General features: G+C 33.3%; 1 protein-coding gene across 1 annotated transcript; it reads right to left on the bottom strand.

The window, feature by feature from the left end:
* Positions 1-38,082: 38,082 nt before the first annotated feature.
* Positions 38,083-71,460, bottom strand: GPR180 (G protein-coupled receptor 180). The gene is made up of 9 exons (XM_074299358.1): positions 71,182-71,460; positions 68,729-68,890; positions 54,592-54,792; positions 47,099-47,279; positions 46,921-46,970; positions 43,324-43,481; positions 41,537-41,728; positions 39,855-39,932; positions 38,083-38,567 (listed from the first exon to the last, which is right to left on the bottom strand). The coding sequence occupies exons 1-9, from the start codon at positions 71,327-71,329 to the stop codon at positions 38,409-38,411; spliced, it is 1,329 nt and encodes a 442-aa protein (XP_074155459.1). The 5' UTR covers positions 71,330-71,460; the 3' UTR covers positions 38,083-38,408.
* Positions 71,461-72,089: the final 629 nt, after the last annotated feature.

Genomic DNA, 72,089 nt, shown 5'->3' with positions numbered 1-72,089 from the left:
TTGCCTCAGATATTTCTTTGAATTTCAAAACAAAAATTCCTTCTCTTTCCTCATAGGTCCTACTTGTTTATTTTTCTGGCTACATATCCATTTTTTTTCACTTAAAAACTTGAAATTAAATGGGAGAGGAGCTATATACCTATAAATATATGTAAATGTGTATGTGTATGTGTATACATAAATATATTCAGGCTTAACTACAGGTCTTCTTGAGGGAGGTGAGGGGGAAGAAATAGGAAAAAAAAATAAAATAAAAAGTACATTGCAGAGAACAAAAAAAATCCTAGAAAGAAGCAAAGATGGGACAGTTATAAATACAATATCTTTTATTATTATATATGCTTTCTTGAAATGGAAGTTTATTGTTACATATTTTAACTCTTTCCTGTTCTGCTGCACACATGACAATGTTTTTTCTCTGTTTTTCTTTCTTTTTCTATTTTGTTTTTTTCTTATTTTTGCATTTAAATTTTAAATAAATAGATACATTTTTTAAAATCCAGGATGTCTATATATTCTATGTTCCTCTTGTTTCTTGAAATTAGTCTCCAAGCTTCTTCTATATGAGTGATATCATTGGAAGCAGTCTGTGCATATACCAAACCCCTATTAAAGCAATATTCTAATCAAGATTTAAGTAATACTGACAAGAAACATTACTTTTTTTAGTACTTGCCAGTGACATTCCTATTTAATATCTCTCAAGTTAGTTTTATATAATAATAACAGTGGTATAGATTTATTCATGCTAAAAAAATATCCCTTTTTTCCTTATTAATTCAAGGTGAACCCATCACTCATCATAAATAATTATATTTTTATTTCAATAGTATTTTATTTTTCCATTGACATGCACAGTCACTTTTCAACATTCACCTCTGTAAAATTTTGAGTTTCAAAATTTTTTTGACAGAAAGCAATAGGATATAAGTTTTATATTTACAATGCATAGCTCCATAGCCTTGTGGGCACAGTTTCAAACCACCCTTCAGAATGGCTGGATCAGTTCACATCAGTTCACAACTCTTTTAATGATGCATTAGTGTCCCAATTTTCCCACATGCCCTCCAATATTTATTATTATATTTTCCTGTCATCTTAGCCAATTTGATTGGTATGAGGTGATACATCAGAGTTGTTTTAATTTGTATTTCTCTAATCAATAGTGATTTGGAAAATGTTTTCATATGACTATAGGTGCCCTTAATTTCTTCATCTGCAAATTGTCTATTCATATTCTTTGACCATTTATCAACTGAGGAATGACTTGTTTTCTTATAAAATTGACTCAGTTCTTTATATGTTTCAGAAATGAGGATTTTATCAGAAATACTGACTATAAAAATTGTATCCTGGATTTCTGCTTCCCTTCTAATTTTGGCTACCTTGGTTTTGTTTGTGCCCCTAGCACAAGAAGCTTGGGACAGTGCACACTGTACTCCAGGAGCAGAGTATTTTATTATCCTTCTCCAGATTTTACAGATTTTTAAAATGAATTTGTATTTTAAACCTGGGTTGCCCTTGGATATGATATCTCTGTGGTTGACCAGAAAATTATGTTTGCTGCTAAAGTGGTTGCTGGGAGTCCACATATTGATGGATGAGCTCTATAAGTTATCCATCCAATTATATATCATAGTGTGGCCATTTGATGTTTCTCATTCATTTTTTCCCCTTGCTGAATCAGGTTAAACTCTCCTTGTTGTGGCAATGAATTTACACCAGTTAAACTTCTTTAGGAAATCATAATTCAATGTCTATTCTTTTATCCATTTTGTATTTGATACTTTAAAGTTTAACAATATGATTAAATAGAACATATTTAAGTTCTTCTATTGGGTATCATAGCTAATTTATTTCATTTTCATTCTTCTAATTTGTCATAAACTTTAATCTTTGCTTGAACAAGTTGATAAACTATACACAGTTGATTGAAAAATGACTCCCTTACAATTATCACTCATTTCCTGACTATTGGGTTATAATCAATTTCATTTTTATGATGTTATTTGTTCTATGTCCAACATCATTCAACTCTCTTCTTGAAGAAACTATGATATAAAAGGCATAAGGCTTCTGTATATGCAGTAAGTCTTTGGCATTATGTCCTCCTCATCATAAAATAAATATTCATTGTATTAAATATTTCTTTGAAATGAGATAAAAATAATAAGAATTTTATTCTATGTTATAAATAGGCAACAAAAACAAAGTCAGCCACCTTTTTCTCATACTTAGGTACTTTTGCCTTTGAAAATCCTCTCAGGAAAATTTCTTTCACTATGTATTCTATAAAATGTAATTACCTGAAGATCTGAAAAATAGGTATGACATTACTATGAACTGAAAAATAAAATTTATCAAATGGAGAAGGAAATAATAAAAGCTAAGTGAAGAAAATCATACATTAAAAACTAGAACCAGGCAAATGAAAGCTAATGACTTTATGAGACATTAAGAATCAGTCAAAAAAACCAAAAAACTAAAAAGAATGAAAAAAGTGGAAGAAAATTTAAACTACCTTATTGGAAAAACAGTTAACCTGGATCCAGGAGAGACAATGAGAGATCATGAAGAAAAACTGCCCTCAAACTAGAACCAGAGGGCAAAATAGCCATTGAAAGAATCCATCAGTCATCTCTAGAAAGAGATCCCATAAGGAAAACCCCAAGAAATATTGTTGTAAAATTCCAGAACAATAATTTCAAGGAAAAAATACCACCAAAAACCCCCCCCACAATTCAAATATTGAGGAGTCACAGTTATGATTACCAAGGATATGGAAGCTCCTACAATAAAGGATTGGAGGGCCTGGAATACCATATTCCAGAAGGCAAAGGACCTGGGCTTACAACCAGAATCAACTACCTAGCGGGACTGAGGATCCTCTTTCAGAGGAGGAGATGAACTAGAGGGTTTTCAATCATTTCTATTGAAAAGACCACAACTAAATAGAAAATTTGATCTACAAACACAGGACTCAAGAGAAGCATAGAAAGGTAAACAGGAAAGAAAAAAAAATCATTTAAAGGTTAAGCTATTTACATTCCTACATGAGAAAATGATACTTATAACTCTTGAGAATTATATCTTTTATTAGAGCAGTTAGACGGTCCATACATTGATAGAGGTTGTGGATATAAATTGAGTCTGATGTAATGATATTTTTAAAAAAAGATATTAAGGGGTAGAAAAAAGATTGTACTAGGAGAAGAAGAAAGGGGAGGTAAAATGGAGTAAATTAGATCACATGAAAAGGCACAAAAGACCTATTACAGTAAAGGGAAAGAAGGGATGGGGATGAGTATTGTCTAAAGCTTAACCTCATCAATTTTAGCTCAAAGAGAGAATAACATATTCACATAGTTGGGTATGGAAATTTCTCTTACTCTATAGGGAAGTAGGAGGAGAAAGAGAAAGGAAAAGAGAAGGGCTACATAGAAGGAAGGGCAGAAACCTAGGAGAAAAGGTAAGAGAAGAGAGGAGGGATGATAGAAGGGAGGGCAGTTTAGGGGAAGAGTTTGTCAGAAACAAAACACTACTAAAGAGGGACAAGGTGGAAAGAGGGGGAAAAGTATATATGGGGGAGAGAATAGGATGGAGGGAAATACATAGCTAGTAATTATAATTGTGAATGTGAATGGACCCTTTAATAGAAATCTCCCATAAAACAGAAGTGAATAGCAAAGTGAATTAAAATCCAGAATTCTACAATATGTTGTTTATAAAAAATACATTTGAAACAGAGAGATATACATAAAGGATAAAAAAACAAAAAAAACCCCATAACTACAGCAGATTGAAATATGCTTCAGCTGAAGAAAAAAAAAACAGAGGTAGCAAATTTTATCTCAGACAAAGGAAAAGCAAAAATAGATCTAGTAAAGAGAAATAAGAAAGGAAACAATATCTTGTTAAAGTGTATCATAGTGATCCGAACCAGTTCCAATTGTTCAGTAATAAAGAGAATCATCTAACACACAGAAAGAGAACTATGGGAAATGAGTGTGGACCACAACATAGCCTTTGCACTCTCTCTGCTATTGTTTGCTTGCATTTTTGTTTTCCTTCTCAGTTTTTTTAAACCTTCTTTCTAGATCCCATCTTTCTCGTGCAACAAGATAACTATATAAATATGTATTTATATATCGTATTTAGCATATACTATAACATATTTAACATATATGGGACTGCCTACCATCTAAGGGAGGGGAAGGAGGGAAGGAGGGGAAAAGTTGGAACAAAAGGTTTTGCAAAGCTATAATAAAAAAAAGGGTTATCATAGGCAAAAAAGTGGTATTGATACTAAACATATATATGCCAAGTGGTACAGCAACCAAATTCTTAGAGAAGTTGTCAGTTATAGGAAGATATAGACTGTGAAACTATACTGGTAGAGAAACCTCAACATGCCCCTCTTGGAATTAGATAAATTTAACCACAAAATAAACAAGAAAGAAATTAGAAAGGTTAATAGAAAGTTAGAAAATTTAAATATAATAGACCTCTGGATAAAATTGAATAGGGATAGAAAGGAACATATCTTTTTCTCAGCAGCCCATGGCATCTAAACAAAAACAGGCCATGTGTTAAGGCATAAAAACCTCACAAAGCAAAAAGAAATAATAAATTTATCCTTTTCAGATCATATACAATAAAAATTACATTTAAAAAAAGTCTAGGGAAAGATAAACTAAAAACCAATTGGAAATTAAATAATCTAATGCTAAAGCATGAGTGGTCAAACAATAAATCATAGAAACAATGAATAATTTCTTCTAAGAGAATGACAATAATGACTGAATATGTCAAAACTTATGGAACACAGCCAAAGCAGTTCTTAGGAGAAATTTTACATCTCTAAATTCTTACATGAATAAAATAGACCAGGAGGAGTTCAATGAATTGGGCATGAAACTGAAAATATCTAGAAAAAGAACAAATTAAAATCTTCCAATTAAATATTAAATTAGAAATTCTGAATATCAAAAGAAAGATTAATAAAATTGAAAGTAATAAAATGATTGAATTAATAAACAAAACTAAAGGTTTGTTTTATAAAAAAAACAAAAACAAAATAAACCTTGAGTTAATTTGATTAGAAAAAGGAAAGAAAAAAACAAATTACCGGCATCAAAAATAAAAAGGCTGAATTTACTACCAATAAAGCAATAATTAGTAGCTATATTGCTCAACTGAATGCCAACAAATCTGACAATCTAATTGAAATGTATGAATATTTACAAAGATATAAATTGCTCAGGTTAACAGAAGAGGAAATAAATTATTTAAACAATAGCATTTTACGAAAAAAAGCCATCAATAAACACCCTTAAAAAAATTTCCAGGGTCAGATGAATTTACAAATGAATTCTACCAAATATTTGAGATAAATTAATTTCTTTTTTAAAATTAATTTTATAATTATAACTTTTTTGACAGTACATATGTATGGGTAATTTTTTACAACATTATCCCTTTCACTCACTTCTGCTCTGAATTTTCCGCTCCTTCCCTCCACCCCCTCCCTTAGATGGTAGGCAGTCCCATATATGTTAAATATGTTATAGTAGATCCTAGATACAATATATGTGTGCAGAAATGAATTTCTTGTTGCACAGGAAGAATTGGACTCAGAAGGTAAAAATAACCTGGGAAGAAAAAAAAAAATGAAAACAGTTTACACTCATTTCCCAGTGTTCCTTCTCTGGGTGTAACTGATTCTGTCCATCATTGATCAATTGGAACTAAATTAGATCTTCTATTTGTTGAAGTTATCCACTTCCATCAGAATATATCCTCATATAGTATTGTTGTTGAAGTGTATAATGATCTCCTGGTTCTACACATTTCACTCAGCATCAGTTCATTAAGTCTCTCCAAGCTTCTCTGTATTCATCCTGCTGGTCATTTCTTAGAGAACAATAATATTCCATAACATTCATATACCATAATTTACCCAACCATTCTCCAATTGATGAGCATCCATTCATTTTCTAGTTTCTAGCCACTACAAAAAGGGCTGCCACAAACATTTTGGCACATACAGGTCCCTTTCCCTTCTTTAGTATTTCTTTGGGATATAAGCCCAGTAGTAGCACTGCTGGATCAAAGGGTATGCACAGTTTGATAACTTTTTGACCATAATTCCAGATTGCTCTCCAGAATGGTTGGATTCTTTCACAACTCCACCAACAGTGTATCAATGTCCCAGTTTTCCCACAGCTCTTCCAACATTCATCATTATTTTTTCCTGTCATCTCAGCCAATCTGACAGGTGTGTAGTGGTATCTCAGAGTTGTCTTAATTTTCATTTCTATGATCAATAGTGATTTGGAACACTTTGTCATATGAGTGGAAATAGTTTCAATTTCATCATCTGAAAATTGTCTGTTCATATCCTTTGACCATTTATCAATTGGAGAATGGCTTGATTTCTTATAAATTAGAGTCAGTTCTCTATATATTTTGGAAATGAGGCCTTTATCAGAACCTTTAACTGTAAAAATATTTTCCCAGTTTGTTACTTCCCTTCTAATCTTGTTTGCATTAGTTTTGTTTGTACAAAAACTTTTTAATTTAATATAATCAAAATTTTCTACTCTGTGATCAATAATGATCTCTAGTTCTCTTTTGGTCACAAATTCCTTCCTCCTCCACAAGTCTGAGAGGTAAACTATACTATGTTACTCTAATTTATTTATGATTTCGTTCTTTATACCTAAATCATGTACCCATTTTGATCTTATCTTGGTATGTGGTGTTAAGTGTGGGTCCATGCCTAATTTCTGTCATACTAATTTCCAGTTTTCCCAGCAGTTTTTGTCAAATAATGAATTCTTATCCCAAAAGTTGGGATCTTTAGATTGTCAAACACTAGATTGCTATAGTTGTTCACTATTTTGTCCTGTGAACCTAACCTATTCCACTGATCAACTAGCCTCTTTCTTTGGTTTTGGTGACTGCTGCTTTATAATATAGTTTTAGATCAGGTACAGCTAGGCCACCTTCATTTGATTTTTTTCCCCATTAATTCACTTGAAATTCTCAATCTTTTGTTCTTCTATATGAATTTTATTGTTATTTTTTCTTGGTCATTAAAATAGTTTCTTGGGAGTCTGATTGGTATAACACTAAATAAATAGATTAGTTTAGGGAGTATTGTCATTTTTATTATATTCGTTCAGCCTATCCAAGAGCATTTAATGTCTTTCCAATTACTTAAATCTGACTTTATTTTTGTGGCAAGTGTTCTGTAATTTTGCTCATATAATTCCTGACTTTCCTTTGGTAGATAGATTCCCAAATATTTTATATCACTTACAATTACCTTGAATGGAAGTTCTCTTTGTATCACTTGCTGTTGGATTTTGTTGGTGATGTATAAAAATGGTGAGGATTTATATGGATTTATCTTGCAACTTTGCTAAAGTTGTGAATTACTTCTAATAGCTTTTTCGTAGAATCTCTGGAGTTCTCTAAGTATACCATCATCTGCAAAGAGTGATAGTTTGGTTTCTTCATTACCTATTCTAATTCCTTTAATCTCTTTCTTGACTCTAATTGCTGAGGCTAGCATTTCTAATACAATATTGAATAGTAATGGTGATAGTGGGCAACCTTGTTTCACTCCTGATCTTACTGGGAAAGGTTCCAGTTTATCCCCATTACATATGATGCTTACTGATGGTTTTTTATATATGCTCCTGACTATTTTAAGGAAAAGTCCATTTATTCCTATACTCTCAAGTATTTTTAGTAGGGATGGATGTTGGATTTTATCAAATGCTTTTTCTGCATCTATTGAGATGATCATATGGTTTTTGTTAATTTGATTATTAATATGGTCAATTATACTAATAGTTTTCCTAATATTAAACCAGCCCTGCATTCCTGGTATAAATCCTACTTGATCATGGTGTATTATTCTGGGGATGATTTTTTGTAGTCTTTTTGCTAATATCTTATTTAAGATTTTAGCATCAATATTCATTAAGGAGATAGGTTTATAGTTTTCTTTTTCAGTTTTCAACCTACCTGGTTTAGGTATCAGTACCATATCTGTGTCATAAAAAGAATTTGGTAGGACTCCTTCATTCCCTAATTTTTCAAATAGTTTATATAGCATTGGGGCTAATTGTTCTTTAAATGTTTGCTATAATTCACATGTAAATCCATCTGTTCCTGGAGATTGTAGCATGCACTCCTGGCAGTTACAATTACTAGTCTGTCCTAGGCCCAACAGAGTACCTTTAACCACTGACCTTTGCAGTGTCAACTCTACCTGGCTCGTCTCCTCTGAGGCCTTCAAAGGTCTCTGATGACAATGATTTCTTGAATGTATAGTTTAATAACCAGTAGCGCACTCAAGAACAGCTACGTGTAATCTTAAAAGCCTTTATTATACCTACTCACATAATGCCCTGACTGATGCCCTGACTTGTTGGTTCCCGAGTGAACACCTGGTCAGAAGACCCATGTGTTTACTACCAAACTTCTTACCTCTTTTGGCTATCCATTTTGGCTTGGCCACCCAGGTTAGAGAGCCAGGTTAAAGAGCGCCAGGTTAAAGAGAGTGACTGCTGCCTGAAGTGGGCTTATAAAGGGCCTGTGAGGTCACACACACAGCCAATCAGCGAGAGAGTCACCCATTACAAAGCTAACGCAATGTGGCCAAGATCCCACCTACAAGGCAGTCCTAATATCCACAGAGATTACTTCCTGGGGTACTCAAATCTCCCATTGCACTGTGTCCGCCCATTAAAAGGGCCCTTACAATTCCCTTCTCTTGTTTGGCAATGGATTCTTGAAGAAAAGGTCTCTAAAGTTCCTCTTAAAGGACCAACTATCTTTACAGATGCATCCAAACATAATATTTATGATGTATATTCTCGTGACTTAACTATAAAGAGAGTAATCAGAACTCTTTTTCAGTCCACTCAGCAGAATGAATTGTATGCAATCATTCTAGCTCTTGCTTATTATCCGGGAGACATAAATATAATATCTGATTTGGTCTATTCAGTAGGTGTGGTACAAAGAATTGCCACAGCCCAAATAAAATTTATATCCTCCAATATATATCAGCTCTTTAAAGAACTTCAAGAGCGAGTGAGAAAGCATCCAGGTAAGATTTATATTTTGCATGTCCACTCCCATAGTGGACTTCCAGGTCCTATTTTTGATGGTAATTCAAAGGCAGATAGCCTTCTAACCATGTTGGCTAGTACTCCTTTATTTCAAGAAGCACAAGAATCTCATTCTAAATATCATCAGGTTGCCCAAGCTTTATGTTTGCAATTTGGAATACCAAGAGAAGAAGCTAGGAGCATAGTAAAAGCCTGTACAGCTTGCCTTCCTTTCCATGCTCCTACACTCCCTCCAGGGAAGAACCTTTGTGGTTTGAGTCCTAATGAAATTTGGCAAATGGATGTGACCCATTATAAATCTTTTGGTCGTCTATCTTTTATCCATGTCATGGTAGACACCTTTTCAGGATTCACATTTGCAATGCCAGCAGTAAAAGAGACAGCCCGAGTGGCCAGTGAATTCCTTATACAAGCATTTGCAATTATTAGTGTGCCACAAGCAATAAAAATAGACAATGGACCTGCATATACATCTAAACATTTTACACACTTTTGTGCACAGTATAAGATTTTACATACCATGGGTATACCCTTTTATCCTCAAGGACACGCAATAGTAGAGAGAAGAAACAGAGATATTAAGACACTCCTCCAAAAACAAAAGAAAGGGGGAGCCACGGGTAACCCTAGAGAACTTTTAAATTTAGTTCTCTATACCATTAATTTTTAAATTTTTGACAAAGATGCATTGGCTTCGGCAGACAGGTTTTATAACCCACCAGAAGGGCAGTGTCCAGTGTGAGCAGCTCCACTGTCTTTAGATAATTGCCAGGTGATGTGGAGAGACCCAGAAAGTGGTGAATGGAAGGGACCAGATAGGTTAACTGCTTGGGGGAGAGGGTTTGCTTGCATCTCCACAGATGGAGAAGGAATCAGATGGGTGCCAATGAGCCGTATTCGCCTTGTCCATCGGAGACAGAGCAGACCCTTGAAACAAAGGAGAAGACCCAAGAAACATTGGGTGGTTCCATTGCTGACTGTGCCCACCACTGAAAGAACCTGGCAGTTATGGCATTTGACCCATGGACATCAAAAACTGTTGGACTTGAAAATCCTCAGGAATCATTGGATTCTCTGAGGCATCATAAGACTGTTGCTGGACTTCAAAACCTGTAGGGATCATTGGATTCCCTAACATATAAAAAGACTGATGTGGGACTTCAAAAACTTGCGGGGATCATTGGATTCCCTAACACGTGAAGCAATAGACAATAGATTGGTTTTGGACTATCTCTTGGTTGCTGAAGAAGGCATGTATGTGTGACATACCCTCCTTCTAGGACTTCTGGAAATCTCTTATAATACCATGTTGATTTATATTGTTTGTTATATCACTACTTGCATGTACAATTCCTGTTTGTTACACCACATAGAGTCTGCACTGACTGTGGGGAGAGTCATCACTAATAGCCTCGCATTATTGCTATGTGCTTGTGTAATACCTCCCATGTTGATGGGTTTGTGCATACTTGTCTCTAATAAGGCCCTTCAACCCAGAAACCCACTAGCAAATCCCCACTTCTCTTTGGTGCTTTTCATCTCCCTTCCTGAGATGTCAGGGAGGGCGTGATTATCTCCTTTTTGGGGTTCTCACCTCCCTGGAAAGGCAGGGATGGCGTGACCACCTGTGGTCTAAAACAAAAGAAAGTGGTAGATGTAAAGGGCTAGAACTGAGCAATGCACTTGGATAATGAAGCACGTGAGACTAATTGCTTATTGGATGGTTCCCTATTAATTTGTTTGAAGGTTAACCCTCCCCAGCTGTTCTGTGCTGACTTGATTGGTGGGACAAAGAGGGGGAAGTGACATGTGTGGGAGGAGTAGGAGGAAGAGGAAAAACTTGGGTCGTGGAACTTACGCTCACTTGCACTTGTGACCTGGCATTGGGGGGGTGACTGCAAAAGATCAAGAATAAAGACGTTTAGTGATCCTGACTCTGTCTGATTTCTGGGAAGATAGAGTTCCAGCAGGGGATTTTTTTCTTAGGGAGTTGATTAATAATTTGTTCTATTTCTTTTTCTGAAATGGGACTATTTAAGCAATTTACTTCCTCCTCTGTTAATCTGGGAAGGCTATATTTTTGGAGGTAGTCATCCATTTCACTTAGGTTATCAAATTTATTGGCATAAAGTTGGGCAAAGTAACTCCTTATTATTGCTCTAATTTCCTCTTCATTGGTGGAAAGTTCCCCCTTTTCATTTTTAAGACTAATAATTTGATTTTCCTCTTTTCTTTTTCTGATCAGATTTACCAAAGGTTTATCTATTTTATTGGTTTTTTCATAAAACCAACTCTTAGTTTTGTTTATTAATTCAATAGTTTTTTTTACTTTTAATATTATTAATTTCTCCTTTTAATTTTAAAATTTCAAGTTTAGTATTTGATTGGGGTTTTTAATTTGGTATTTTTCTAGCTTTTTAATTGCAAGCCCAATTCATTGATCTTCTCTTTCTCTATTTTATTCAAGTAAGCCTCTGCAGATATAAAATTTCCCTTTATTACTGCTTTAGCTGCATTCCACAAATTTTGGTATGATGTCTCATCATTGTCATTATCTTGAGTGAAATTATTAATTGTTTCTATAATTTGCTGTTTCACCTAACCATTCTTTAAGATGAGATTATTTAGTTTCCAATTACATTTTAGTCTATTTATTCCTAACTTTTTGTTGAATGTAGTTTTTAATTGCATTGTGATCTGAAAAGAAAGCATTTACTATTTCTGCCTTCCTGCATTTAATTTTGAGATCTTTATGTCCTAATATATGGTCAATTTTTGTATAGGTTCCATGAACTGCTGAGAAGAAAGTATACTCCTTTCTATCACCATTCAGTTTTCTCCAAAGATCTATCATACCTAATTTTTCTAATATTCTATGTACCTCTTTAATTTATTTTTTATTTGTTTTGTGGTTTGATTTATCTAATTCTGAGAGTGCAAGGTTGAGATCTCCCACTATTATAGTTTTGCTATCTATTTCTTCTTGCAACTCTCTTAACTTCTCCTTTAGGAAGTTAGATGCTATACCACTTGGTGCATATATGTTTAGTATTGATATTGCTTCATTGTCTATGCTACCTTTTACCAGGATATAGTTTCCTTCTTTATGTCTTTTAATTAGACCAATTTTTGCTTTTGCTTGATCTGAGATAAGGATGGCTACCCCTGCTTTTTTGACTTCACCTGAAGCATAATATATTCTGCTCCAGCCTTTTACCTTTACTCTGTATGTATATCCTTGCTTTAAATATATTTCCTGTAAACAACATATTGTAGGGTTCTGACTTTTGATCCAGTCTGCTATCCACCTCTGCTTAATGGGAGAGTTCATCCCATTCACATTTACAGTTAAAATGACTAATTCTGTATTTCTTGCCATCATACTATCCCCAGATAATGCTTTTTTTTTCTTGCCCCCCCTGAACCCCTTCCCCAGTATTAAACTTATGGGCCCTACTTGCGTCACACAGTCCTCCCTTTTTAATATCCCTCCCTCCTCCCTTTAAATCCCTTCCCCCTTTTTTGTACCCTTCCCTTATTACTCTTTTCCTTTTCCCTTTTTCTCTCCCACTTTTTAATGAGGTGAGGGAGAATTCTCTGTAAAAAAAATATGTCAATTATTCTGTTTGAGCAAACTCTGATGAGAGTAAGATTCACACAATGTTCCTCCCCCTCTCTAAATTCTCTCAGACATGATAGGTTTTCTTCACCTCTTTATAGGATGTAGTTTCCCTCTTTTTATCTCTTCTTTCCCCTTTTTCTGTCACTATCCACTTTCCATTTCTACTTCCCTTTTTATGTTATATCAGTAAAATCAAATTATACACATGGAGTTTATGTATATCCACCACAGAAATACAGTTCTCAAGAGTTCCTTTTATCTTTTTCTGTTTCTCTTGAGTACTATGATTGGAGATCACATTTTTTGTTTAGATCTGGTTTTTTCCTTAGAAACAAATGAAAGTCATCTGTTTCATTAAATGTCCATCTTCTTCCATAGAAGAAAACTCTCAGCTTAGTTGAGTAGTTTATTCTTAGTTTCATTCCAAGTTCTTTTGCCTTTCAGAATATCAGATTCCAGGCCCTTCAATCCTTTAATGTGATGGAGCCAGATCTTGAGTGACCCTTATTGTGGCACCCCGGTATTTGAATTGTTTTTTCCTGGCTGATTGTAATATTTTTTCCTTAGTCTGATAATTCTGAAATTTGGCCACAATATTCTGTGGAGTTTTTTTTTTTTAGGGCCTTTTTCAGAAGGTGTTCAATGAATTCTTTCAATGCCTATTTTCCCTTCTGGTTCTATTACTTCTGGGCAGTTCTGTTTGATGATTTCCTGTAAAATAGTATCTAGGCTCTTTTTTTCATCATAATTTTCTGGAAGTCCAAATAATCCTCAGATTATCTTTCCTAGATCTATTTTCCAGGTCTGTTGTTTTTCCAAGTAGATATGAAATATTTCTTTCTATTTTTTCTTTTTTTTTTTTTGGTTTTGCTTGACTAATTCTTGATGTCTCAAGGAATATTGGCTTCTATTTGTTCAGTTCTGATTTTTAATGAGTTATTTTCTTCATTAGATTTTTTTACTTCTTTTTGTATATGTCCAATTGAGTTTTTAAATGAGTTGTTTTGCTCTATGGAATTTTTTTCCATTTCACTAATTTTTTTTTTAGTGAGTTATTTTTTTTCTAATTCACAAATCCTAATTTCCTAGGAGTTCTTTATCTTTTCCAATTCACAAATTCTGTTTCTCTGCACTTCCTGGGAGTTTTGTACCTTTTCCAGTTCACCTTTCAGGAAGTTGTTACTCTCTTGCATAGCTTCTCTTTCCTTTCCCCATTTTTCTTCTAGCTCTCTTTTAAGATTTTTAATAGTCTCTTCTAGGAGAGCCTTTTGTGTTAGGGACCAACAATTGTCTGGAGACTGTCTGCTATTAGTCTCCTTGGGGTTGAAAACCTGGTCTCTTTCTGTATAGAAGCTATCAATCGTCCTTTTAATTTTTTTTACTCATTTTTTAAAGCCTGTAGGGTCTGCTTTCAGAGCCAGGAGGTTACCAGCTTCCTCTGCAGAATGAGGACAGGTGTATGGACAGCCTGACAACTGGCTATAAAGAGTGGCCAGGTGTGTGAGTGCTCTGGGAAATAGTTCCCCAAAGAAACTGGCCTGCAAGGCTGAGCTGTGGGGGTGCCTTGCAAAAAACCCCTCTGTGCGGATTAACGACTACCCTGAGGCAAGAGGTTGAGCAGTGAAAGTGTCACTATCCTAATCCAAAGCCTCCTTCAGGGGGCTGTGGGTATTAGCAGTTGCCCAGTGAATATTCCTGCAGGGGCTGGAAGTGTCTCTGTCCTGGAAGCACAGTTGTGCTGTGAAAGTTCTGTTGCTCCAGGCTGAGCCCCACAGATTAGAGGCTCCCCCAGGCTGCACCTCCTTCCATGTAGTATAGATTTGCAGCTGCCCTGGCCATGCTTCAGCGTATAGCTGCACAGTTGCACTGGTCTATGCTGAGTCACTTTCAATTTGGGGGGCAGTGTACAATCAGATCCTGTTAGGTTCTGGTGTTTTTAGAGTACCTTTAATCTTTGTGAATTTCACTAGTCAAGCCCTATTTTTGAGGCTGAATTCAAAGATTGGTAGTGAGGGCATGAGAGGAGCTTACAGAGTTGCATGTGCCTTCTCTGCCATCTTGGCTCCACCCTCAAGAACAATTAATTTCAGTACTATGCAAACTATCTGGAAAAATAGGCAAAGAAGCTCTGCCAAATTCTTCTTATGACACAAATATGGTGCTGATACCTAAACCAGGAAGAGCTAAAATAGAAAAAGAAAATTATAGACCAATCTCCCTCTAAATATTGAAGCAAAAATTTTAAATAAAATATTAGCAAAAGGATTATAACAATTTATCAGCCGGATAATATATTATGACCAAGTGACATTTATACCAGGAATGCAGGACTGATTCAATACAAGGGAAACTATTGCCATAATTGACAATATCAATAACAAAAATCATATGAAAATCTGAATAGATGCAAAAAACCCTTTTATTAAAAACACTAGAGAGCATAAGAATTAAAGGAGTTTTCCTTAAATAATAAGCAGCATCTATTAAAATCATCAGCAAGCATTATTTGTAATGGGGAGAAACCAGGCAAATTCCCAGTAAGATCAAAGATGAAATAAGAATGCTGATTATCACTAATATTTTAAAATATTGCACTAGAAATGTTTAGCTGTAGAAAAGAAAAAAGCAATTAGAGTAGGCTATGAGGAGATTAAACTATCCGTCTATGCAGGTAATATGATGGTATACTTAAGAGAATCCTAGAGAATCAACCAAAAATCAACTTGAAACAATGAACAGCTTTAGCAAAGTTGTAGGATATAAAATAAACCCACACAAATCATTGACATTACTATATATTACTAATACAGACCATCAGTAAAAGATAAAAAAGAGAAATTCTGTAGAGGTCCAGAACTCTGAAAAGGTATACTTGAATCAAGGACAACACGGTGCTTTAGTTAAGCATCTACTCAGTATGAGATAATGGTTCTCTCAACATTTACTTAATGTGATGTGGTGATGTAATGGTTGCACATACTCAACACAGTTGCTGTAGTGATGTAATCCTACTGAAGTATTTAAAGTCTGAGAGAACAGACACAGTCACAGAGGACTCTCTAAGTCACAGAAACAGACACAAAGAAGACTTCGGACTTCATCTTTGATCATCCATCCTCATGATACTCCTGTCTTCTTCATTCCTCCACTAAGACAAAGGACTTGGGCTGATCCCAAGGTCTTCCAGAGAGCTAGTTCAAACATTACAAAATTCCATTTAAAATAACTGTAGACAAAATAAAATATTTGGGTGTCTACTGGACAAGACAAATACAGAAACTATATGAACACAATTACAAAACACTTTTCTCATAAATAAAGTCTGATCTAAACAATTGAAAAAATAGCAACTGCTCATGGGAAAGCTGAGCTATTAGAATAAAAATGGCAATACTATTTGTTAGTCTACTTGTTCTGTGACATGCCAATCAAACTGCCACAAGATTATTTTATAGAATTAGAAAAAAAGTTATAACAAAACTCATCTGGAATAAGAAAAGGTCAAGAGTATCAAGGAAAGTTAATGAACAATAATCAAAGGACAATGGCCTAACAGTACCAGATCTAAAACTCTATTAGAAAGCAGCAGTCATCAAAATCATCTGATACTGGCTAAGAAGTAGAGTGGTGGATCAATGGAACAGGTAAGATACACAAGACACAATAATCAATGACTATAGGAATATAAAACCTATATAAAACACATATATAGTAAAACCCAAAGCCTCCAATTTCTGGGATAAGAACTCACTATTTGACAAAAATTACTAGGAAAACTGGAAAACAATATGTCAGAAGTTCAACATAGACATACATCTCATACCCCATACCAAAATAAGGTCAAGATAAGTATATGATTTAGGCATAAAAGGTGGTACTATAAGCAAATTAGAAGAGCAAGGGCTGGTTTACTTTTCAGATCTTTGGAAATTGGAGGAATTTGTGACCAAAGAAGAGTTAGAGAACATTATGAATGCAAAATGGATAATTCTATTACATTAAATTAAAATTTATTTGCATAAACAAAACCAATACAACCAAGATTAAATGTTACACAATCCAAATATGATGACTTTGCTGTCCTTGAGGATGAAAAGGTTTTTTTTTTTTTAATCTTTAAATTTATTTTATCTTTAAATATTTTCAGCATGATTTTGCCTGGTTCATTTTCATAACAAACTTTTTTTTATTTAAAAAAATTTTTATTTTCCCCAGGTACATTTAAAACAACATATTTTCACATTTGGATTGTGTAACATCAAAGTCTTTGACATGTCAAGATGAAAAAAGCAATTATCCTAGACAAAGTTTATACAAAGAACAACCATGTTGAAGGTAACAGAATTTGAAGGACCTTAAAGGATTGATTTCCAACCTGTTATAGGAAGGAAATTTAAAAAAAATTATTGGTGTGGGAAGAAAGGAAAGGTTAGGGAGGAAGGAAAAGAGAAAGAATTGAGACTTATTACTGAAAAAAAAGGTAATGGAAAGGAAATTTTTAAAAACCCCAACAATCCATATGCCTACTTTTCAATTTATAAAAATTTTTTATGAAAATAATCCACATGAGCGTAAAAGGAATCCTTGATGAAGATTTTTTTGTAATATCAGCCAATTAAAAAACAATAGCTTTTTATTTTCAAAATACTTGCAAAGATAGTTTATAACATTCACCTTGAGAAAACTTTTGTTCCAAATTTCTCTCCCTTCTTTCCCCCATTCCCCTCCCTTAGACAGCAAGTAATCCAATATATGTTGAACATGTGCAATTCTTCTATACATATTTCCAAATTCATCATGCTGCACAAGAAAAATCAGATCAAAAAGGGAAAAAAATGAGAGGAAAAAAAGCAAGCAAACAAAAAATGTTGTGATCCATATTCAGTTCCCAAAGTCCTTTTTCTGAATGCAGATAGCTCTCCCTATCACAAGTCTAGTGGAATTGACCTGAATCACCTCTTTATTGAAAAAAAAAACAAAACACATGTGGCAGTCCTTTTTGTAGTGGCTAGAACTGGAAATTGAATGGATGCCCATCAATTGGAGAATGGCTGAGTAAATTGTAGTATATGAATGTTATGGAATATTATTGTTCTGTAAGAAATGACCAACAAGATGAATATAGAAAAGCTTGGAGAGACAACAATCAGTTAAGTTAAATGAGCAGAACCAGGAGATCATCATACACTTCAACAAAAATACTATATGAGGATCAATTCTGATGGAAGTGGCTACCTTCAACAACGAGAGGATCCAAATCAAGTCCAATTGATCAGTAATGAACAGAACAAGTGAAAGAACACTGGGAAATGAGTATGGACCACAACATAGCATTTCTACTCTTTCTGTTATTATTTGCTTGCATTTTTGTTTTTCTTCCCAGGTTTATCTTCTTTCTAAATCTGATTTTTCTTATGCAACAAGATAACTATATAAATATGTATACATATATTGTATTTAACATATACTTTAACATATTTAACATGTATGGGACTACCTGCCATGTAGGGGAGGGAGTAGGGGGAAGAAGAGGAAAATTTGGAACAGAAGTTTTTGCAAGGGTCAATGTTGAAAAATTACCCATGCATATGTTTTGTCAATAAAAAGGTATAATAAAAAAGAAAAAAACCACATCCATCAAAACTGATCATTACATAATCTTGTTATTGCTGTGTATAATGTTCTTTTAGTTCTAAATACTTCATTTAGAATCAGTTCATGTGAGTCTCTCCAGGCCTTTCTGAAATAATGTTCCTTATAGAACAAAATATTCCATAACATTCATATACCCATAACTTAATTCAGCAATTCCCTAACATCTACTCAGTTTTCAGTTCCTTGCCACTACAAAAAGGATTGCTATAAACATTTTGGCACATGTGAGTCCTTTCTCCTTTTTATATGATTTCTTTGGGATCTAAACCTATAGAGACATTCCTGGATGAAAGTTCCAAACTGTACTCCAGAATGGTTAGAACAGTTCACAACTCCACCAACAATGTGTTAGTGTCCCAGTTTTCCCACATCTCTTCCAAAATTTATCATTATCATTTCCTGTCATCTTAGCCAATGTGAGAGGTATGTGATGGTACCCCAGATTTGTCTTAATTTGCATTTCTTTAATCAATGGTATTTAGAACATTTTTATATGACTAGATATGGTTTTAAAAATTGTCTGCTCATATCATTTGTCTATTGGAGAATAGCTTGTATTCTCAAAAATTTGAGTCAATTCTCTATATATTTTAGAAATGAAACCTTTATCAGAATCCTTGGATGTAAAAAAAAATCCCAATTGTTTTCTGCTTTCCTTCTAATTTTGGCTGCATTGGGTTTTTTGGGGGGTACAAAACCTTTTTAATATAATCAAAATTATTCACTTTGCCTTACATAATGCTCTACAGCTCCTTCTTGGGCATAAATTCCTTTCTTCTCCACAGATCTCAGAGACTATCTTTTGTTTTCCTAATTTGCTTATAGTATTAACCTTTATATCTAAACCCATTTCAACCTTAGCTTGGTATAGATTGTTAGGTGTTGGTCAATGCCTAGTTTCTGACATTATTTTCCCATATTTCCAACATTTTTTGTCAAATAATGAGTTCTTATCCCAGAAACTGGAGTCTTTGGGTTTATCAAGCACTAGATTATCATAGTTATTGGACTATTGTGTTTTGTGAACCTAACTTGTTCCACTCACCAATTACTCTATTTCTTAGCCATTATCAAATAGTTTTGACGACCTCTGCTTTATAATATAATTTTAGGTCTGGTACAGCTAGGCTCCCTTCATTTGCATTTTTATTAATTACCTTGAAATTCTTGACTTTCTTCTTCCAGATGAATTTTGTTATTATTTTCTCTATCTCTCTAAAGTAATTTCTTGGCAGTTTGATCAGTATGGCATTGAATAAGTAGATTAATTTAGGTAGAATTGGCATTTTTATTTTATTAACTCAGTCTACCGATGAGCACTTGATATTCTTCCAATTGTTTAGCTCTAACTTTATTTTGTGGAAAATATTTTGTAATTGGGCTCATATAGTTCCTGGCTTTGTCTTGGCAGGTAGACTCCCAAATATTTTATATTACCTACAGTTATTTTAAATGGAATCTCTATGTCTCTTGGTGTTGGACTTTGTTGGTAATAAGCAGAACCAGTCATTATACATGACAATAACAAGACTATACAATGATCAACTCTGATGGATATGGCTCTCTTCAACAATGAGATGATTCAAACCAGTTCCAATTGTTCAGTAATGAAGAGAATCAGCTACACCCAGAGAGAGAACTATGGGAAATGAGTGTGGGTCAAAACATAGCATTTCCACTCTTTCTGTTATTGTGTGCTTGCATTTTTATTTTCCTTCTCAGGTTTTTTTTTTCCTTTCTTTTCAGATCTGATTTTTCTTGTGCAGCAAGATAACTATATAAATATGTATACATATATAGGATTTAACATATATTTTAATTTATTTATTTAACATGTATTGGACTACCTGCCATCTAGGGGAGGAGGTAGTGGGAAGAGGAAAAGTTGGAACAGAAGGTTTTGTTTGCAAGGGTCAATATTGAAAAATTACTCATGTATATGTTTTATAAATAAAAAGCTATAATAAGATAGATCATTTTAAGGAAAACTCTATTTATTCCTAAGCTCTCTAGTGTTTTTAATAGGAATGGATGTTGGATTTTTTCAAATGCTTTTTCTTCATCTATTGATAAAATCATATGTTTTCTGTTAGTTTAGTTATTGATATGGTCAATTATGCTAATAGTTTTCTTAATATTGAACTAGCTCTGCATTCCTAGTATAAATCTCACTTGATCATGCTGTATTATTCTGTTAATTGCTGTAATCTCTGCAAATACTTTATTTGATTTTTGCATCAATATTCATTAGAGAAATTGGTCTATAATTTTCTTCTTGTTTAGACCCTGTTTTAGGTATTAGCACAATATCTGTGTCATAAAAGGAATTTGTTAGGACTCCTTCTTTCTCTATTTTTCCAAATAGTTTGCAGAGTATTGGAATTAATTGCTCTTTAAATGTTTGATAGAATTCACTTGTAAATTCATCTGACCCTGAAGATTTTTTCTTAAGGAGTTCACCAATAGTTTGCTCAGTTTCTTTTTCTAAAATGGGACTAAATAATTTATTTTCTCCTCTGCTAATCTTGGAAATCTATATTTTTATAAGCATTCATCCATTTCACTTAGATTATCAAATTTATTGACATATAGTTGGGCAAAATACCTTCTAACTATTGCTTTAATTTCCTCTTAATTGGTGATAACTTATTCCTTTTAATTTTTGGTGCAATTTGGTTTTCTATTTTCCTTTTTTCTAATCAAATTAAAGGTTTATCTATTTTGTTGGGTTTTTTTTTTTCATAAAACCAACTCTTTGTTTATTCAATTAGTATCACTTTTGTTAGTTTCTCTTTTTATTTTCAGAATTTCAAATTGTATTTAATTGGGGATTTTCAATTTGTTCTTTTTTCTAACTTTTTAAATTGTGTGGCCAATTTATTGATCTTTTCTTTATTTTATTCAAGTGAGCATTCAGCAAGCTACTAAGAACTACTTTGTCTGCATTCCACAAATTTTGTGGAATTCTCTTGAAATTACTGTGATTTGTTATTTTAGCCACTCAATCTTTAGGATTAGATTATTTAGTTTCCAATTAATTTTTGGTCTGTTTTCCCCTGGTTCTTTATTACATGTAATTGTTATTGCATCATGATCTGGAAAATAGGCATTTACTATTTTTGCTTTCTGCATTTGATTTTGAGGTTTTTATGCCCTAATACATAGTCAATTTTTGTGTAGGTTCTGTGTACCACTGAGAAAAAAGTATATTCTTTTCTATTCCCATATAATTTTCCCCAAAGATCTATCATATGTAACTTTTCTAAAATTCTATTTATATCCTTAACTTTTTGTTTATTTTGTGGTTTGATTTATCTAGTTCTGATAGAGCAAGGTTAAGATCTCCCACTAGTATAGTTTTGCTGTCTATTTCTTCTTGCAACTCTTTTAATTCTTCCTTTAGGAATCTGGATGCTATACTACTTAATGTACATAAGAACTTAGTATTGATATTACTACATTATCTAGGGTACCCTTTAGCAAGATGTAGTTTCCTTCTTTATCTCTTTTTAATTTGACCTATTTTTGCTTTTGCCTGATCTGAAATCAGGATTGTTACCCCTTCTTTATTTTTTTAAATTCATCTGAGATAATAGATTCTGCTCCAGTCTTTTACCTTCACTCTGTATGTATCAGTCTGCTTCAAATATGTTTCTTGTAAACAATCTTGATGAAAATGTTAGAAAGGAAAAGGCAGAGGCTTCTGAAAGTAATATACCACAAAATATATCTTTGCCATCACACCATTGCCTGAAAGATTCAGAGAATGCAAAAGCCTGCTCTGCATCTTGTTTGTTGATTATATACAAGCATTTATATCATAAAGCATAATGCTACTTTCAAGTATAAAAGATTCAGCAGTGTCCAAGATGAAGATAGATTCTTCTTAGATGGTTATGCTTTCCAGATGCTTTTATTTGCAGATGGTAGTGTTGTTCAATAGTTTTCAGATTTATCCAACTCTTTGTGATGCACTTTAGGATTTTTTTGGCAAAGATACTGGAGTATTTTGCAATTTCCTTCTCCAGCTCATTTTACAGGTGAGGGAACTGATGCAAATAGTGTTAGGCCACTTGCTAAGAGATACACAACTAGTAAGAGTCTAAGGCCAGATTTGAACTCAGGAGGATGAGTTTTCCAGACTCCAGACCTGGAGCTCTATCTACTGTGACACTTAATTGGCTCATTTGCTGATGGCATTGTATTAATAGCAATAATCCCAAAACTCTACAGGGCTTTCTATATAAGATGATACATAATTGCTCAAAAGAATTTGGCCTAATCATGCATACAAAGAAAAACCAAATGAATAAAGAATGTTTATTGTCCAAATTATGATATTAGGTGGATAGATAACTTGGAAGAGTTCATTTAGTATATGTGTGTACACACATAAATATTCTCCAGTGGAGGGTACACTCATTGATGAGATCATAAATCCCTAAATGATTTGATAGAACAAGCTGTCATCTTAAGGCTTTTCTGCAATGAAGTGCCATGAATATCTTAAAATCATATAAGATCCCTTGAAATATGTAATAACAAATAAATCTATACAGTATGTATAGTTCTATACATGTATCTCTATACATGGATATATCTACAAATGTATGTGTAAGACAAATAACAAAAATGGATAATCAGTCAAACAGGAGAAAAACAGGCTAGACTACTTTTGGAAAATACAACAATTCTTTTAAGGACTCCAAACTCCTCCAGGAAACAAAGGCTCATCTTCTGAATACCAAAATTCTTCCACTGAAAGGTTTGGCTGCCAAGCCAAAGAATATCATATAGTCTTGAAGAATTGAAGTCAAGGTTCACCCAAAGGGCAATGGAGAATTGAATGGTGGGTGTGCAGGGGCTATAGCACATTGCAAATAAGGAATTATAAAGGAAAAGAAGCGTAAAGGTTGTTATCAAAGAAACTATGAATGAAAAAGATGAGTCAGTCATGCAGCAAAAGTGAGAGATAACCAGTGCAAAACCTGTAAGCCCTCTTGTAAATCATTTAATCTCTTTGGGACTCACTTCCTCATCTTTAAAATGGGTTGGACTATTTGGTCTCTGAGGTGCAGTCCAGATCTAAATCTATACTGCTAAAATTCTAGAATGAGGACCAGTCATATAAGATGGGTTATGATTTGCATCTTTGGAAGTAAGACTCATTGATGAGACCACAGATTCATTATATTTTGCAATCTTAATATTGTGAGGTATTTATTTGATTTGGTAGAACAAACGCTCTTCTGCAACAAGGATGTGATCAAATCATAAGATTTCTTGAAAGACACAGTAAAAGAAATAAATCTATTTAGCAGCCTTTGAACAAGGCATAAAGTAATGGGATACATGCTTGCCACTGGGGTTTTTCACTGGGATAGAGGATATACAGTGGAATATTAAATGGAAAAAGGGAGTACCTGGGAACAGTGAGATCTTTCAGATGATCCTATCTGTGAATGACACAATACTGATTATATCATGCCCTGGACAGTTTAGAGTCCATTAATGAGCTCTATAATAGCTCAAATGATCATCCTTAAAGCATACATTCTATATTGTATAGGAGGGCCAGAGCACATCGTCCTCCAAAGCATCATTTCTCTTCAAGAGCAATGGATTACACAATTACAAAGTGAATTGGATGTTAAAGAATAAATTAATAGCTCTTTCTAAATTTAATTTTAATTAGCTAATAATTATATCTCAAAACACCATTTAATGTTAGGCAGAACTATCTTTCTTAAAATGTGGAAGCCAAGCTGAGAAATTGAATAGGAATCCCAAGTAGTTATTTCAAAGCAGTTTGGCATGTGGTATGACTGATTAAAAAAAAAAAGCAACAGATAGTCATTATATAGTACTTGAAGGTTTGCAAAATTTATGTTGTATATGTTACATTATTTGGTCTTCACACAATCCTGTTTAAAGTAATGGGTGCTGTTATTATCCACATTTTAAGGTGATAAAACAGAGTAATAGGGTTAAGTGACTTGTTCAAAATCACACAGTTAGTGTCTGAGAAAGCATTTTACCTCAGTTCTTTCTAACTGCAAGTCCTGCTGAGTTTACTGTGAGAGAACTGGCCTCAAAATGAGAAGGTAATGTATAAACTCTTTCTAACAGGGAGGTTTTCCTAATTCCCCCAACTATAGTTGTTTTCCCACCTCCCTTACTGCCACATATTTGCTCCCTTTATAGTTATTCTTTTTATTATTTTATGTATACTTACATATTTTATTACCCCCATAAGAATGCAGTCTCCTTATAAAGAGATTCCTTCATTTTTTTTTATTTGTATATTTAGCATAAAGTATCTAGGACATAGTTGGTGTTTAACAAATGCTTGTTGTTTTTTTTTCCTGCCAATATTTTAGATTTAGAAAGAGAGGCCTATGAAGCTACAAGAGTACTTTTTCCTCTTCTGTATCTTTCATAATCAATCAATTAGTAAATACTGTCAATATCTTCACAATTTCATTTCTGTCTTCTACCATCACCACCAGGTTACCTGTTATTTAGACAATTGAAACAGCCTCCTAAAAATTCCTCCTAGCACTATTCTTTCTCTTTACTACAATCCATTCTCCATAATAAAATTATCTTCCTCAATTAGTAATGTCACTTTTTTTTCTCTCAAAATTTGTTAGTGATATCTTCTGAGTAACAAAGAGCTGCATGTTTGTTGAATTCATTAAGCTTTGATAAGACAGGACATTTGATTAATAATTGTTGCTTTGTCATTTTTCAGTTGCATATAAATTTTTATGATCCCTTTTGGAGTTTTCTTGGCAAAGATACTGGGCTAATTTGCCATTTCCTTCTCCAACACATGAGGAATTGAGGCAAACATGATTAAGTGACTTGGCCAGGGTCACAAAGCTAGTAAATATATGTGACTAGATTTGAACTCGGGTCTTCTTTGCTCCAAGGCCAGTACTCCATCTGTCATGGCACTATAGTTGTCCCTAAAAATCATTAATTGATTGATAAAACTTAATTTATATTATTTTATAGACATATGTATCTGCAAAATATAGGCCTATCTAACACTAGAGTCCAACTTTAATATCAAGTTAAAAATTAAGAAATAGGTTGGAAAATGAGCAAGAAGAAAAAAAAAAAAAAAAAAAGAACCTGACTATAGTAATTTACTACGGTGACATGGAAGATCAAAACACAAACTCAGAAGACAACAAAGTCAAAACACCTATGTCCAAAGTTTTAAAGAAAAATGTGAATTGGTCTCAGCCCCAAAAGGAACTCCTGAAAGAACTCTAAAAGGATTTTAAAAATTAAGCAAGAGAAACAGAGGAAAAGTAAAGGGGAATAAAGTGATTGGGGGAAAAAGTGCTAAAGAAAGGATCAATAACTTGGTAAAGAAAATATTAAATAAATACCTTTTAAAAAAGAATAGGTCAAATGGTTAAAAAAAAAAAAGATACCAAAATCCACTGAAGAGAAGAACTTCTTCAAAAGCAGAATTGGTCAAATGTCAAAGGAGGTTAAAAAAAAAAAAAAAAAAGCTCACTGAAGAAAACATTTTTTTAGAATTTATGACCATAAAAGAGATAAAACATTATGAAATACAAAATGAATAATTTTATTATTTTAAATTTAAAAGGTTTTGCATACAAATCAGTGCAACCAAGATGAGAAGAAAACATGCTATCTGATTCCAAAGAACCTATATTATCTAAATATAGCCTTTCTTTCCACCTCCTTTTTTCCCTCTCTCACTTCCTTCATCCCTTCCCTTGTTCTTTCTCTTCCTTTCTTTCTTCCTGAGTCTTTTTTTTAACCACAAGACTAATGTGGAAATATATTTAACCTGATTATACATGTATAACCTACATCAGATTGTATGCTATTGGGGAAGGAGGAGGAAAGGAAAAGATGGAGAAAAAATGGAGCTCAAAATCTCGTAAATATGAATGTTGAAAACTATCTTTACATGTAATTGAGAAAAAATAAAATATTATTAAATAAAAAACAAAGAAAAAATAATTCCTTAGGAATTAGAAGCTAATAACTCCATGAAATATCAAGAAAAAGAATGAAAAATATATAAATGTTAAATATCTCATTGGAAAAAATCTGGGAAATAGATCAACAAGTTTACTTAAAAATTATTGGACTAGGGTCAACTAGGTGGTAAAGTGAATAGAGTACTAGCTCTGGAGTCAGAGTTTAAATCTGGCCTCAGACAATTGACAAGTACCAGCTGTGTGACCCTGGGCAAGTCACTTAACCCATATTGCCTCACCAAAACAACAACAAAAAACCCCAACAAGATTATTTAAGAATTAATTATTGGACCACTTGAAAGCTATGATTAAAAAAAAAAAGAGCCTAGACATCATATTTCAAGAAACTGTAAAGTAAAATTGCCCTGATACCCTAGAACTAGAGGGAAAAAAGAAATCGGGGGTAAAAATCTACTAATCACCTCTTGAAAAGATCCCAAAATGAAAACTACCCAAAATTAAAAACATCCTGAGCTCTTAGGCTGAGGAGAAAATATTGCAAGTAGTAAGAAAGAAACAATTCAAATATCAAGGAGCCAGGAGAACAAGATATAGTAGCTTCTATATTAAAAGACTGGAGGGATTCAAATATGATATGCTGAAGAACAAAGGAGTTAGAATTAAAAACAAATAGCCCCCACTCAGAAAAACTAAGTATTATCCTTCAGTTGAAAAAAAAAAAAGGAACATTTTAAGCATTCCTGTTGAAAAGATCAGAAATTTGTTTGTTTGTTTGTTTTGAGGCTGGGGTTAAATGACTTGCCCAGGGTCACACAGCTAGGAAGTGTTAAGTGTCTGAGACCAGATTTGAACTCGGGTCCTCCTGAATTCAAGGCTGGTGCTCTATCCACTGCACCACCTAGCGGCCCCAAGATCAGAAATTTGAATAGAAAATTTGACTTTCAAATTCAAGACTCAAGAGAAGCATAAAAAGATAAATAGAAAAGAGAAATCATAAGGAATTCAAATAAGATTAAATATTTAACCTGGAAAGATGTTACTTTTAACTTCTAAGAACTTTACCACTTTTAAAATAGTTAGAAGAATTTTTCATAGTGGACTATGTTGGGATGGCATCTTAAAAAATTAAATTACATTTTAAAAGATAGGACTATGATTGGATGATAATTTAAAAACAAATTAAATTAAGGGGTGAAAAAGAGAGCTGTACAGAGAGAGGTAGAATGGGAGTGAATTATCTCACATAAAAATGGTACAAGAAAGCTTTTACAATGCAGAAATAGTGATGGTGACAGACAATATTTGAATCACGTTCTTAGAAGGCTCAGAGAGAATAAAATGCACACTCCATGAAGTATAGAAAACTATCTTACTCTATAGAAAAGTAAGAAGGGAAGAGAATAAGGATGGGAGGTTGCTATAAAGAAGGGAAGATTGGGGGAGGCAATGGTTGGAAGCAAAATATTTTTGAGGCGGGATGGAGTGAAAGGAGAAAGATAAAGAAGATAAATAGGAGAAAATAGGATGGAGGAGAAAAATACAGTAATCCCATCTGTAAAAAAGTTTTTAATACCATGTACCTCTGATAAAGGCCTCATTTCTCAAATACATAGAAAATAGAGTCAAATTTACAAGAATATAAGTAACTCCCCAATTTATAAATGGTCAAAGGATATGAACAGGCAGTTTTCAGAAATTAAAATTATCTAATCATATAAAAATGTTCTAAATCACTACTGATGAAAGAAATGCAAATTAAAACAACTCTGAGGTATCACTCATAGTTATCAGATTGGTCAATATGAGAGAAAAGAGAAATTACAAATATTGGAAGGGATATGGGAAAATTGGGACACAAAAGTACTATTGATGCGGGTTGTGGTCCCTTTAAGAAACTAGTCCTTTCAGATTGATTTATTCCTTTCTGACTCCCAACCCCTCCTAGCTGATGCATTATCATTTCAAGAAGCTAGGACCTTTGGTTCACAAATCCTGGTCAAAAGCACCTTTTGAATTCCAATAGAAGATCTGGATCTGTCCCAGCCCCCACCTAGATCTGAGCCAACTTGGGACTCTACCCATGAGCCCCTTTAGCTAAATCTCTCATTATAAAAGAGCCAAGATGGAGTCCTCTCTTCACAGAGGGTTGAAACATGCCAGCACCATGCCTAGCACCAAGGACTCTCTGCCCACTGAATCCTGTTTCTGTGCCCTCTTATCTCTACCTTCACCTTTTACTAAGTAGGCTTTCACCTTACTTTCAAACCCCATAATAAACTTCTTTTATCAGTCTAGGTTATTGGGCCTGTAAATTCCTTTACAGGGGACTCTTGCGCCATTACAAGACTTCATTTAACTCTATCCTTGTGCCAAATCCAAAGGGGTTGTAGGGGACCTCTGTTTGACCCTTGTACCCCAAACCTGCCACTAGACCTCAATTAAATCTCAATTTCACTTGGGTAACCCAAACCTAGGCCTCATCATTTAATAAAGATCAAATAATTTTTCATTTTAAAAAGAAGTCCTTTATGAAATTTTTTGCTTGAAATATTGTCCATATTGTCTTAGGAGTTTTAAGGAAAGCATACCCTTTATTTGTAGTTAGGCCTTACTTGTCAAACAGCCAAATACTGTGTTGTAGATTTGTTTACACATAATTAGAGAGAGGTTTTTAAAAAATCTTTTTATCCAACATAATACAAAAAACAATTTTAAGTATTTTCTACAAACCAAAATTTTATTAATAATTAATTTTAATGGTTAATTAATAATTAATGCTTCTGTAACACCTTTCATTCAAACATTTCCAAGGGTTTCATAAATGTATTTGGTTTCTATTACCTATCAGAAATATGCATTATTTCACATTGAAAAACAGTTTCTGAAAGATCAAGCAATAAGTATAAATAATTTGTTGTAGCATATTGTTAACTACTTATATGCAGGATATAATATACCACCCAGGAAATATACAATTATGATAGAAAGAAGGCAGTCATGAAATGAGAGCTTACTATAACATATGTATAGCCCAAACACTGTAAAGTGAAAAGACTGAAAGATGCACTAATAATGATAACCAGCATTTAAATAGTGTTTTAAGATTTGAAAAGTACTTTCTTTACTTTTGATACTCAAAACAACCCAAGAAGGAGGTACTAGGGGCAGCTAGGTGGTGCAGTGGAAAAAGCACCTGCCCTGAAGTCAGAAGGACCTGAGTTCAAATCTGGCCTCAGATACTTAATACTTCCTAGCTGTGGGATTCCTGGGCAAGTCACTTAGCCCCAACTGCCTCAAAAAACAAAACAAAACAAAACAAAAGTTGGTGCTGTTGTCGTACTCATTTTGCAGGTGAAAAAAAAAACTAAGAGATTTAGTGACTTGCCCAGGGCCCCTCAGCTAGTTAGTGTCTGAGGCAGATTTGAAGTCAATCTTCCTGCCTCTTGGTCCAGTGGATACACTGTATCACCTAACTATCCTCTGAACATTTAGGAGACAAAGGTTTTGAACCTGTGATCCCTGAATCTACAGAGAGACTTTTAGGATATATGTGAATTTGGATAGGAAAAAAATTATAGATTTATTTTCACTAACTCCTAAGTAAAGTTTTATATTTCCTTCAATTTTATTTTTTTTTAAATTATTCTGACAAGAGATCGATAAGCTAAATTAGACTGCTGAGGAGTTTATGACATTTAAAAAAATGTTGCAAACTCTTCCTTAAGGGAAAGCCATGGACAAGAGATGAAAAGGTGTTAGTGGATTGCTATTTGTATTTTTGAAGGAAATATTCATATCAATGAAAAGCATGAATCCATTGAAGACAAGTTGTCCATCAGCTGCCTTTTTTTTAGGATTATGGATAGTTGTTCATTCAATTGACTAAAGGAAAAAAAAAAACCTATTATATGCAAAGCACTGTGTTAGGTAGGTGCTGGAGGCTACAAAGATTTAGCTGAGATATAGTCCTTATCTATATGGAATTTGTAGTCTGGAAGGGAAATATGACATAAATATATATTTATTGTGGATCAAACTGAATATCTGAACCCTAGACAATAGATCCAATAGTATGTCATGAAATAATTTGTGACTTACGATAAAAAATGGTATCCACTTACAGAGAAAAAACTGAAAGATTCTGAATGCAGATCAAAGCATACTTAAAAAAAATGAGTTTTAGACTTAATACATGCAAAATCAGTATTGATTTTCAAAATTATTGTCTTAGAAGGTTACTCAAACTTTTAAAAATATTTTTCCAGTTTCATCTAAACATAATTTTAACATTCTTTTTTGAAATTTTGAGCCCTAAATTCTCCCCTCATTGAGATGGGCAGACAATTTGATACAGGTCATACATGTGGTCTTGCAAAACATTTCCATATTAGTCATGTTGTGAAAGAAAACACAGACCCCAAATACCAGATAAATAAACCACAAATGAACAAACCCAAGCAAAAATAAAGTTTTTTTTTTAAAAGTATGCTTTGATCTTCATTCAGAATCTTTTAGTTTTTTCTCTGTAAGTGGATACCATTTTTCATCATAAGTCTTTTGGAATTATCTTGATCATTGTATTGCTGAGAAGAGATTAAGTCATTCATACTTGATCATTGTACAATATTGCTCTTACTATGTATATTGTTCTGATTCACTTTGCATCAATTCACATAAATCTTTCCAGATTTAACTCATCATTTGTTATAGTGCAATAGTGTTTCATCATAATCATATACCATGATTTATTCAGTTATTCCCCAATTGATGGGCATTCCCTCAATTTGCCACCACAAAAAAACAAAAAAAACAAAAAAAAAAACAAAAACTGTTCTAAATATTTTGGTGTACATATGTTCTTTTCCCTTAAAAAAAAAAAAAAAAAAACTTTTTGGGATACAGACTTAGTAGTGCTTTTTCTGACTCAAGGGAGATACATGATTTTGGAACTTTTAGGCATAGTTCCAAATTGCTCTCCAGAATGGTTGGATCAGTTCACAATTCCATCAATAATGATGAAGTCTAGATTTGGGTTACCCAAATGAAATTGAGGTCTAGTGGCATGTTTGGGGTACAGGGGTCAAACAGAGCTTCCCTGCAACCCCTTTAGATTCGGCACAAGGATAGAGAGTTAAATGAGGTCTAGTAATGGCGCAAAAGTCCCCTGTAAAGGAATTTACAGGCCCAATGGGGTTTGAAAGTAAGGTGAAAGTCTAGTTAGTAAAAGGTGAAGATAGAGATAAGAGGGCACAGAAACAGAATTCAGTAGGCAGAGAGTCCTTGGTGCTAGGCATGGTGCTGGCATGTTTCAACCCTCTGTGAAGAGAGGACTCCATCTTGGCTCTTTTATAATGAGAGATTTAGTTAAAGGGGCTCATGGGTAGAGTCCCAAGTTGGCTCAGATCCAATGGGGGCTGGGAGAGCCCAAGTTGGCTCAGATCCAGGTGGGGGCTGGGACAGATCCAGATCTTCTATTGGAATTCAAAAGGTGCTTTTGACCAGGATTTGTGAACCAAAGGTCTTAGCTTCTTGAATTGATAATGCATCAGCTAGGAGGGGTTGGGAATCAGAAAGGAATAAATCAATCTGAAAGGACTAGTTTCTTAAAGGGACCACAACCCTCATTATTAAAGACACACTTCCGCCTCTCTCCCAATAATTTAGGAAGCTGTTTTAGCAATATTTATATCTAAGCCCTGATTTACCTTGGATAAAAAGAGCAACTTCAGAACAAAACTATCAAAACTTTAACATGGATATATATACATAAAGGAGTCACTCTAACAAATAACTCAAATTTGATGAAAAATAAAGACAGACAATTTTCTTCTCTTCTGGATACAGTACACTAGATGCACAGTTTTAAATAATAAAAGAATGAACTTTCCCATTTGCTATTGAGACTTTATCCTTATTAGAATATATGCTTACTAATTTCTGACTATCCCTTCATAAAACAAACTATTGTCCCTGAACTTCCACATTCACTGTACAATACAGATTTTGTTTCTAATAAAAGCCATATATTACTTCAAAAGCAAAATAATCTAATTAAGAATATCTTTTATAGGCAAAAGGCACCCATTATATTACAGTTCCAATAATCAATGCTCCTAAGCTTGCATGATTATCACTCAAATGTGTGAACAGATGAACTATAAAATTCAACCTAATGGGTTGAGAATATATCCTCCATTATATATATTTAAACTATACCAATTTTTTGTTGTCTTGGGGAGCAAGGGAGGTAGAGAGGAAAATTTTGAATACGGTTTTACAAAAATAAATGTTGAAAACTATCTCTACATGTATTTGGAAAAATAAAATACTAATTTGGTAACAACAAAAGAGAATGTATCCTCAGAAACATTTTGATTTGTTTGGTTTTATGAATTTGGTTCTTTTAATTTTTCATTAGTGCCAACATTTTTAAGATAATGTAGTTCAAACATGTAATAGCTGCTAAAACTCATGGCAAGAGCTTGAGCATGACAATAAATAATCTTGTTGTAGCATCAAAATTCAAGAACAAAGAACACTGAGACAAGATTCAAATTATTAAAGAGAATAGTGAGAAAGCAAACAGTAGGAAACATCTTACCATGGATGACTTGGGGAAACCCATCTGAGCTCAAAAAGATGATTTGGGATATTAAAAAGGGATTTGCCAAATAGAATGAAAAATGAAAATTAAAGTCTTGAGATTTGAAATTGGGTTCTGGAAATGGAAATGGGTAAGCAAACAAACTTGGCTGTCTGTAAGGGAATCCAGGTTCAGAGATGTAACCATACCATGCAAATTGAGAGATGTGATTCTGCAGAACAAATCCAGTTGTTATGCTGATTAAATTTTGCTAATATTCTTAAAATGCAATTTATTTTATGGGTAATGTATCCAATCACCTATCTTAGCCTCAAAAGTATACATTTTGAGGAAAAGTCAAAGATAGAGTTAATGAATAATTTTAAATAAAAGAACATTAACACTATTGTTCAGAGAAATGCAAATTAAGACAACTTTGAGGTATCAGTGCATATATCTCAGATTGGCTAAGATGACAGGAAAAGATAATGATAAACGTTGGAGGGATTGTGAGAAAACTGGAACACTAATACATTGTCAGCGGAATTGTGAACTGATCCAACTGCTCTGGAAAGCAATCGGTACCTATATTCAAAGGGCTGTCAAAACTGTGCATAACCTTTGATCCAGGAGTATCTCTATGGCCAAAGAAATCATAAAAAAGGGAAAAGGATCCACGTGCAAAAATGTGGCATTTTTTTTTGTAGTGGCAGAGAACTGGAAACTGAATGCCCATTATTTGGAGAATGGCTGAATATGTGCTGGTATATGAATGCTATGAAATATTTTTCTATAAAAAACAATGAGCAGGATGATTTCAGAGACCTGATGCTAAGTGAAGTGAGTAGAACTATAAGAACATTGTACACAGCAACAAGATGATTATGCGATGATCAATTCTAATAATTGTGGCTCTTTTCAACCATTGAAGTGATTCTGGCCAATTTCAATAGACTTATGATGGAGAGAGCCATCTGCATCCAGAGGACTGTGGGGACTGAATGTGGAACACAACATAGTATTTTCACCTTTATTGTTGTTTGCTTTCTTTTTATCTTTTTCCATCCCCCCCCCCTTTTTGATCTCATTTTTCTTATGCAGCATGATAATTATAGAAATATAGATAGAAGAATTGCATATGTTTAATATATCTCTAGAGTATAGGGTGGCAGGGAGGGAGAAAAATCTGGAACACAAGGTTTTCCAAGGGTGAATGTTGAAAACTATCTTTGCATATATTTTGAAATAAAAAGTTATTACCTAAAAAAATAAAACATTAAGTTTATTTCTGCAAAATGTTTGTGAAAAAATGAACAAAATATATTGAATGTTACTAATAGAGAACGTATACCAATTAATGAGCTAAATTTAATTAACCACTGAAACTCAATTTTTATAAATATGCGTACCTCCTGGGAAGAATTGTTATTTTTTTTTAAATTGATATTCTTAAAAGTTTGTATGAGATAGAAACAAGGCAGATTCATTAACTGTAGCTCTAAATGTTTATTTTGTGTGGGAGTAAGCTGGAATGTAGTAATATGTGAATTACACTTTTGAACATCTTCCAATCACACCTACTCTGTTTTCTAATCACACATGTAAGTTATGTTTTAAATACAAACATTTTCACCTCCTTCATATTTAATAGAAGATATCTATAAATAAGCACAAAAGGGTTACAGATCTTTTGGTCCACAAACTACTATGTGAGAGAATCTTGATGCCTTTCTATATTTACATAATCTGATGCATCTGATGGCAAGGAATGTGAAATCCTTAATATCAACACAGTGATTGTAATGCAAAGAGATTTAATTAACATGGCAGTATATAAATATCCAAATGCCTGCTGTCCTTAAAAGTACAACCAAGCCTCAATAATGAGGAACCATAAGTGAATAAGTTACTCTGGATAATTTCCCCTCTTTCTGTTCTATCCCTCCCCTGACAAATAGTATCAAATCATCTTTTACTTTAACCAGTTTAGGTGGAAATATTTCTAAAACTGTATTATACATGGACTCCTAAAGAATATATCCCGCTCTAAAAAATACAATGTAACATTTTTTGGACAAGTTGCTACCCATTTTTACCTAAACATCAATCATTACATTGGGTTGAAATAGTGACTCCCTAAACAGGTCAGGAAGCAGTACAGGATTGTTTTTCCCACTGTGAGTGACCTTAAATTGTTATTTTTAAAATCCTTTTATTAATTTTCAATTTTTTTCAGACTTATGCTTTGTTGCCATGTAGTCAGCTACCATTTTTTGCTGTTGGTGGACCTTCATTTAATCCACTGTGGAAATTAAAGCATGTATAATCAAGTTTGTTCAAATTTCACATATGAAAAGAAGTAAGAAGAGTAAAGTCGAAAGGGTTCTCCTATAATTAAATTTCATAGGATTTATTGTATGGATTTTGTGACATCTACTTTAGCTGGATTTTTTGATTTTACTAAGAGCCTGGTCTTAAACTTTGTTCCAGTAACTGAGTTCCATGTAGATAAGTTGCTTCTTATGATATTATGATATCTTTGCTCCAAACCATTCCACTTACAAACTACAAAAGAAAACTATTCTTATTACTTTGGTCACAACTAAAGTTTTTCTTTTAAAACCAAAAAATAGCATTAACTATATTTAATTAAATATTACATTCCTCAAACTTGGCTCTGAATGACTTTCAAAAATCAAATCTTTTCTCAACGAATGAAGACTCATTATGCGAAGGACATACAAAAGATTATACCACCGGCCTTGAGGACAATTCTAAGAGGAATTATAAAAGTGAACAATGGCAGTATCACTGAACTATCTAATGTACTTTAAAGAGATGACTTTAAAACATCCACTTGTCTCTTGGATGAGACTTCATTTAAGAATATATGGGAAGGAAGCATTTCTCAAATGAAGCCCCTCTGTTATACTGTAGCCTCAGTTCAAGCCTTATATTTTTATGAAGCCCTACACATGCTGCTCAACTCTTTTTCTGATTTCAGCACAATTCTTATTTAGACCATCACAACAGAAAAACAAACAAAAAAAGCAAAAACCAAAAAAAAAAAAAAAAAGAAAAGAAAAAAAAGAACATTTTTTTCACATTGTACTTTATTAAGAAATTTGAGTGAAAGAAGTATTTCCCCAGATACTGACTACTCATTGGTCCCATGAATAAAACTCAAAATAGCAACAACAAAAACACAAAAAAGCAATCAGATGAACAAATGCCAGTAACAGAATCTGGAAAAAACATTTTGTCAGCTTTTGATCTCCTCATTAAGGATCTCCACAACATATACCAACTCTGGGTTTGCTGCAAACTGAGATGATGAAGTTGCTAGGTATTAGAGAAATAAAAAGATGTAATGATTTATTCTAGTTCAGATACTATTAATTCTGAGTTTGTATAAACCTAGAGTAAAGGCATATCAATTTCATAATGAAAAAAAGTTTTCCTTCATGTAAACAATGATTCCTGAAATGACTGTAATAAATTAACAAAAAAAGCACCCAAACCTACAACAAATATATACAATGAATATAAATGATAGAATAAAAAAGAATCCTTTCCTCTTAAAAGCTAAGTGCCATATGTACACTGCAGACTCATATAATTCAGGATGGACAACTGAGGATTTATTATTTTCCCTGCAGAAGAGAAACTCCAAAATGACAATGACTATTATTTTATGTCTTTTTAAAAAAAACTAATTAATTATACTTCAGTTGAATACAACCAGTACTTGAGAATCAGTATTAGTAACATGGAGCAAAAAGAAAATCCTATGACCAATTTGTATAGCATGTGAAACTAGAATATATTTCATATTTTCTAGCCTCAACCTGCAGTTCTCATTTATGAAACAAATTACCAAGAACTCCTCAAGAGATGATTTAATGAGCATATTGCACTTTGTCATGGTGCCATTTTGCCTTAGTCATAATCAAATGTACTCAGCCCTTACATGAAACAAGTCTAGAACTGAGGGCAAATAACTGAAATAAATACAAAGTTATGGACATTTTAAAATTGAGCTCCACTATTAACTTTAAATTAGAAAACAAAAGATCCCCAAGTCAATATTTCATTTCTTCTTTGAAAATGTAATCTTTACAAATAAAATTTTCACCATAATGACATAGCGAGTGGTGCTAATGAAAGTTTTGAATAATCTGATAAATGTGAAAAGAAAAATTTCCTATCAATGACTATTAATGGTAATGCTAATTTCATATAAAAGAGATTGTCAACCTTTTAATCTCTATTTCAATAAACAGGCACTTCTATAAAGTATATTTTTTTCAGTTAGCATTCTCAATACAGGGGCATCACAAAGTATGGCTTTATTACAATGGATTCAAGATGGCAACTACTTAGAATCCAGTGCCAACCAGGATTATAACAAATCCAGTGAGTATTTTGTTTTTCAATTATTCATAGAAAATTTAATCCTGATTAAGTATCCTTGGGCAGGAATTCATGGGTAGTTGATGACTGAAACCAACATTTATGTGAAATGCTTCTGTTAATTTAATCTGTGTATATGGCTTAATTATGATTGAGGATTCAATATAAGAGAAATGAATTATATCAGGATTAAATTTTAGTACCATATCACACATTCCAATTTTCATTTTTTTAAACATGCAAGTCTGCTATTTTTCCCATCATAATATTGTGACCTTTTAAAAGCTTTTTTCTAGGCTTTCTGTCCATACCATCCATATAATTTTTAAAGTTTTATTTTTTACATAACTGTCCCTTGCTACTCAAGTTGAAACCTGAACTAGAGTCAATAGTGGTAGAAAAAAAATGAGGTTTTCCCCTACCCACAAATAAAAGTTTACCAAATTTAGATGTGAACACCTTACATTCATTTCCTGAAGTAATTTCAATTTTCAAGCCCTTTACAATTCTTAAACGTAAACTACATCTTCCTTAAAGCTTAAAAAGAGAAGCAATCTCAGTATATTACACTGATTTCATAACTGGGCTATTTGAGACATGTTTGAGCAAGTAATCACTTAACTGATTACTTTTTATAAGGCTGTCAAACCTGAGTCAGCTATATTGATACAAGATGAGGAAGTATATTTATTGAAAATATCTAGCCAAAATATTACACAGTTCCTTTTCTCCTTTGTTTCCATGTGGATAAAACTGCTCACCACAGAAGAATAACCCTTTTTAAAGTTCATACTTTATACATATACATATTTCATAACATTTCTTTTATTGGCTTTCTTCAGTTTTGGTACGGTTCAGATGCCAGGACTATAACATGCTCAAGTTTTTCTGTTCATTTTTTCCCACAGAACATTTGAATAAAAATATGAAACATCAATGTATTTGGATCCTTATTGCACTTTGTTAAATGAATGTACTCTTTCTTTAACCAAGTATTAAAAATGAGGCCGACTTTTGTGTCCAGATGATATAGTCAATGGTAGTGTTACTGAAGAAAGTGAAGAAACTTCCCAGTATAGACTATGAGAGAGAAAAAGTCTGTAGAGGATAACCATGGAAACAGATTGGCAGATGATAACACCAATTGTAACAGCCTAAAAGAGAGAAAGTGAATGCTTTTAATATGTAAAAATCATTATTCTACATGAAGAAATACAGAGATTATATTCAATTTATTATATGCCTATATATTTATTATTTTTAAAATATTACTTCTTTCCTGAATGTCAGCAGACTATTTTAAGATAGAAAAATATAAAAGGAAAATACCATTAAATGTTCACAACTGTAATTGTCCGCATGTAAAAACCCTCTAGCAGTGAGTTTGTAGATGGCAAAGTGAGACACAAAAGAATAATTTTCTAGACCAACTTCCCTCCCAAGGAAGCAAGTTGTACAGAGGGAAGAAGTTTCTAAAAGTAATGAGAAAAATTGGGTTCCAGGCTAATATAGCAATAGGAATAAAACATCTCCCCCACCCCCCGCCAACCTTGAAAGTGCTCTAAAAGCCCTTTCAAATCCTCAAGTCACTTCTCTATTTTTGTAGAGTACCTTTCTCCCTATTTTACCTTTTGTAAAATACCTCAGGCTCAGAAAACATTTGTGCATTCAAGCACATACTGCATTGCTTGTAAAGAGCTGCTGGCAGCACTCCACTTTGGAATGATGGAGTTATTCACCTAAGAAGGTAGGTATCGACACAAATCAAAATATGGCATACTTGAGCGTGGCAGCCTCCTCACTCCAGTTCCCAGCATGTTAAAGCAACAAGATAGATTCCTGTAAATCCACCTTGATTTCTGCTGTTGTTTACCAAATGAATAAAGCATATCATGAATTTTAAAAAATTAATCTCCGGTCAAAGACAACATTGTACTGTGGTTTTCCTAATTAATTTGATTCTGTAAAACATTATTTTGGAATTGGCTAACCAGTTTAAAAAATCCTAACAAAAGCAACATGAAGCAATGACTACATTTTCACCAAAGGCAAATTTAAAGAAAATCTCTAAATCTCTAAAAGATAAGATCTGGTGTTAAGGTGCAAACATTGATTCCATTCTTGTTTAGGATAGTCTACTTAAAAACTGTTTTGCCTAGTTTTTGATTTTGTAATAAAGACTAAGGAAAAAAAATACTTTTCTTCTAGAGAACTTTGTTCTAAAGCTCTAATTTGCACATAGGTTTTAAGCAAAAAGACTCACTGCTTCAATATAACTTGAATTTTACAGAGACCTTCTTTCCCTTGCATGTAGATTTAATTTCTGAATAGAAACAATTTTGGCCTTCTCATAATTACTTAACCAAATATATATGTATATATATTCACACATATGTATGTGTTTTTATAAATAATAGTTTTTAACCTTTTATACTACCCACCTTCTGTCTTTGGTAATCACTAAAAATAACAGAAATGGTTGCCAGACCTGGGTGACATAAAAACCATAAGATACAGCCCTGAAACAAAAGGGTAAAACATTAAATAAGTATGGTTATGCTCATACTCTGAAATAAAGCTACAATAAGACTACAGTACCATAGTACAAGTTTGATTAAAATCACTTCCACTTGTCTTCAAAGTAGAACTGTATAAAGTACTGATTTTGCTACTGTCATATTAATACTAGCTTTTTGTCTTACCAGGCTGATTATATTTTTACAGCATTTAGAAACTCATGCTATGTGTACTACAAGTCCTTATCCTGATGCACTAATAAAGAACTTTTACATATCTATCAAGTTATAGGCTTACACTATATTTATCATACATATCAAATTATCTTTTCTCTCCTGAAATTCAAAAACTGATTAGTAGATGACAGGTTTTAAAAATTAAACCTTGTATTATTGTACTTTGAATCAAATTGGCTTCAGGATCATATTAGGAACAGAAGTAGAAAGGCAAAAGAGAACTGTGAATATAATTTCACTATTCTCTTCTTTGCCTTTAAATAATAATGCAGAAAGACCCTGTCAGATACAAGATCATGGGATTTAGAGTTAGAAAGGACTTAGAAGTAATTTCATGTGGTCTTCTCATTTCATAAATAAACAAACCCAAAATAGTTAAGTGCCTTGCCCAAGGTGGTAAGAGTTGTAAAGTGAGGTCTCAAATTCAATACTTTTCCCCATTATGCCATATCTTCTCCATCTTTCCACAATGCTATCTGGATATGTAAGTATTTAGAGGTGAGACAGACCAAGTAGGATGTAGAACGTATCTCAATCACTGGTTGTGTCTGATTTTGTAGAAAGATGGTCCCTTCCCCAACTTCTACCTCTGATAATATTACAAAAGTCTGTACCCTTCAGTTGTAGTTAATATGTGCCTTTTAATGAAGGACTGGGGACTGGACTTGTAGGAAGGAACATTGATAAGAAAACTCTTTCTAATCAATACAGATCATTCTCTATTCTGATAGTTATAAAATTAGCTAGAGAATGGTATCAAACATAAAGCCCATTGGTTGCATGCAGCCCACAACATTTTTTGAATCAAGCCTGTCAGATAAAAACATAGTTTGGAAATATTTTTAAAAATAAATAAAAAATATAAGAAAACACAGATAATATTACATTTTAAAACTAAGTCAATAGGAGGCCTAAAAAGATCCTTATGTATGATTTAGTAGTTTCTGTTTCTATCTGAATTTGAGATCCCTGTCTTTGAGCACTAAGAAGTTCAGTAACTAGTACATGGTCACACAGTCAGTATATGTCAGGTATAAGTCTAAATAAATTCAGGTCTTCCTAGCTTTATTCATGACATGACATTTTGGGCTACCTCTTCTGAGGAGTCCAAACTGCTTTATTATTTATTCTTATAACAATACTGCATAATAGCAGAGGGTATTTATAATATCCATTATAAATTAAATAATCCTTCCATTTACAAATAAAATATATTTATGGGTCATTGATACTGAATGATGATTATAGGATGAACTAATGATACTAATAACTTCCCAAATGGATAGTTTACACATATGCACCATTTATCCTTATGAAAAAAGTCTGAAGAAAACATAATAAAAAAGTAATTTCTCACACTGAATACTTACTTTGGCAAATGTGATATAGAACTCCCTTTTAAGTGTACTTCTTTCCACTGTGATGATCTGGTAAAGACCACAGCCTATAGATAATGCTAGGCAAACTCTTAAAATAATTAGAAGTATTCCTGCTAAGTTATGCTGTGCATGATAGCTGTGGTGGTTGGTATCTTCAAATTGTTCCCAAAGCAGCAAAATACTCTGTAAAAGTTAGCAATCTTAGATTTTAGGAAATATTATTTAGAAAATATTATATTTATGTGCTATATCTATTTAAAGAATTTTCCTCAAATGCTTCTCTAAAAACCAATGAAGATGTTACATAGTCAAGCAAATCACAAAGGCTGTCACTTGGTAAAGTATAAGCTGTTTAAGCATAGTTGTTTATTCAATGATACACTGCTATTCTTTAAATATGACCAAAAAAACCCCTTCATCTTTCCTTTAAAACTCATTCACTGCTGTAATATTCCTTACCAGGATTGGTTGATTTTCCAATTCTACTACCTTGAGGATAATCTCTAACATGTCACTATTCTTTTAAAAAGAAATCTATTTATTAAAGGCTTATCTATCCTATCATATCCTAAGATCTTTGGATGCAGATCGGTATATTTATTTATATCCTCTAAACTTTACTATGTACACTCTAAATCTTCAGTACTACTTTGGATTTAATATTTGCCTGGGATTGCTATCAGAATCACTAATTTCTACAAACAGTCCATCATTCCTCTTATTGCCAAAGTTCTTCATCAAATGCTGAATGCCATTCACCTAAACTGCTATAATATATTTTACAAAAATCCTAGCCATTAATTTCCCCTTCAGTCAATACCATTTTTAAGTATCATTTTTGAGGCTTTCTCAACATACAAACTTGAGAATGCTATCTATCACCTTATTAATGTTCCTACAATATTCTTGAGTTTCATAGAGCTTAAATGTATACATATCACTGTTTTGGTCACCTAAACTCCCTTTCCATTCCCTATATAAAAGACTTCCTTCTCAGGTTAAAGCCTTTGTGCAAGTCATTCTCCATTGCTAGAAGAGACTGCTTCAGCCCAATCATATAAAAAATGCTTTTCATAACAAACAACTACTTTAATACTCTTCACATCACTTTTACACATTTTAGCTCACTCTCACTTTATAAACCTAAATTGATATATAATCAATGTATATATTTATATCAATAGAATATCTAAGTATCATGTTCACCTTATTAAATTGGGGGTCTTTGACAAGCAATATATACTATTTAAGTTCTCATAGAATTTTGTAGTGACACATACTCTATGAATGCTCAATATGCAATTTGTCTATAGTGATGTGTTAAAATTAACTAGATCAAAGAGTTTGGGATCAAATTCCTTTATATTCAATCTTTTCTTCTTTTTAAAAGATAATAAGAATTCTATGAAGAAAAAGAGCCAAAGGGAAAATTAAAATTTGATCTAATTATTAGTGAATCTATCTTGTACACTAGTTGTTTTCTAGGATCAAAATATTACAACTGCTAGAAATTTTGTCCTTTTTCACTTATTTTAAGTTTATTTTTCCCATTAATATTTATTTCTTGTCATAATAAAATTGTTTCCTGTCTAATAATGAGTATATATTTACAAGGGATAAGTCTTAGATGCTTTTATTCAATTCTGTACATGTAACAAAAAGTCCTTATGACTGTCTACTCATAATTTTGAAATCAGAATATATTCAAAACTGATATTTCTCAAATTTAATTCTACCCTCTAAACAAAGCAAAGCAAATCAGATTAAATAGCACAGACCTGTATTATGACAATGATTACAGCTATGCCAGTAGATGCTGGAGTAGAATCCCACTGGAGGGGTCTGCTTTGATACTTCTTCATTCTTCCTATTGTCCAACCCATGCATAAGCTCAGTAATAAGTAGAGCATCTGGATCTGGGAGGCTATGTCACAAACTGATCAAAGATGAAAACAACAAAAATCGATAGTCATTCTTCTTCATACAAAGTATTCCTTTCTTCTAAGAAAACAGCAAACAAAAGAGATAAGTGAATAGAAAACCAGTCTGTGAATTAAAATGACACTCTAGAATTATACCTTTCATTTAGAATTTAATACAACATATAGACAGTTTAGATAAATATGAAAATGGAGCCAGTGTTGTTTATTTAGCCCACAAACTTATTAGCTTTTATTAGTTACTGTTTCATGAATCATCATCACTATGCAATAGCCAATTCTTTTTTAAGATACATTTCAACCCATAAAAATCTCAGAGCCCAAGAACTAATTCATAGTGCAATGACTTGCACATATTAGGCATTAAGTAAATAGTTAACAAATTTCAGTTGAAAAGGATGTTAGACATCATCTAGTATAATCCTGTACTTCATAAATATAGAAACTGAGGACCAGAATTGATAAAGGTCCCACATTCATCAATGGTAGAACTTGTAGTTTAATTCCCTATTAATATACTTTCCTAGACCATGTTAAGTCAGTATTAATTTGTTTTAAATCCAAGTATCTGTAGTACAAATTTTATACCAAAGAAATAAAAAAAAAACGTAATGAGAAATCTGATTACAGAGGTAATGCTTTTAATGAATCTATAAGATGGTTTAGGTCTTTATCTTTATTCTTTGAGTAAATATTTTGTTGAAAAGGAGTATCAGTATTAAACTTCTAGAAAAATCTACCTTAAATCTAATTATGAATAATTGTGTGGTATAGCAGAAACAACACTGGACTTGGGAACAAGTCCTGGTTCTTCTATTTACTGCCTGTCTGAGCCTGAGAAAGTTACTTCCTCCATCTGAGACTATTTCCTCATCTGTAAAATGGGGGGTAATAATACTTGTACTATCTCTTATGTTATTGTAAACTATAAAACAGCTTATTCAAATGCAAGCTACAATGACTTGTAAGTTTTTATACGTGTTTCTTAATTCAGTTCTTAACACATAATTTGTTATTTATTTCATTGAAATCGTTGCAATGTTGCGATTATTAATCAGAGAAAGCCATATTTTGTTACTTTAACCTAACTACAGTATTTAGAGTACCTTCTAACACAAAGTGTTAATATAAGAAATATGGTAACATACATGATTATTATATGACTTGCTATCTGGGGATTATATATGTATGTATAGAGTCACAGTTTCAAGTTCTGAAGAAAAATGAATGCCCATTGCCCTAGTGTGATGCGCCATCAGGTGGCCATCATTTAAAATTGCAAGTTGACATAAACAAAACAGTAATAGAATCAAGCAAAACCAAAAAACCCTGAAACTATTTTAAGTTTATGAAATTGCTGTTTCACCAATTATTTTTCTGCAAGCTAAAAAATATAGAACTATATTATGTACTAATGAAGTTTTATTTGGTCCAAACTAAAATTTATCACAATTTAACAATTTACAATCTTCTCTACATTTTTGAAAGCTACCAAATAGCTCATCTGAAGCTATTTTTTAAAGTGATATAAGGTTAACTGTATAATAATGTTTATTTATGTTCAAAGAACATTAGCCAAATATAACTAATAACGATCTGGCCTATTGGATCAAATAATTTGATAATTTGCTATCAACTCAGACAGTCATAATTTTAATGGGCTATTTTACCCTTATGCTTATATTTTCATTTTAAGTTATGCCAAACTCAGTTTTATTAAATGACTGATATTTTCAAGTGATATACAAATATTTGTATATTATATACAGTTAAATGTAGTTGCTAAGAGTTAAACTTAACTTGTTATTTAGTTACTATTTCATCATTTGGTTGTTAATTATCCTATATTAATAAGGCAGATGGATAACACAGTAGATAAAGTGGTAGGCTTAGAAACTAGAAGACCTGAGTTCAAAAGTGACCTTAGATACTTACTACCAGGGTGATCTTTAGTAAATCATTTAATCTGTTTGCCTCAGTTTTCCCAAAATGGCTCTAAATTAATAGCAACTACCTCCAAAGCTGCTATAAAGTTCAAATGAAATAATAATATTAAGCATTTAGCACAGTATCTAGCACACAAGTATAAGCTATATAAATGCTAGTTATTATTATTACCATAATCATCATCATGTTTATTATCATCTAACTGCAAAAAATACTGAACAAATCTCTATAACCAATTTGATTTTCCAAATTATTTCCTTATGTATTTGAAAATTATGTTTAAAACAAAATAACAATGCTTGGTTCATCTTAAAGGGAGTGAATTACCACTAATTATAGGTATAACAAACTGTATGGATGAGAGTTCATAATATGGGTATCAAAAAAAATCCATTTTCTCCAGAATTTTAGATACTTCACTAATTCAACCCTAACAGATATGTAACAATTGTATTACCACTTAAATTTTTCTTTCTTTTCTTGATCACCTTGGGCAGAGATACAAACGAAGTGCTTGGAAATCATATGATATAACAGAAAGGACACTAGCACTGCTAGTAAGAAACTAGTAGTTCAAATCACGTATTTCTTATTAACCAGTCATATGACTTTGGGCAAATAACTTAAATTCACTATATGTAAGTTTCCTTACATATGACAGGCATGGACTAGATGACCTCCAACTGACAAACTTATGATTCTATCTATAAAAGACAAAAGTTGATAACATGGAAGAGGTGGAGAACCAAGGGATCTATTAACACTCCACTAATTGGATGAGTCCATTGATAAAAAGTTGATACAGATGGACTACAAGAGTTCATTCATGTCTTGCTTGTGAATACAAGTAAAATTCAGGCTATTAAAAAAAAATCTTAGATAACAGGATTTCAGAGTAGATTCATGGACCAGTATAAGTAACAAGTCAAATGACAACCTACTTGATAGTGAAATATGGGGCAGACAGAAATAATGAATGCTATATACCTGATAAATAGATTCATTATTTAAATGAGTTTGAAAGTAGATTCTATAAGATTTGTCCTCATATTTTTTATTCTCAATTTTGAAATGGCATGTACTTAAGCCAAGCTGAACTTTTCCAATTTAATTAGGTAATCCAAAAATAAAAAGCAAGAAAAATGAGATTAAATACAGACCCATATGATCATGATAATTACTGTATCTGTTAATCACTATCATATAGACTGATTACTCTCTGAAATTTTTCCATTGGTCCAGACATGGCAAAAATTTAGGTGATCAATAAAGAAACTGGTTCTCATAAGAACAAGTTATTGAATTATAGGTACAGGCTTTGGCTACTGAAGAAAACAGACCTAATTGGTCCAAATACTTTGGATGAATTAATGCTGAAGTGTAATCAACTGAACTTACTGACATTAGACAAATAAAACATAATCACAACCAAAAATAATTACAAAAACTAATGATTATGCTTAAAATAACATTTAAAAAGATACTTACATTCTGCCAAACTTCCCATAAAAGGGACCCCTATTCCATCTTTGGCGTAACTAAGAAATGGAAACAAATAGTGTTAGTGTAAACTAAAAACTTCTAAAACAAAATTCATATTCAAAATAACCATAATTTGGAAGATTAAATTAACTTTAATGAGTGAGTCTCAATGGTAGCATGGTACCTGGAGAAATGCAGGTAATTAGCTAAAGCTGAACCAGCTTGCAAGAGTAATGCAGTTGTTAAGACCTTTAAAACCATGTGCATGGGCCCTCCTTTCTTAATAGCCTGCCACAGCGATTGAGCATAAATGCAGGCAGCCACAAAGTATACCAGGACTAGGAGAAAAAAGAATTCATGTAACCCTGGAAGAGAAGAAAAAATGTTTTGCATCAATTGAAAAATAAAAGGAATATTTCTAAGTCTTACTAAAATTCCTGTGACAAAACATTTCTAGAAAAATTTTAAAATCTGAATCACACTTGGTATTTCAAAGCAAAGTGGACTCACATATAATTGTTTGCTTTTGGCCATGAACTGAAAAAGTTATTTTAAAAAACCAGTGTTATGATTTTAGGACAAAATTTCAACCATAAAAAAGCAAGTCATGCTATAATCTTCTCTCTCTTAATTTAAGCAGTTATAAATACAATCCCCTCCATTACAGTTAAGCTATAAAGACAAATGTTAGTGGTTCTAAGAGTCTCACCAACAGAATTCATGTTTTGACACTTTTCAAAAAAAAAAAAAATGAAAACAATGTCTTTAATTAGGCATTCCATTTGCATTATATATTTATATTCCTTTCTCTAAAACTTGGTTTTTTTTTTATATTTAAGTAAAAGCTAAGAATTTTTTTTAGAAACATTTTTTTAAATGGCCCAAAAACTAATTATCTCAGCTAATTAAGAAATGTTTGATGGTGGAAAATTTTTAAACCACAGTTTTGGTGGTAAAGCTAGCTAACTATATCTTATATTCATAGAGCCAATTCCCTAACTAAAGATTCTGGTTAATATCTGAATCTCATGAACATATGGTTCTAGTCAACTCTTGTTTTTTATATTACTAGGCTTCCTGGGTAAATAGGAGCTAAGAAAAGATAAGGATTATAAGGAGAAGTAAGGAAGATGATCCTTTCATATATATATACTAATTCTCAATGGCCCCCCTCTTATTGTTTTAAGTTAAAAAAAAAAAAAAAACAAGGATTAAGCAATTTTCACAAGTTGTTGTTTTTTTTGTAATCAGATTTTTTTTTATGAATTAAAAAAAGAAATACAGAATAATAAATGAATGGCTACTGTTATTGCAAGCCTTATTTAAATTAAATGGTGTGCTAAATACTTTTCTATATTTTACAGTAGCAGGAAAATAATTTTGAGAAGTTTTAAATTTAAGATTGAAAATCATGTGATCAAATTGAAAAGTTAATACTTTTTTTTTTAGAGATAATTGTATAATCACTTCTACCATAAACATTCTTATTAAAGAAAATGAAAAAAAAAAACCCAATAGTTTATGAAAAACATACAAAATCATCTACATGAATAATCAGGATGGGATATATTCAATAATTGGTCCAATCTTAATTGTTTGATGAAAGCAAGGAATAATATGAAAATGAAAAAAAAAAAACACCAATAAATATTTTAGCCACTGGGTGTCCCACTTACTCCATATAAAATGAATTCTAGGCTACAGTCCATTCGGGTACCCATGTTACAAAACTTCAAGGACCTGATTTTATCAATATGATTACAACAGTCATAGCTATAACTCCCATTTTGCCTGAGCCAACATTCATGAATTCCTGTGGCTAAAGTAATTCATCACTTGGAAGGTATCCTAGTAATATGTCTCTATGTTTGGCTAGGCTAGATAGCAGACATACTGATATATCATTGATTCCATGCTCAAAAACTTTTACAGGACCTATCACAATTTGCACTCTCTCAGGATCATTTCCAAATCTTGATGAAGATTTCAGTAAAGGATTGTTAAAAAATCTAGATGAAAATCTTTTTAGACTTAGTTCAAAATTGTGATTTCATCAGTACAGGGAACTCTTGGCATGGACACCTCTTCTATCACTGCATATCAGCAACTTGTCTGTAACTTCTAGTCTTAAGGAGCTGCCTGCAGCAATGAGATATTAAGTGATTTGCCCACAGTCACAAAGCTAATATGTGTTAAGTGTAAGGACTTAAGCCAGATCTTCCTGCCTCTACTGCCATACCACCCCACTATATTTAGACATGAATAAATAAGGAAACTACAGGTGGAAACATATATTCCCGCCCCCATTAGAGAAATATAGCAATACTGGTATATTTAAAGAAGCAAAGTTACCACCTGCGAAGTGTTACTTCGCATAAGGAAATTCAGATAGATGCTAGGAAGGCTACACATTTCACTATAACAAGTGCAGAAAACAGGGGTAACATAACTAAAGTCAACCATGTCATTTAAATTATGTTATTCTATGCTTATAAAGTTTTTGCTTTCATTCTCTGGCCAATGATTTTATATGGATAGAGGAACTCCCATTGTGGAATTTCTTTCTACCTTTCATTCCCCTGCCATTAACTCTAAGCCATGCTTCCCATGCTGCCACATGTGTAGTCCTCCACTCCCTTCATTCCTTACAGATCCTCTTTATTTGTTGTCACAATATGTGTCACCTACTATTCATACCACTTTTCCTTTATGTGTTATCCTTCCCCATCAGAACACAATTTCTTTGAGAGCAAATATTGTTTTGCTAGCTTGTATTTATATCCCAAGTGTTTAGTTCAGTGCCTGGCATAGCAAGCTTAAAATGAATGTTTTATTTATCTATCTATGAACAGGGGTGTGTGTGTGTGTGTGTGTGTGTGTGTGTGTGTGTACACAAAATAAATTCAAGATAAATGTTTTTCCCCCGTTTAGGAGAGAAAGTACAAGAAGCTGGAAGATGAGGCCTAAGAAGGAGTTCATAGAGAAGGAATAAGTATAGTCTTGTTACTACTGAAAGGTTAAATTGCTAATCCAAGGTCACAGAATGGTCTATGTTGAAAGCTAGACTTGAACTAGGTTTTCCTGATCCCAAGGACAGCCCCATTATCCACTATATCAAGCTGATCTAATTTCTTTTAACTCTTTAATATTAGTGAATTAAAACTCTTTCCTTTATCTAGAATCTTTCTAAAAAGGAGAAAATAGGCAAATTTTTTAAGTCACAAAGGAAAAGTTCCTTAGTATTTATCAAGTAACATGAGAAAAAGACTTTTGAAAATGAAATTCTTATACCCAGCAAGATGTTTTGGGATTCTTTGGTATGAATGGCACTTCCAGTTCCTAAGATAATAATCAGCAGAGGAAATTATTTCACTGAGACAGCAATGCATAAAATGAATTGGACTGAAGGCATTTGTGCAACCATGAGTAGCATTTTGCTCAGAGAATGCAATTTCACTGAAGTTTGCATAAATCATTCTTGCCTTGATTGCCTACAAGATAGTTTAAATGTATACTCCTTGTTTTGAATTCACTGTTCTTTTAAATAAATACAGCTCTAATGGGAAAACAAAAACAAAAACAAAAAACTTTTCACTTATTTTTCAACCACCAATTTTAATTTTATTCAGCTTCTTACCTTTAATCAGAAAGAAACAATAATACATGTTTATTAATTCTGAAAACTAAGTTTACTTTTAAAAGATATCACTAAAGAGTAAAACTTATGTAAACTCAAAAGAAAGAAAAAACATTTTAAGGGTAGCATGAAACAGATGAATGTTACCTATATTATGAAATACATAAACCTAAATACAAACCAAATTGAGAAAAATCCTTTGTAATTTTCAAACAGGTAATTGGCAAATGCTATCTTTCTCTTCTGCAGATGAAGAAATCAGATCATAAGTCCTAAGATGAATATGGTGAAAGATAATAGTAAAATAATATAGCAAGGCAGGGAGGGGGGTTGGGGGAGTGGAAGTGGGATCTGGTAACCTTTTACAATGGTGCAAGAATGAAGTGTAATGAAGGCAAGGGAAATGAGTATACATTAGCTTTCCTCTCAGGTACAGAACTTTATACTGATATTTTATTCTCACATATGGTGAGGTAGAGGTGTTAAAAAAGTTAATTGGACAATATATCAATGAAAATTAGTCCAATACCACATCATCACACTGGTTCACAAGAGAATCTCTTCCTTCTTCAAGATAAACTATATGCTTGGACATATAAATATTTAGCAAAACAACATTTTTTTTTTAAATGAGGAAGAACCACTTTGACTTTTAAAGCATTTTACTTTGTTCTGTTATAAAAGTGGTTGCAGGGGGAGTTAGATGGCACAGGGGATACAGCATTGGCCCTGAAGTCAGGAGGACCTGAGTTCAAATATGACCTCAGACATTTAACACTTTCTAGCTGTGTGACCCTGGGCAAGTCACTTAACCCCAATTGCTTCAGCAAAAATAAATAAATAAATGTGCTGTTCATAACTGTGTCAATCTGAAGCATAAATGACTTGAATTATTTTTTCCATTGCAGAGAATGAATCTATTAAAAATAAAGGATTAGGGGGCAGCTAAGTGGCTGAGTGGATACAGCACCTGCCCTGAATTCAGGAGGACCCGAGTTCAAATTTGATCTCAGACACTTAACACTTCCTAGCTGTGTGACCCTGGGCAAGTCACTTAACCCCAGCCTCAGGGAAAAAAATAAAATAAAATAAAGGATTAACTCAAGTAGGGTGGGTATAAAGAATTATATTTGATTTGAAAAAAAAATTAATGATCCCATACAGCCTTAATTGTAAATATTTGCAATAATTTTATAAGTCTAAATACTTCTGATGAATATCTAGTGGGTCACCTCTCTTCTGAAAATGGCACAGTTAAGACATTTCCTTCTTTAAGGGTGATGTCTAGAAATAAGTTAAGTAAAATATAGACTAACAGACACTCCTGAAATGGACTAATTGGAAGTGATTCCTTGGAAACACAATTTTCCTACATGATGTCATATGGGAGGAAAATCTTTCTAGGGGCTCAATTTACAAATTGAAGTGTTCCTAAAACATTTGGGAACTTAAGATATTTTAAACTGTGTTGAAGAAATAATATAAGGCTTGTAAGATATTTCAGTGAATGAATAATGTAGTCTTCAGGTGCCATGTGATGGCAATGCATTATAAAAAGAAATCTTCTGATAGTTTTACTAATCCTTTCTTTTACTTAGAGTGGGTCAAAGATGATTCTAATTATTTACTCCCAATTTTATAAATAGATATAAATAGGTACACACACACACACACACACACACACACACACACGAAAAGGCAGATCATAAGAGGTCATAGTAAGTCTTGGTCTGGGCTTACATGGTAAGGATGAACAGGTAGTACAGATACAGAATGATTAAGGTAGAAATATAAGTATGGTATAATAGCACATGTAAAAATTCTAAGTTAAAATTTGGCATGAAGCAAAAGGCAGAGGATAGAGTTTGGATCAGTCTCTATTACTACTTAATGAGTTTCAGACTTGCCCAAATCCTTAATTTTTTTCTTTTCCTTTTTCCCTCCCTTTCTCTCTTTCTCTCCACATATATGTATATACATAAATGCATGTCTATATGTGCAAATAAACATACATACCCTTCTATAAGTACAATACATTATTGTTATTGACTCCTTTTTCAGTCATAGTTAACTCTTTATGATCCCATGTGGGTTTTTCTTGGCACTGAGGTACTAGATTAGTTTGTTGTTTCCTTCTCCAGTTTATTTTATAGATGAGGAAATTGAGGCAAACAAGGTTAAGTGACTTGCTCAGGGCCACACAGCTACTAAGTATCTGAGGGCAGATTGAATTAAGGAAGAAGAGTCTTCCTGACCCCAGGCTACCACCATCATTTCTACTACTACTAGCATCTTCAACAGTTGAAGCAGGTGCTGGAACTGGATGAACAGTTTACCCCCCTCTAGCAGGCAACCTTGCCCATGCCAGAGTATCAGTTGATCTAGCTATTTTTTCACTTCATCTATGGCTGTATATCCACTGTGCCATCTAACTGCCTACTATGTGCATACACACACAGAGCTTATACATGTAAAACATATATATATATATATATATATATATATATACACACACATACATACATACACACTTATATAGTATATATACACATACATAGATATTTTAAATTAAAAATATCCTTACTGTCCATCAGCTGAGGAATGGCTCAGTAAGTTATATTGAGCTCAATATATATATATATATACATATATATATTAATATATACAATATATATATGGAATGTAATGGAATATTATTGTTCCTTAAGAAATGATGAACAGGCTAATTTCAGAAAAGCCTGGAAAGACTTGTATGTACTGGTGCTGGGTGAAGTGAGCAGAATTAGGAGAACATCGTACCCAGTAACAACAAGATTGTGATGATCAACTGTAATGGACTTGGCTCTTTTCAACAATGAGGTGATTCAAGGCAATTTCTTTTGTTTGTTTTTTATTATAGCCTTTTATTGATAAAACATATGCATGGGTAATTTTTCAACACTGACCTTTAAACTTCTGTTCCAACTTTTCCCCTCCTTCCCTCCACCCCCTCTCCTAGATGGCAGGTAGTCCCATATGTTAAATATGTTAAATACTATATATAAATATATATATATGTGTGTGTGTGTGTGTGTGTATATATATATATATATATATATATATATATATATATATATATATATATATATATATATATATATTTATTTATTTATACAGTTATCTTCCTGCACAAGAAAAATCGAATTTAGAAAGAAGGTAAAAATAACCTGAGAAGAAAAACAAAAATGCAAGCAAACAATAACAGAAAGAGTGGAAATGCTATGTTGTGGTCCACACTTATTTCCCAGTCTGGGTGTAGCTGGTTCTGTTCATTACTGATCAATTGGACCTGATTTGGATCCTCTCATTATTGAAGAGAGCCTCTTCCAACAGAATTGATCCTCATATAGTATTGTTGTTGAAGTGTATAATGATCTCCTGGTTCTACTCATATTTCACTTGGCATCAGTTGTAAGTCTCTCCAAGCCTCTCTGTATTCATGATTCAAGGCAAATTCAATAGACTTGTTATGGAAAGAGCCATCCTCATTCAGAAAGAGGACTATGGAGACTGTAGATCAAAGCAAAGAATTTTCACCTTTTTTTGATTTTTCTTGTTTGTTTGATTGTCTTTTTTTTCTTTCTCATGTTTTTTGCCCTTTTGATCTGATTATTCTTGCACAGTAAGATGAAAATACGGAAATAATTTTAGAAGAATTGCACCATGTTAACCTATATTAGATTGTTTGTTGTCTTGGAGAAGGTGGGGAGAGAGGAAGAAACATGTGGAACATAAGGTTTTTCAAAGGTGAATGTTGAAAACTATCTTTGCATATACTTGAAAAAAATTTAATACTATTATAAAAGAAAAAAGAAGACTGAAAAGGAAAATGACAAATGCTTCAGGGAATGTGGGAAAATAGGTACATTGTGAACTAATCCATCCTTTCTTTAGAGCAAGCCTCTTAAATTATGGATCACAACCCCATATGGGGTCAGGTAACTGAAAATTTGGCAACAGTAAAAAGTATCAAATAATAATCCAAAGAAAAGTATACTTACCAGATTCTCCAGCACTAAAATGATCCAATGGATTCCCTGCAGCATCTGGATTTAGTAATATCATTTCAAATGAGATGTCTTCTAATTCAGAATTTTCAAAGTCATCGTCACATGTAAACTTGTCAACATAAAACACATACCACATTTGGGGATATGGAATTTGAGACACAGTTAGATTGTGTTCAGTATGATTCAGAGTCACTTGAAAGAAAGAAAAAAAAAAGATGGTACTTGATTTTAAATTGAAAACTAATTTTTTTTATAATATAAATAAATAAATGCAATCCTACTCTCAGTCAGTGATTTCATTCTATTTGAAATTGTACAATCCCTTTCATTTTTTTCCTTATAATTCTAGAACTACTTAATGCAATGTAGGTAAATTACTATAGGTAAGAGAGCAATCAGAAATTGAACATAAGTCACAATTATATACGCTTGATGAGTGCTTAAGAAACTGTATTGCAAAACTATGCCTTTTAATGGAATACAGTTTACCTGGAACTTCAATTCATAAGTATTTAAAATTATACTAACATGTTTCCAAGTACAAAAAATTACTTTTCTAAAAATTATCTAAAAAAGGTAAACATGTAATAACACAAAGATTTGAAATTAGGAATTTGTAGACTTTCATTAGCTTTTTAGATGTGAATTTTCTTGATACACTACTTCTGAAAAAAATTATTTCAAGCAGACGAAAAAAATGAGACACTTTCATTATCTAATCTTATTTCAGTGGCTCTGGGAATTCAGAAAGTAAGTATTCTCTTCAACTGTACAGATCACAATCCATTCGTACTTTTTAATCTTGTACAACTCTAGTTCATGTCCTCTCATAAATACTCTATAGGAATCCCCAATGTGTCAGAGAAATTCCTTTAGATATCACTGAGTATCTATTAGTGGAGTATGTGGACTACTTAGCAATTATCTCTCACTCTATTAGGATGACCTCTTTTCTAGCTAGTGTTCCTCTTGCTCTGGCCTAAATCTCTTTGATGACATCAGTAGCTTTAATCAGTAACTTTAACTTGTACAATTCTTTTATCAGAAATACACCACACAAACCCATTATGCACACTGGTTTTTTAATGACCCACAACTTTGTTTAGAAACTGTTGTATTCCATGACTTTCAACCATACAGCATCACCCCAAGTATAATGATATCAAAAAAAGGGCCTTTGTTTTATTACACAAAGGAATCAGATAATGTACTAAGATTCTTTTTCCTATTCTAAAATTTTCTTCCTTCTCTAAAATATCCAACCTGATATTTGGTCTTTGAAAGTGGTAAGATATGATAGTTCTCATCTTCAATTTTAAACATCTCAATTTACTTTTAATGGCCTTAATTCCATTTCATAGATCAATATAATCTATGGACAATACTGGTTTATGATATAAGTCTATTTATGAAACATTATGAAGATATTAAGTTTCAAATGTATAAAACTAAGATATAAAAGGTCACATAATTTAAAAAAAATTAGAGGATAATAGAAACGATGCCTAGAGGATGAATTCTAACTTAACCAAGAAAAAAGCACTCATAAGGATGAAATACAGTTTTGACCACATGAAATTAAATATTTTTTTACATTAGTAAAAGCAAACCAACTAGAATAAGAGAAATGGGTGAATATGAAAACAAATCATTGCAGCAATTATCTCTGACATCTAAGATAACAATGAAGAATTATCATAAAACTGATTAAGTCATTCCCCAACAGATAAGGGGTCAAGAATATGAAATTTTCAAAAGAAGTGTAACTGTAACTATAAACAACCAAATTTTCTAATAATATAAATGAAAACAACAAATTGACAAAAAACAGAAAAAAGCCAAAGTTTGAGTGGCTAAGGAAAAGGCAGAAACACTAACATATTATATTAATGAAACTGTGAATCAATCTGTAAAATTCCTGAAAACAATCCTTTGGAATCATGTGAGAAATTCACCAATTTTTCATGCCCTTTAATCCAGAGATTCCCAAATCAAAGACAAGAAGGCCCTATTTTAGAACTGCTTTTTGTGGTGACAAGGAAATGGAAATAAATATTGCCTACCAATTTGGAAATGGAAGAAAGTGTGGAATATTAAAGCAGTAGATTATTTTGTAGTAAGAAATGATGAATTCAGAAAAATATAGGATATTTTGCATGAACTGATATATTGTGAATTGAGCACAATGACATTCATATAACTGAAATAACACTAAAATAAAGCTGAACTCTGGGTGATTGTAATGAACAATCTTGATCCTTGAGCATAGATGAAACACACACCTCCTTCCTTTCAGTAGAGGAGAACTGCAGGTGAAGAATTTTACATTCAGCTGTTCTGAAGGTTGATTGATTTTGTTTCACAGGTTTTCTTTGCTATAAGAGTGGTCTTCTTGGGGAGAGGAAGGAAAGGACAGGGCTGACAGATCCAGAAGTGACTATGATTTAAAAACAAAAGTCATCAATAAAATTTACATTTAAAAATATTATGGATTATGTATTGGAGGATGACAAATGATTACAAGCAAAACTCCTCAAAAAAAACAATCTAGGAAAAAAAAAGAAAGAGCAGAGAGCTTGGCATGAGATCCAGTGCAGCTAAATTATCCTGAGAGCACCAAAAGATGAAACCAAAAAGCAAATAACTAACATATAAAATGGAATAAATCCACCAATTTTTATAAGGCAAAAAAAATCCCCCAATCAAACAACCAAATACCAATGATACTTGAACTCTATTTCCATCATCTCATTAATATACGAAGACCCAAAACTTAACAAGATGAAGATAGGAAGAGCAGCTGCATCTAACCAAATGGTTTTAGAAAATAAACATTCTGGAAGGAAGGATCCTACATATACAAAAAAGATTAGAGTACTCTCACCTGCTCAAAAAGGTGACTAAAAGCATTTTAACAATAAATAAGTTCTTTTTCTTTTTTTTTCCTCTGTAATTTTTATGAGAATAGTCTATAAAAACATCAAGCCCTTCCTTGATGGAATCTGAAACTTGAACAGACAAGCTTTTATAAACATCTTTCTATAACAAATATATTTTTATAGTCACACAATTAAGAACTATAACCTGTTTCTTGACTTTTAAAAAAAACCCATTCAGCTCATTAGGAAAAAAACAAATAGAAAAAATAAATACATAATGGGGAAGAAAAAAAAAAAGGCTTGAGCAAGGTGTCCTACACATGTTTTAAATATCCAAGATGTGATAAACATGACTTTGGAGGCAAATATCTTAGACACATTATAGAAGAATAATGAGCTAAATCTGAAATTTTCAGGAGGAAGAATTAAAACTGAATAAAATTTGAGAAATTTTATAGAATTTTCAATCAAATATAATCCCAACATTGCAAAACTAGCCTATTTTTGGAGCATGTGTATATATATAATTCTATCTTGTGTTTATACTAATGCAAAGTACTTGGAAGCCATCTTTTCCAATCACTATGCTTTTTTTTTTTAAGTGCAAATACCAACTAAACTTTTCAACCTGATGTGGAATTTAATATCCAGTAGATAGATTTAAAACACCAGAATTTTGTAATCATGAAATAAAAGAAATGTGATAGGGATGGTAAATATAAAGTGTTTATAAAAAAAGTTTTTTACTCTCTATGATTTAAATAATCATTCTATAAAAAGAAATTCATTGTAATCTGTATTTGTAACCTATAATTTCACTAATGTGAATACTTCTTCAGAGACTGCTTCGTTGTTTTCTCTTTGTATTCCCTGTACCTACCATAATTTTTAGCAGGTATTTAAGTTCCTGTTAGACAATATAGATTGCTATCAATCCAGATTTCCTTATTGTGTGTATCCTTGTCAAGGCCCAGAAATTCTTCATAGAAGATCCATCTAACTTGAAGACAGCTTCCACTAGAGCTTTCAATATTTTACAGTATGGAAGAAAAACTTTAAATTCTGTATCTGAGGAACAGCTCTGAGAGAGTTTTTAATTTTTTATTAATTTACTTTTTAAATTTTTATTTACTTTTATTTGTTTATTTATTCTAACAATATCTACTTAGAAAATCAATTTCTGTTTATTGTTTTGGGGAGTAGCTTAGAATGGCCACAAATCCTAGACTTTACTAAATGCAATCCAACCCAATCAGGGGGTCTGGTTCAACCTCCAACCATAGTATCTTTCGTGTATTTACAGAAGGACTAACTAAATGTACTAATGCTTCTATTGCATTGCATAGTTTAGATCCCTGCTTCTTAAACTGTGGGTTGCAACTCCATGTGGAGTCTTATAACTGAATGTAGGGGCTGCAAAATTATGACTTATTATCAGTAAATGTATATGTATACCTATTTTATATATTTATATACTCAGGGTCACATAAAAATTTCTTGGACAAAAAGGGGTAATGAGTGGAAAAAATTTAAGAAGCTCTTTCTAAGACAATAGAATTCTTTATCCACTTGATTTTTTCTGTTATGGATGACTGGACTAGCAGTCCAGTGGCTAGCAATCTCATTAAGAAGGCTCTACAGTATTAAGGGACTTATTTCACTCAGTAAAGTGTCATTTGCAAACAGGAACTGCAAGACCTCAGTTTGTTAAACATCTATTTTTTTTTCTTCAGGATATTCTCAATTTTGCATTTAATTTTAAGGGTTTCTTCATACTAAATAAGGCATCTCATATTTGTCCTGCCTTAGATTAAAAGGTTCAGAGAATTCACTATAAATGTAAAATGTTGTTCATAATAAATATTCCTTCTGAAATTGCCTCCAAAATATACCGTGTGTGTGTGTGTGTGTGTGTGTGTGTGTGCGCGCGCGCATATGTGTCTAGTATTTTCTCATTAGAATGTGAACTCCTCGAAGGCAGAGGCCATGTTTGTTTTTATTCCCCTAACTTAATAAAGTTCGTGGCACATAGTAATGCTTAATAAATGCATGTTGATCTACTCACTATCCAGCAAATTACTTAGAGGAATTATCTTTGATATATTTGTTCCATTTATCCAGAAATATATAAATTCTGCAGGAATGATGAATGGATATATATTGAAATTCCAAAAAGAAGAAATGAATTTTGCTTAAACTCACAGGTCCCTATCACAATAGATAGTCAAGAAGCAGCTTATTTAGCACATCTGCTATTATTTTTAGCTCTTAGCAGCTATTACATTTGAAAAGACCTGCTAATAGGTATCAAATCACTAACAAGCACATAAAAAACAAGCCCAGAGATATACAAGGAAAGTTGGGGAGAAACAATAGAGATAATTTTACTGAGTACCTCAAAGGCGCTTTAAACCTTTTAAAGGGACACATACTTCTGGTGACACAAATTCCATATCTACATCTTAATTTAATGTAATCAGAACAATTTTGATGTGATAATTCCTTCTAGGTTGTTAATAAAATTATCAAATAAAGTAAATCATAATACATTTTGCAGCATTACATTATCAACTCTGAATGGAAGAAAGTATCTTTTGGGTATATAATGAGTTTCTCAGCTATTTCTCTCATGTAATTGATTGCAAACCAATCCTAACCAAACAAAATCTACTTATATACTTATATGAAACTCTAAGGGAGAAAAGAATTCATTCCTCTAGAACTTGGATACTTTAGTCAGAAGTTTTTACCTATGTCAATAATAGGACAGAATATTATTTAAAATATATTTTAAAATCCCAGTTGAAAATCATCTTTGTATACTCAATGCTTATCACAGTGAATTGCATTGTACATCGTAGTTCCTTACTGAATACTTATAAGTGAACTTTTTTAAAATCCTGAAGGTTCTGAAAGCCAACTTACTATCATCATTATCATTATTGTTATTATTGAGCACTTACTATGTGTCAGGCACTATGCTAAGCACTGGGATACAAAAAAAGGCCAAAATATAATTTTTGGCCTTGTGGAGCTCACATATTAATGGAGAAGACAATATACAAATAAATAACTAGGTACATATATACATATATGTATATACATATTATAGATATGTATACATATTATATATTATATGTAATGAAAAGTCATTTCAGAAAGAAGGTCTTAGGTGAGGGGAGAGGAAATAGTATTCTTACAGACTGTGGGACCTGAGCTGAAGCTTGAAGATGATCAGGGAAACCAGGAGACTGAAATGAGGAAGGGGAGAATTTCCAGGCTTGGGAAAAGGCTAAGCAAAATGAGCAGAGTTAGGAGAAGTAGTGTCATGGTCTAGGAATACTAAGTAGATCAGTGTGAATACATTATAAAATCCAAGAAGACTGGAAAGGCAGTGTTATGCCACAGTCTCCTTGAGCTGTTCTACCTCAGTTTCCCTGCACTAGTTTCCCTTATTGTCCTGACTGAGTTTCCCTGAATTGTTCTATCTCAGTTTCCTTAACTGTTCTGCCTCAGTCCCTGAAGTCATAAAACCCCCCTGGTTCATTAAGACTGAGGACCATTTGCTCTAAGGTTATAATTTGTCAATGGGAGATGAGGAGCAGATCAGACTTTCTGGCTCCTAGCTCCTTCTGCCCCCAAGAATTTATGACACTGCCCCTCTAAAATATTCCAAAAGATAAGACTATCTTGGATACTTCACTGACATCTTTACTTCTGTTATTCAAACATTCTGACTCTGGCTTTTAGTAAAAATTTACAGCTCCCCCCCCATCCTGACAGAACCAAGACTACTAATTTTTCCTGCTCTTTCTCCTTTCCTTTGTCTGAAAAGCTATAAAAGTGTTTATCATTCCCCCATTCATTACTGGATACTTTGAGACAAGAGTCCTATCCAGTCAATTAAACTCTCCAATTAATAAAATATTAAAAAACTCTCTAATCTCTATCTTACCTCAGTTTCTCCAGCATTACAGCAGGAAGGGGTCAAATCGTGAAGGAGTTTTAATATCAAACACATTTTGGTCTTGGTCTTGGAAGCAATAGAGAGCTACTAGACTTTGTTTAAGGAAGCAACACAGTCAGACTTGTCCTTTAGAAAAATACTTTGACAGCTGATTGGAGTGGACACATATCTGAGACAATCTCAACCAAGCTATTGTAATAGTCCAGATATGAGGTGGTGAGGGCTTTCGTTCCACTATACTTCAATGTTCTTTAAGATAAGATATAGTATTAATCAATATAGCAATTTTATGGCTCATTAACAGCTAAGATATGCAGCAGACCAAACACGTTAGTAATTCCAGTAACTGGTTTTACAGGGCTTCCCACAAACCACATTATAATTTCCCAGTGCAATCCATTGTCTTCTTCCTATTCAATACTGAGCCCAATCAAGTGGAAAGTTCAGTGGGCCTGGCATCAGACAAACTTGGTTTCAAATCCTGCCTCAGATGTTTATTAGCTGTGTGACTATTCTTTGCTTCAATTGCTACCTACCCTTAAACACTGAGACCTGCTAAAGGCCTTAGCTTAAAAAGGCCAAGGTCTCCCATTGCATCTCCTGTCCTCCTGATCTATATCTGGGCTTTGGACCCAGATAACTCTGGATGGGAGAGTGAGGCAGGTGACCTTGGCCAACCCTCCCCCACTCAAATCCAATTCACTTGCAGGTCATGGCATCACTTCCCTGATGCCATGGTCCTCTTGGAAAGCAAAGGACAAACAACAACAATAACAATACTGACCCTAGGGGGGAAAATATACATATTTTTGATAATGATAAGTTTTATTGATGCCTTTTTTTCTCATATTATTATCCTCTCATGACAAATCCCTTCCTATTTTCAAGGTGAATCGTTCTGTTTTTTGGTTTTTTTTTAAAGGTCAAGAAAAACTCAAGATAACATATGTATATATAACATTTTTCCCTCTTCTGCCCTGCCTCTCCTCCGTGAGAAGAGAGGTATGCTTATTAGATAGTTTCCAAGACCAATAATGGTTTTTCGCTTCTTCAGAATACATTTCCTTTTTAGTGATCTTTAGTTTACTATTCTCCTCATTCTGTTTATTTCACTGTATCAGTTCATAGAAATCTTCTTTTGTTTCTCTGAATTCCTCATATGCATTATTTCTTATTCTACAATAATATTCTTGTACATTCATAGCCTTTCCTGGTAGATGGACACTTATTTTGTTTGCAGTTTTTTGTCACCACAAAGAGGGTTGCTATGAATATTATGGCATACACTGAAACTTTGACTGTCTTTAACTTTCTTGTTGTATGAATGTAGTAGGTGAATTGATGGATCAAAAGCTATGAATAATTTAATCACTTTTCTTAGCAACAATATTTAAATGCTTAAATATAAAGACAAAACTACTTTTGCTAAAAATACAAATTTTGAGAATTTATCATCTTCAATGACAGAAATTTGTACATGAGTAGTTTGAAGTAGAGACTCAGAAATTTCATTCAAAGTACTAAAGAGTGATTTTATAGAATTTAGAGCTGGATGTAAAGATCATCTGCTTTATATATGAAGAAACTGAGGCTGACTGAGATGAAGTTTTTTCCTTCTCCAATTCTTCCTACATATAATTGCCAAAGAATCTTCCAAATGCCTAGCTCTATCAGTGTTACTCCTCTGCTCAAAGAGCTATACTAGCTCACTATTTTCACAGGATAGAATACAAATTTCTGAAGAAAAATCCAAGGCTTTCAATAATCTGACTTTCCAATCCTGGCTACCTCTTCATGCTCCCTATAACTCACCTAAGTTGAACTATTAACTGTTTCTACCTCTTCTAAGAATCTACCCAAATTGTCCCCCCCAAGTGGAAAGTACTGTCTATCAAGTATAATGCTATTTTATTTTTTCCTTTGTAAAATGAAAGAATCCGAGAAGATGACCTTTGAGATCCCTTCTCTAAAATTTAGATCCACATCTACAGATCTTCCATACCTTTTCCTGATTTTCCCAGCTAAAAGAATTCTCTCCCCAATTTCCTAGAGCACGTTGCCTACAGGTCTACTTGTCCTGATTGCAAGCCTTTTTATTTTATACTTAACTGTATATATATCCTATCAGTCCTACAAAATACATACACATTGAAAAAGGCTATAAGCCTCATAAAGTTAAAGGCTGTATGTGGATCCCTAGCTAGCATCCAACTTTTTTTGGATTTTTTTTTTTGATCTGGCCCTATAATGGGGGAGAAGACTCCCTCTGCCAAAGCAGATCTCTATGTTTTTTGAAATCTTTAGTCTTAGGGAGAGGTTAAGTAGCTGGTTCAGGCCTGATATTCATCTAAGGTTTAGAATAAACCCAGGTCTCCTTGTCTCCAAGGAAGGTTTTCTATTCACGATGATGTACTATCTCTTTATATGAATATAAATATAAGCTGATAGCATTTAAAAAGGACTATAAACAACAACAAAAATCCATAACCAAAAAAGTCAGCGTGGTGATGAGTCCCTTCTAAACTTAGCCAAGCTAATCCTCAGATAATTCCAGATATAACATCTAAACACCACTGAAGCCTTTCTCACTTGGTGAGACTTTTCTAGCATTTGTACTCTACTGGCCTAACCCCCAAGAAGAGTGTCACCTTCACAATACAAATAAGCATCACAATAATAGTTTATGTGGAGTGATACACAGAGTAAGTATTTAATAAATATTAATGAAATAAATTCAAAATGAATTGCCCATGGTTACACAGGTAACAAAACTGGGATTTGAATCTAGGTCCACTGTCCTCAAATTCAATATTCTTTCCACTACATCATGATACCATCTCTAGACTCTGTCTTTTAAGTAACTAAAAGCCTTTAATAAGAATTTTTAATATGATATGAATAATTATTCAGAAATTATATTTAGACAATTTTCAATTACATCTTTCAGCCATAACTATCTAAAGTTTTGCCATTTTGTCATTTTTCACTTCAGATACATAAGTTATCTCTTATTTTGATCAGCAGTTTGGAAATCAATTTTAAAGATTGCAGAATTTTTCTTTAATGTGAATTTATTCATCAAAGGCAAACAAATTTGGTTTCCATAAAGGTAACATTGGCCTTTTGTTTCATCTTGCCACCTCTGAACAATGCTATTTCTAACAAGCCCAAGAAACATGCCTCTTGACAAAACTGTGTGTCATTGTTTTTGAAACAAAAGACTACAGCACAGCATGCATATTCTATGTTAGTATAATTAGTAGCTCAAATATTAACAACATATGAATTACAAAGATTGGTGTACTACAGCTAATTGTTGAATCAAATTATAAAAGGAAATGAATAACTAAAATTACATGGGATGACAATGCAATTGTCTTTAAATGATTTATCAAATATGAGAAATATATAAAAGGAAAATAAAATGTGTAATTATGATATGAACAAGAACATCACAAGTGACTTTAACATTTAAATTTACATGTGATTTTATAACCTCACAATAAATGCTGATTTCTATCTTAAGATTACCTACAAAGGAACCTATAAACTATTCTTAGTACATTCAATTAATAGAACTTGTTAGCACTGGCTTACTTTAAAATCTAAAAAAAATTACTCAGCTATTTTTTTGTGAAAGGGAATAGCAATGAATTATTGAAAAGTAACTTTAATATACAAACATTACTTAAATGTAGATAGAGTTTCACCCTCCTGGGCTTGACATTGTTATAAGAAAAAAAGGAAATGATTTGATAATTTCCTTTACATAATCATATTTTCATTAATAAATTTACTGAAATAACCTAAGAAGGAAAATATTGCTTCCAATTCCCAAGTTCTACAATTCTCTGATCTATAAAATGTAAGTCAGACTAAATGATTTCTAAAGTTCCTCTCTATCACTCAATAGTGTTGTAATTAATATAAAAATTCATTTGAACTTTATATACTATTTTTAAAAATTACATAATGGCATTAATGTATAGGACAGGCATGGTTGCAGAATGTTCCAAATAAGAGTTCTGCTAAAGCAAATCACACAGGAAAAACTAAGTACACAAAGAATGTTTATTATACAGTTGGATGGTCATCTATAGAACAGAAAGCTGGTACAAGACCACACCTATCTTAAACAACCACTAAAGATGGACAATAAACTAAGTCTAGAATTGAATATCAAGAGAACAAACTGAGTACATTGGGAGAATTGAGAAATGCCTTTTAATGAGTATATGCTTCTTCACAAAATAAAAACTCATCTTTTTTCACTCCAGTATTCTACCTATAATGCTATATATCTATCAATCATGGATTTTGGTATTCTTCAAAGATTTAAAGTTCTAGAACACCCAAAGGATAATGAAGACTCTTGGCAGATATAAATAAGCCGCACCCATATTACCTATAATTACCTATAATGCCAGAAACAGTGTAAAAAAAACTACTGGAGAAGTGACATGATAAAGTAGAACAAACATGATAATGTGATATGATAAAAATTGGGAATCAGAGGACCCAGGTTCAAATACCACCTTTCATTTACTACTTGTATGACCCAAAGCAAGTCATTTAATCTCATTGGACTTCAGTTTATTCATCTGTAAAAGGAGATTAAATTAGATAACCCCTAAAATCCCCTGTAAGACTAAAACTATCATCTAATGATCACAGAGATATGACTGAAGACAAAGATAAACAATCAAGTAACAAGAACAAGGAATGACAGCTGGAGAGCCCATACTCTACAGTGAGTGTTCCCCAAACTCACTCAGATGAAGATCACGATGCAGCTCTTTGGGCATCTTCATATTGGGCTTTCTGAATTCAGTCTTTCCTTCTACCTTGGCATTACAATTCCTATACTGGGATCCTCTTTGATGAGTGTTCTCCATAGCAAGGGTAGATACAGACCCATCTTCACACCATGTCTCTGCCTCTGCCCTTACAATACTACATATCACTGAGGGCATACCCCTTTCCATCTCTAGTTCTGAAAACATTAATCAAATAAATACTAGCATTTCTGGAAAAAAAAAGATAAGCATTTAACCTATGGCTCCACTAAACCTCCCTGTTACTTCCCTAACCAAAATACCCCTTTTTGTTTACCACTAACCTATATTGTCTTTCCTTATTACAATATGAGCATCTTGAGGACAAAGATTCTCTTGTTTCTTGTATATGTGTTAACAGTGTTGATTTAGCACGGCACTTAGCACAACGTAAACACTCACTAATGGATCTGACATTCATCCATCCATTGGTACACCATGTCAAATGATCTGAAGAAATTCCCAGTATGCTGTATGTACTTACTGTGATATATTTATGATATGACTTGGACAAAGAGTCCACAAGATTGGATTGTGATCATCACTACTGTAACTACTCAAATCAACAAGATCACAAATCTGAGCTTTTGGATCTAAACTCATTTTAAAACTATATTATTATTTAATGTTTCTAATTGTTTATACTCAATAATGATTTATTTCCTCAATGTTTTAATCTTAAATTCTTTCAACCTCTCACAGATTCTACTTCTAAATTTTCTACAATCTTTCACTGATTTATCTTAAATTTTTTTCATTCAGTAGCAATTTTAAAGATGATTGCTTTTTAACATACAAGCAGAAATATATACATATATGTAAACATAGATATAATGCTGTGTATGCTGAATCTCCAAAAATGAGATCTGAAGTATATCAACAATTTGTAAGTCATATTTTTCAAAACTAAGTTTCATGATTTTGACTACAGAATCAAAAAACACTAATTTTACTAAACATTTATTGCACATCTACTATGTGGGTAAGAACTGTGCTTAACACTAGGGAAGACATAAAGTTTAGATAAGACAGTACCTGGAGCTTATATTCTAATAATAAGTAATCAGTTACTGTAGATATGAACAAGTTTTAAAATTACTTGTCCACAGTTTTTACTAAGTGATGGAAAATTCTTTGGTTCAGAATACAAAAAAATTCAAGTTGAATAAATTTTTATGAGCACTGTGTTCTGATTTGCTGCCACAAAACTGCAATAAGACTTTGTTCCTCTATTACCTAGTAATTGAAACTCAACAATGTTTTGCATGTGTAGAATATTTAGGAAGATGGCAAAATAGCAAAAATCTCTGTCCTGCAGAATTAGACTAAGGAGAAAAGAAGTGCCAGTACTAAAAGCAAGTTCATGGTGACAAGAAAAATTTATGTAACAAATTGCCCTTATGATTTCTGAATCACTCAGACCTCTCTGGTCCAACAATAGCATCTAGTCTCACCCACTTGGATTAGAATCATCAGATTGAATGGCAAGTTATAGACATGATCCAGTTCTTGCCTTCTCCCTGTCTGACCTAGTAGCACACTATTTAAGAGAATCAAATAGCAGGAATTCAGGATGTATGGAAGTGGGAACTTAATAAATGCCCAGACTGAAATTGAGGAATTAGAAACTATCAGAAATATGGAGATCATTCAACAGAGTGGTTCCTAATCTGACTATTAGTCACTTAATCATCACTTAACAGAACTTGAAATATGTGATTCTTCCCACTGGTTTCAATATTAAATGGCCAATAGTAAGATCCCAAGGACATTGGGTAGCTGCACTTCTATTATATAGGCCATAGATAAGATTTACACAAGATGAGAAAGTATGTATGATTTATGATTTGCAAATATTATCAGCTATACTGGGAGTATCAACACTGATGAAACTACAGATTTATTAAAGTGTGCTTCTAAAATAGTTAAAAAACCAAATGGGATGTAGGTAGAATAATCAAAGATGGCAAAGATTTCCAGTATACTCTGGATAGTTAAACCTTGCAAGCTGCTTAGAATGGTTTTGAAAAGCTTGGAAATCTGAAGGATTTCCACAATTAGTTTGGGTTAGTAAAAATGAATTCCTTCCGTGGGCATGGCCAGAGTGAGAATTAGACTATTACAAATAGGTATCTGATTTTATGTCTCATATAGCAAGAACAGCTTCTAAAGTATCAACACTTAAAATGCAATTCAAACCTCTATGGGATCAGATTATTGCCAGGTTGCCAAAATACATTTGACAAAAGATTTGTTACTATTTTAAAAAATTTATTCTGCCAAGTGGCAAATAATACAATATGTTTCCACAAACTTTTCGGTTATAGAACATAAAAATAAAGCAAAAAATCATAAAAATGAAAATAATATCTTATCAAACTGATATGGAAAGTTTAGTGTGTGTGTGTGTGTGTGTGTGTGTGTGTGTGTGTGTGTGTAAAACTCACTTGTCAATGGAGCTTTGGATAATTTTTCTGTGCAGCTATAATCCTCCTGGGTACTTTCCTGAAGTCTTAGCCATTCCTGTGCTTGAAACAGGTAAAGTTTAGCTTCTTTTCCAACAGCAGCTGCTATGTTGTTGATTCTGACACACAGAAGAGCATGGTCACCTTGACATAATTGACATGAAAAATTGTTATTAGTTTGGTCTCATATAAAATCATGAAGGAAATGATTCAATAATTGTTTGTTAATATGATAATTGTCTGATAGGAAGGTACCTTAAAGATCATCTAATTCCTCATTTTACAAATGAGGAAACTGAGGACATGAAAAGTTAAGTTCAATGTTCAAAGTAAGAAGAGCAGTACTATAGCTATGTGCTATATATGTAAATAAATGACTACATTTCTAGAAATTTAACTTCTACTTATATAAAAGTAGCATATGATTAAGTTAAATGGTTATACATTTATGTTTCTCGTGTAGTCTTTTAAAAGTTTCTCTCTCTTTATGTTGCCAGTGTTTCTTTAATTTTCCAACAGATCTTTTCCTTCTTTTCTCTACCCAAACTGCATGCTTTGTAGTACTGTACAACACTGAACTGAAAACCTGGAGATCTGAGTTCTGCTCTGAGCTCATTATTAATTTACTATATGACTTCTTTTTTTTTTTTTTGAGGGGGGGTTGTTTTTTTTTTTTTCTGAGGCTGGGGTTAAGTGACTTGCCCAGGGTCACACAGCTAGGAAGTGTTAATGTCTGAAACCAGATTTGAACTTGGGTCCTCCTGAATTCAAGGCTGGTGCTCTATCCACTGCGCCACCTAGCTGCCCCGCTATATGACTTCTGATAAGTCATTTTACCTTCCAAAGTCCGTTTTATTTTCTGTAAAAGGTCAGACTCTGATGATTTATTTTCTAGCTCTAAAATTCTCTGACTCTGATTCTAGTTTTTCCTAAGAATCCTTCTAGCCCAGTTTTCTCCTGAGCATCATACCCAGAGTAGATCCTGATCATCACAATACCATTTTCTAGCCCCAAGAATCACTACTTAACTGTGGAACAAACTCCAATTAGGTAAACACTGTGCTTGTAAGATAAAATCTGTCAAGACAACATGAGTATATACAGGTCATCCAGAATAAATCATATAATTAGTAATAAAAGTGGGTAAAGTCCTTCAGGTGATGGGCAGTTTTGATTCTGGAAGAAATAGAATGATGGCTGAGGAATAATTGACAGAAGAGAGCTTAATGATCACAGGATTCAATTGTGGATTGTAGTTGTCCACAGTTTCACTTAAATATTCATTAACTATATTAAATTAGATATAATGCACTGTGTTCAAGCCATGAACAACTGAACTTTAACTCAGATTCTAAATCTTTTTGAGGCCTAAATAAAATAGGCATAATTAAGTGGTCTGCAAACTGTGAAAGGAGAAACAAAAGGTCACAAAATCTAAACCAATTCCTTTCACTATAGTTTGTTTTTTGTTTTTTTTTATCAGAGAAAACTTTTAATTTTTAGTGTCTTGATTTGTACAAATGTAATCCAAAAATCATACAGCACAGTTCACAAGATAAAAGAAAATATGGTCTTATAGAGAGCAATCAAAAATAACTTAAAACATTCTTTAAAAAAATATCTTAAAACTTCTGGAATTTATTAATATATTTTTACTTTATATAGAATTAGAGTGTGATCTTTGGGAGGGATCCCCGACTGTTTGGGGGAGGGGAATTATCTTCCTAGTGCTCAAGCGCACTCTCCGACACATGTTCAGTCCTGTCTAACTCTTCCTAACGGTATATCTTAACCAAAATACGGGAGTGGTTTGTCATTTCCTTCTGCAGTGAATTCAGGCAAATAGGAGTTAGGGGACTTGCCCAGGATCACACGATTCAAATTCAGAGGTTGCTGACTCCAAGCCCAGTGCTCCTACCCACTGTACCACCTAGCTGCCTCATCTGTTACACAGGAGGTGTTTAAGCGTTTCCTAAATGGGGTACTTTTAAAAGGCCAGCTTGGGAAAACCAACTGAGAGATGAAGAGGAGGAGGAAGATGATCGCTGGATTTAGAACCAGAAGGCCTGGGTTGGTGTCTGAGCTCTGCTCATCTGTAAAATGACGTCTATCCATCCCCTCAGGAAGGAAGGATGGTGGAGGGGACCGTCCACGGCTCTTTCTATGGAGTCACTCACTAGGGAAGGATAGTGGAAGGGGACCGTTCATGGCTTTTGAAGGCCCAGAAGCTGGGGCCACAAGGGAGCCCCTTTCTTTCGTGATCCCACCCGCTTCGAAACAAGGGGAGGGAAGATCTGAGAGACGTTGCGCCCCCCCGCCCCGCTGTCACTCACACGGACACGCGGGCCCAAAGGCCTGCAGTGCGTACGTGGCTCAGGCACCGGGCAGGGGCCGGAGAGAGGGCCCGGCGACCCTCCTCAACGCCGGATACCTACCATGGAACTGGAAGTGGCTGATACTCTGGCCCTGTAGCTCCCAGGCCGAGGCGCTGCTGAAGCTGCCCTTCAGGGTCTTGCCCCGGCTGCTCGGAAGCCACCAGAAGCAGCAGATGGCCATCGCCAGCAGCAGCCGAAGCCCCCGCATCCCCGCCCCCCCCCACACCCACCCGGACTTGTGCAGAGACCCTGCACTCCACGTAGGACCCCCAAACAGCTTCGGATCCCCCCACGTCGACAGCTAAGGGGAGGGGAGGAGCAAGATACCGGCTACACAACGCTGCTACGACTGACAGCCAATAAGATCCGGGCTACTCTGCCAAGAGTGAGGATGCTTGCCAATCATGACGCAGTGTGGGCGGGATTTACATCGGCCTAGATGCTCACCCCTCCCGTGCCCTGCTGGCTGGTTCCCGCCTTTTCCCTGAAAACTAGAAGGACTTCAGGCTGCAGAAATTTGTCCCACCCCACCAACTACTAAGCATGCGCAGAAAATTTCGCGCAACCTCAGAACAATTTTTAAAAGTGCTTCGGTTCTGATTTTACCTTTACCTCAGAGAAGGAAAAATGAGAAAGGAATGGGAAAGGGTGAGTTCTCTTCTAAGATGAAGAAAAGTATTGTAAACTCCTGAGATTCAATGCAATTGATTAAACATTTATTAAAAACTAATTGCCACGGGCAACTAATTATCAAAGTGGATAGAGTGTCGGGTCTGAACTCCGGAGGACGCTTTGCAAGTTCAAATGCAGCATCAAAGGCTTAGTAGCACAGTGACCCGGGGCAAGTCACTTAATCATATTTGCCTCAGTTTCCTTCTCTGTAAAATGAGTTGGAGAAGAAAATGGCAAGTCGCTCTAGTATCCTTGCCAAGAAAACCCCAAATGGGATAACAGAGAGTTAGTTATGA

The sequence above is a fragment of the Sminthopsis crassicaudata genome, chromosome 3 (assembly GCF_048593235.1).
Source record: "Sminthopsis crassicaudata isolate SCR6 chromosome 3, ASM4859323v1, whole genome shotgun sequence".
In the NCBI taxonomy this organism is placed as follows: Eukaryota; Metazoa; Chordata; class Mammalia; order Dasyuromorphia; family Dasyuridae; genus Sminthopsis; species Sminthopsis crassicaudata.
This window is presented reverse-complemented; position numbering and strand designations above follow the sequence as displayed.

Bases quoted from the DNA above. Each gene is read 5' to 3' on its own strand.
- GPR180 (XM_074299358.1), bottom strand. From the start codon at position 71,329: ATGCGGGGGCTTCGGCTGCTGCTGGCGATGGCCATCTGCTGCTTCTGG. The intron at 43,482-46,920 runs GTAAGTATCTTT...ATCTTTGATCAG, and splicing joins TATGGGAAGTTTGGCAGAAT to TTTGTGACATAGCCTCCCAG. The intron at 41,729-43,323 runs GTCTGTGCTATT...TAACTTTTACAG, and splicing joins TAATCATTGTCATAATACAG to AGTATTTTGCTGCTTTGGGA.